The sequence below is a fragment of the Danio rerio genome, chromosome 19 (genome assembly GCF_052040795.2).
Source record: "Danio rerio strain M-AB ecotype USA chromosome 19, GRCz13ab, whole genome shotgun sequence".
NCBI classification, from domain to species: domain Eukaryota; kingdom Metazoa; phylum Chordata; class Actinopteri; order Cypriniformes; family Danionidae; genus Danio; species Danio rerio.
Window position 1 is genome coordinate 11,346,691 of NC_141039.2, and position 72,089 is coordinate 11,418,779.

Here is a 72,089-nt window from a genome sequence, read left to right on the forward strand (position 1 = left end):
TTTTTAAAGGCATTTATTAATAAAATGCACAGCAGCTCCTCAAGGAGAAACTGTGTTGGAGTGATGTTCACTTTATATGGCTACTAAAAACATACATTTGGCTGTACAAACATAGCCAATATGGCTTTGTTTTTGTCTAAACCAACATGTGAATTGTATATTTTAGAAACAGCTTCTATGTCTTACAGCTGAACAACAGGATAAATAACAATGCTCACCTCAGGTCCACCTCATGTGCTTTATTCAGTGTTAAATGCTAATAATGTGAGTTTGAATGCCATTTCACATCACGATTATTGCCATATTACTGAAAGCAGCAGCAGATCTTAAAAATAAAATAAACCTATAATGAAGTTGGATATTGATCTCGTTACCGGGAGGAAGGAGGCAGAGAACCGACAACATTTTTAAAGGTATTTATTAATAAAATGGACAGCAGCTCCTCAAGGAGAATGCCATCTAAACCAAAACAAACACAACGTAACTGTGTCCAGGCCTGGACCTCTCTTTGCTTCCTCTGCCATCGTTCCTCCTATTATAGTCCAGAGCTCCTTCTGTGGGACTCAAGGCCGGTGTGCGCCGCAGGTGCTTCTCATTATTCACTCATGCGCCGACCTAGCTCCATTCCCACGGCTCTCAGCCCCACCCCCTCACCACAAAACCATTTGAAATTGAACTTTAGGGACTCTATTTTAACAAACTAGGTGCAAAGTCTAAAGCGCAGGGTGCAAAAGCATTAAGGGCGTGTCCGAATTAAGGGCGTGTCCGAAGTTAACTTATTTGATTTGTGTTGCGCCAACATGAAGCAATTATGTGGAACCCAGCATTTTGTACCGTACACTGTAAAAACTGCAGGGTTCCACACAATTCATTCATATTGTCCCAACACAAATCGAATAAGTTAACCTAACAAATTTAAGTTGATTAAACATAAAACAATTAAATTGTCGCAAAATAATCTCAAGAATTGTGCAATTTCCACTCATTTTAAGCAAGTAGTTTGAACAAGCAGCAAAAAAACATCAACATTTGTCGACTCCTCATATGTAACTAAACAATGTTTCCCCCTGAGAGATTAAAACAGCTGACTGAACCAGAACGCTTTTCTCCAAACCACTGCCTCCAAAGTGAACATGTTACCTCTCTCAGCAGGACCCCAGATGCCATGCGAAGTCTTCAGAAGCTGGCGCCGGTTATCCTCACGTCATGGACCAGGCAAACCAATTTCAGGAGGCGATCTAGAAGAGACGGCTCTGTTCTCAAGTATCATCCTACGGTCTGAAGGCAACATTAGGGGTATGAGCATTGGGATCTGCAGTGACGTGAGAGCGAACGTTAGTATTTGGGGCATGACATGACTCCCTGTGGTCCTGGAGGCGGTGGTGGGGTCATTCCTGTCGCTGAGGGAGCTTCGTGGTAGTGAACCTGCCAGAAGTGCTCGTAGCCTTCGAACACACGCACATACACACACAGGCAAACACAGCCAGATGACTCAAACGGTCCTGCAGCCGCTGGCCCAAACTAAATGCGTCACAGGAACACAAAAAAATTAGACACACATATATATAAAAAAACACACTCGCACATGCATGAAAAGATGAAAAATGTGAATAACAGGCTCAGGTGTGGGACAAGTTCAAGGATGGTGTTTTGTTAAAGCGGTTAAACACAAAAGGAGACAAGAGTTTGGTTGAAGCCGAGAGGTCCTGCGTCAATATGATGTCAGTGGAGAGATGTGTGTGTTTTTTTTAGACAATAAATCATATCAATGCCCACAAATGCACTTGGGCTCTTATAAATTTACAGATGTCACTGGATTAGATCACAAAACACTCAAGCATTTATTTCAAGGACAGAGGTTGTAAAGAGTTTCAGAGTTTGTTTGGTTTGACATAATATAATGTTAAGATTTACGTTACTGTTTAAAATTAAACTGTGTTGGAGTGACGTTTACTTCATATGGCTACTAAAACATACATTTGACTATACAAATATAGCCAATATGGCTTAGTGAAGCAAGTTTTGGGGAAAGCTTTAGAATGATGTTTTTAGATGCCAGTTGGTTTCATAATTTGTAATCTAATTAGTTTTATTTCTAAATATTTTAACTTTAAAAAGTATATATTTGTTTATTTATTTCCCATTACAAATTTATAGTTTAAAAGAGTCGATTTTGCTTTTTGAGAATGCCTTTATTTGCTAAAAAATATGTATAAATCATAAAATATAAACCATTATCTGTCGCCACAGTGATGTGAACTGCTAATTACTCTGGCTTATGTTTTATGTGGCGGAGTCTCATCCAGCTGCAACCCAGCACGGGGTTAACTGTTTCCTTTTTTAATACATTTTAAAATCTAATACATTCCTGTGATTAGGAATGTAGTGATGATTTTTTTAGCATCACTTCGAACTTCAGTGTCACATGGCACCTCAAATATCATTGTAATATGGCAATTTGCTGGTCGCGAATTTTTTTTTAAATAGTGTATTAATGTTTAAATGTTGTATAAATGTATTAGTCCTAAGATTAGTTTATTATTTGATAAATACAAAGTCCAAAAGAGCTACATTTATTTAAATAGAAGTAATATATAACATTACAAATGAGCTTAAAGCTACATTTGATCAATGTAACCCTCATAGTGCATCCTAGTACATTTAGACATGGAGGAAATCCATAAAATATCTAAAAAAAAAATTGTGTTTCAGTCATTTGGCCCCCCCAAAAAATCTGTATCTAGATCACCGTCAGACATCAAAATACTTAGTTTTACATAGTTATATATTAAAATACACTTACCAGCAACTTTATTAGGCACACCTGTCCAACTTCTCGTTGACGCAAATTTCTAAATCAGCCAATCACATGGCAGCAGCTCAATGCATTTAGGCATGAAGACATGGTCGAGACGATCTGCTGCAGTTTAAACAAAGCATCAGAAGTGACTTTGAATGTGGCATGGTTGTTGGTGCCAGACAGGGTGGTCAGAGTATTTCAGAAACAGCTGATCTACTGGGATTTTCACGCACAACCATCTCTAGGGTTTACAGAGAATAGTCCGAAAAAGAGAAAATATCCCGTGAGCGGCAGTGCTGTGGGCGCAAATGCTTTGTTGATGCCAGAGGTCTGAGGAGAATGGCCAGACTGGTTCCAGCTGATAGAAAGGCAACAGTAACTTAAATAACTAATCGTTGCAAACGAAGTCTGCAGAAGAGCATCTCTGAACGCACAACACAAACCTTGAGGCGGATGGGCTACAGCAGCAGAAGACCACACCGGGTGCTACTTCTGTCAGCTAAGAACAGAAAACTGAGGCTACAATTCGCACAGGCTCACCAAAATTGGACAATAGAAGGTTAGAAAAATGTTGCCTGGTCTGATGAGTCTCGATTTCTGCTGTAAAATTCGGATGGTCGAGTCAGAATTTGGCGTCAACAACATGAAAGTATGGATCCATCCTGCCTTGTATTAATGGTTTAGAGTGGTGGTGTAATGGTGTGGGGGATATTTTCTTGGCACACTTTGGGCCTATTAGTACCAATTGAGCATCTTGTCAACACCACAGCCTACCCGAGTATTGTTGCTGACCATGTCTGTCCCTTTATGACCACAGTGTACCCATCTTCTGATGGCTACCTCCAGCAGGATAACACGCCATGTCATAAAGCGTGAATCATCTCAGACTGATTTCTTGAACATGACACTGAGTTCACTGTACTCAAATGGCCTCCACAGTCACTAGAGCTCACTCCAATAAAGCACCTTTGGCATGTGAAAACGGGAGATTTGCACAATGGATAAGCATCCAACAAATCTTCAGCTACTGATTATTGTTATTTATGTATTTGTATTTATATAATCGATTACAATCGACATTTTAATGATTCAAAGATTCTTTGAGTACAAACGGACACAGAATGCAAAGCCTAATATAACATATATGGTGGTTGAAAGAACGCATTCACTTCCTAAAAATACATTTTAATGACCCCAAACATTTGAAAGGCAGCGCAGATACTCAATTACCCGCTCAACACTGCCAGCGATAAAAATGATTTCTACACTAATCCAATAACTTGCCTTTTCCTTAATGAGCCAAAGACTTAACCTTCAAATATCAAGCAACGCAGAGGGCGAAAAGCCAGTCAGAACAGAGCCACAGATTTTGTTCAGCTTCATTCCTGACTATGAGCAAACGGCCAAACCGAGAGAGAAAACACAAAGCCGTCCACAGCACTGCTTCAACCCTGCAAACAAAAACAAACAGAGAAACACACACAGTGAAAAGCCTCTTGCTGTTGGACTCAAATGCCATTCCGCTAATCAAATGGAACTGACTGTAATATAACGAGCCTAAATTAAACACGATAATCAATTTCTTCACAAGGCACTCAATAAATGGCGATACTGAAGTGAAAGTCTCTCAAGAGAACGATGTCATTCAGAACAGATGCTCGGCGATGATGAAAACCCAGACGTCCTGTTTGTTTTTATTAAGTAATTCTTTTATTATATTTTACATTGCAATGTTTTATTATTTACTCCAGTCCACTTTGTAAAGCGTGATTTTCCATGCCATTTAAATGGAGGGATGGGGGGGGGGGGAGGTCAACAGAAGAACAAATGTTCTGTACAACACTTTTCCAGGTAGGAAAAAATATTTATGTATAATTCACATTTCTACTCTCTTCCATTCGCTCATTAGGAAAGATGGCAACACTTTACAGTAAGGCTGCATTAGTTAATGTATTCACTAACACGAATAAACAGTGAACGATACATTTATTACAGTATTTATTCAGCTTTCTTGACGTTAATAGAAGAAAAGTGTGCAATAACTTAAAGTTAACAAGCATGAATTTGGATTTAGTAAATGTCGAACTATGATTATTAAATGCTGTACAAGTATTGTTCTTTAGTAGTTCATGTTAGTGAATACATTACCTAATGAAACCTGATTGTAAAGTGTGACCGGAAATATAATCATTTAGATAAAATAAGGTTGAGTATTTTAATGCCCAATACGTTCTGAATTGAAACAAAATTTCAACCACATCCCTTTCTAATAAAACCGCCACTCAAATGAACCCAGCAAGCATTTTTTTGTTTTGAAAAGACGACTAATAGATGTCTAATAGATGTCTAAACATCGTTGTCTTGGCTAAAACAAGGCTAAATTTGGGCTGTCAGTGAAAAGACATCTAAGAATAGGCCAAAACTAGACTAGTCGTCAAATAAACAGAATTGAATGACTACACATATAAAGTCTGTCTAATCTGTCTATTTGACGACTAGTATTAGATTTTCACTGACAGCCCAAGTTTAGTCTTGTATTAGCCAAGCTGTCTACGTGTAGATGTCTGTTTGACATCTAATAAACACAAAATTGTTTGCTGGGCAAGTTGCGAAATGAGAAATCTGCTTTCAAAAGAGTTTCAGATGGAGATAAACATTCGATCATATTCATTAATTCCCTTTCGGAGTGCAGAAAAAAGGAAAAATATCTGTGTATTTTTGCCGATAGAAATCCGAGTGTCCAAATAACGTGTTTGCGCTGGTTCAAGAAACTGATTATTGGGCTCCACAGTGATAACATGATTAGAAGATCAACATTAGCATTTAGGACATGTATTACAAGCTTATCTGTATGAATTAAAGGGATAGTTCACCCTAAAATGATGGTCATTATTTACTCACTCTGCTGTTCTAGTAATGCCTATTGGCTCCTGTTTTATTTAATTGGACCTAAAAATGTCCTGCTCATAAATAGACAAGGGGACAGTTCACCCAAAGATCATTTTCTGATTCACTCTGAACATATTTGAGTTTCTTCCTTCTGATGAACGGAAGAGTTTTGAAAAAAGCAGGAACCGTTAACTTCCATACTCATTTTTTTCCCCTTAATATGGATGTCAGTGACTAGCAGCATTCAACATTTTTCAAAGTATCTTCTTTTGTGTTCAGTAGACTTGTAAAGAAAGAAACTAATAAAGGGTTGGAACTAGGGCTGGGCGATATGGCAAAAATGCAGTCTCGACAGTTATTTTCCATATTGAACGATAACGATACATATTTCGATATCAGTTGTTAATGCTTCCAGATTTAAAAGAGTATCCAAACAATGACTGAAGTTACAAATATTAGAGGGTCCATTAAATGGCAAAACATATTCTAGTTCGATATGATTTCAGTGGGCGAATATTCGGCACATCTTTAATTTCAACACACTTTTAGATTCTCATTGCACATTTTTGCTGTGTGACTGCCTCTTAGAGTAATATGGAGTAAAAAGTCCAGAGCTTATCATCGTTATTCACATCAATTTTTATTGTGATTCGATATAATATTGTTTATCGGCCCAGCCCTAATTGGAACCACATGAGGGATCGTAAATGATGAATGTTCATTTATGGGTGAACTAACCCTTTAAAACTTAAAAAATATGGCCTAAAGTGTAACAGCATGCTACACACATTATATATTCTATGTGCTCAGGGGTTTTGGTGAGAGACAAACAACATTTTAACATACTATTTAACTAAAATCCTGATCGTGATGCTATCAGTGTATGATTTCAGTCCATTTCACTCAACAAACAGGTTTGGAAATCAAGTACGAATAGCAAAAACTACAGCTATACGCTCAATTCTAAAGTCAACAGTTTAAAAAGTCCCACCTCCATAAGAAATAGCCAATTGTTAAGCAGCGGTCACACTGCACTTTTGGCCATATAGACTTCCATTCATACGCAAGCGAATGCAACAAGAAACACAAACTTTTGCGGCAAGTTTTGTTGCAAAGTTTAGGCTTGGTTACTCAGACCCACAAAATCGCATCACATGACTATGTGAGGCCAATCAAAGATCCAAACATGACCTCTCTGTACAAACATTTAAAATATGGACTAATCGCTCGCTTTTTTTAAATGTCTAATCATCTGGTTTAATCCCGCCCCTTTTCGCAGTGTCATACGACATAAAATCGCATGTTTAAACTCTGTGGGAGGAGTCTTTACAGATTCACTTGTTCGTTACGAAAACCTCTAATTGTTTGAGGAGTAACGGGTGATTTTGACATCACAGCACATATCTTGTCCTTCCAGTGCCATCGCCAATTATTTGCCCCAGATTTTCTCTGTTATTCCAGTATATACAACCACGTGCTCTGGTTACCATTAAAAAATCCATAAAAGGAGACCAGTGTATCTTTGCGCACACGCTGTAGCTGGAGAAAATGGGAAATAAAGAGTTTTAAATGTAATTAGAGCTTTCAGTAAGTGTTTTTGTTTTTTATTTTGAGATTTCAGGAGTCCCATAATCATTCAGATTGGACTTTGGTCTTTGAATGAACTGCCTGGAGGACTTGCACATATGGTCGTCGCGTGAACAGACTTTGATTGAAAGGGACTTTCCTAATAGTCTCATGAAAATATAGTCATGCATGACAACTAAGGGTCAAATCAGGATTTTTGTTAAATAAAACGTAAAATTTTGGTTTGTTTTTCCACCAAACGCTATCATTCTGTGGTATGTAAATTGAATTAAAATCAGGATGAATAAACAAGTTTTAAAAAAACTATCCCGTGATGACTGTGCTTTGATTTTAATAGTAATACAAGGGTTTAACTCGACAATAAAACAAGCTTCCTAAAGAGAAACATGTAATGGCTTTGGTGAACCCCTTTATAAGCAGAAAAAACAGTTGTGCCCAATCATTTATTTTCTTTAAACCAAACATCTGTTGCTAAAAAAATCATATTAGTTTGGCTTTATTTTACTGATATAATGGCAGAATGTTAGCCACAGCTAAATAATTCACACCAATTTGCTATCAACTTATTGAAAGAGCTGAATGCTTTATTTGACCACAATCAACTTCTTTGGCGCAAAAAAAAAAACGCTCCATAAATTTCCGATGTACTGTCGTTAAGTCTGACTGAATGAGAGGGCGGAGTCACGAAGGGAGTGGCCAATGGGAAGGTGTGATTGTAAAGAAAGGGAGGGGCTCCAGATGCATTTTTGCACCAGCGAGACATAAAACAGCCTCGCATGTGCATCTGGCTCTCCTCCGCGATGAATAAAAGAGAGTGTACATGTGTGTGTGTGTGTGTGTGTGTTTTGATTCAGTCCGGAATGTCGACAGTAGTCCTTCTCCTTTCTAGTTGACCATCCGTCACTGAAGGTCTCGGTCCTCCAGGTACCTGTACTCAAACGTAAATCCTTCCTTTTTCCTCTGGCCCCATTTCTCATAGTCAAAGTAAATATATGTCCCCTGCGGAAAGACAGAAAAAGAAAACCATTCCGTTACCTTTTAAATGGTTTTAATCACACATATACAGAAAATCTCAAGGGAACCACTGGGAAATTAGTCAGCCTGGTTTTGATGACATGCTTAGTACCATCATAGTAACAGTTTCTTGGACAAAAAAAGTAGACAAGGAAGTACTGAATTATAATTTATTCTTTGAGGGATTTAAACGATTATTAAACAATTATTATTATTAATCATTATTAGAAAATTTCGCTGAGTGTGTTTTTGTGCAATTATATGGCTTGTTTAGGCCTGTCATGGATAAACATGATACTATAGCTACCAGTGCTTGATGGAAAGTTGCAGTTTTATGAGTGATTTACTGAGGCATTCATCCAAACGACAAAGCAAGTAACATAAATAGATTAACAACCAATGATTTGTTCAGCAGTTACTCCTGTAGCTACTTTGAATAATTAGAATATTTATCACATTAATAATACACCTTTAATTGTGAGAATGGAAATATGCATTGACAAGACTTCTGTGAGAAGAACATAAATGCAATAAATACCAAATAATATAACCCACGATTACCTAAAGCAGCTTTATATAAAGTTAAAGTCAGAATTATTAGCCCCCCTGAATCATTAGCCCCGTTTTTACCACCAATTTCTGTTTAATGGAGAGATTTTTTCATACCATTTCTAAACATAAAAGTTTTAATAACTCATTTCTAATAACTGATTTTTTTTATCTTTGCCATGATGACAGTAAATAATATTTGACTAGATATTTTTCAAGACACTTCTATACAGCTTAAAGTGACATTTAAATGTTTAACTAGGTTAATTAGGTTAACTAGGCATGTTAGGGTAATTAGGCAAGTTATTGTATAACGATGTTTTGTTTTGTAGATTATCAAAAACAATATAGCTTAAAAGGGCTAATAATTTTGACCTTAAAATGGCTTTAAATTTTTTTAAACTGCTTTGATTCTAGCCAAAATAAAACAAATAAGACTTTCTCCAGAAAAAAAAATATTATCAGACATACTGTGAAAATTTCCTTGTTCTGTTAAAAATATTTAAAGGAAAAAAATACTCAAAGGCGGGCTAATAATTTTGACTTTACCTATATATCAGCCAGTCTGCCATTGCCGTAATTGACTGGCATCAAGCTAAGGCCAATTTGTACTTGTACTGCATCAAGTGCAGGTCTGGCGTAGCCTCACATACCCTTTGCTGTACCCTGACACACACCTCTCAAAAACCGCAACTACAAAATCGTGGCAACGCAGAGCATAAGATCTGTGACATCTCGATAAAGCCTTGGGAGCAGAGTGAGGCCGATGGTGTGATGGTTTAACAAGAGTCGAGTCCCATGGAAGAGCTCCAGATGTATAATTATTAGTTGACTGTTCGCTGGTCTCCGGCTCTTTTTTCTTTAATGAGTAAGAGTTTGAGCTATGTCCACAATAGAATTGTGTGCATTTCTGGCGCAAACTCAAAACAACAAATAACTTCGATACAGTGGAAAGCAGATACTCTACTGCTGGCTAGCATTTCGAAAGTGTTATTGAAGAGTAAGGATTAAACTGACTAGTCGACTGGTTAAATTTAGTGCTGTGTTCACACTAGACGTGGCACGAGCAGATAAATCACGATATTCACACGTAAATAGAGGCGTGAACATTGAGTTTACTCACTTCATTCGTGCGTCAAATTCACAATAGATGCTTCTGTTTGCCCGGTGACTCTAGCCAAAACTATAGAATATACAAGAAGGTCACTCGTATATTTTTGAATGGGGAAAGTGTAACGGTTAATGTGGCGAATGAAGCCCCGTCTTCTAGTACAGAAGCCAGTTAGTGATCACTATAGAATTACAATTCTCTGGGGGAGGTGATCGGACCAGATGTGAGTTTCTGCAGATTTTGTGTGATACGAACATTTAGAAATGAAACTAAATAGACAGTAGTTGTTTAATTTTATTGGTTATTCGTAATATAAAATGGGATTTCAGTTTGTTGAACTGTTGTCTGGTGTCGGCAAGAGGATTTACCCTCGGGACACCAACAACAGGCGCTACATCATAATCACGCCCCTACAAAAGAAAGCTCCAGATTGGTTAAGGTAAACTTTCTAGCGGTAAAATATGCATCTGAGCAAGTCTCTGACAGTGTAATAAGGCTTAACGTTATAGCCTTTATTTAACAGTAAACATAGCCCGGGTGCAAAACATTTGCTTCTTATGTTGACATCACCAGCGACTAGTCGACGTCAAATTTCTTAACATAAAAGTCGACTTCTAAAAATCTAAAATCATTCAACCCCTATTGCGGAGCAACACAGAAGTATAAATGTTCCCAACGGTGTCAGCTACTTGCAGGGTATAAATCAAGCATTACACACACATTAGCCCTATTATTATGGTTCCTTAAAGAGCCCCTATTATGGGTTTTTGAAAATGACCTTCCATGCAGTGTGTGGCACAGCTGTAAGTGAAGTAAAATAATCAGCTAAGGCTTAACCTGAAAGTGCACAGTGTTTAAAACTATTAATTCATTTATAAAAGAGTCAACTCATAGTGCTTCAAATGAATTGTCTTGATAATGAGTCTTTAGCCATTTCGACGTGACGTAGAAATGAAACTTAAGCCTCACCCAATTGTTGCGTGCGCAAACCCAGGAAAATTTAAACCTGCAGCCCCGCCCACTAACACAGTAGCAAAGAAAAAGAGGAAGACAAGCACTGTAGCATACGCCAATTGAATTAAGCCGTGAAGACGCTGTGCTCAGCTGGATATTATTGGAAGTGTGAGGGGAAAATTAGTGTTATTTTCTCTACCCAAATCATCGGTCCAATAAGAGCAGTTTAGCTTCGCGCTAAGGAGGGGTTTTGGGAACAAGTCGCTGGGATAATTAGGTAAAAATAAATGCATATCATGAGACAACAAAAGTGCTTTTTGACCTTGTATACATATCAGACTGTTGTTGGAGACCCTTAAAACCAAAATATGACCCTTCTTTAATGTATAATAGGGGCTGTTTAAGTGTCGATCAAGTACAGAATGAGCTTTTTCTAATAAATATGACAAGCGAAAGAGTCATTTTGGAATAAATGAACATTTTAAAATCAAATAGCTTTATTGATTTCTCAAGCATTGCGAAGGTCACATTTATGCTTTCATAGAAGCATTTCCAATGCCTGGTTTCCACTGAGCGGTTTAGTACAGTTTGGCACAGGTTAGCCTGATCAGGTTTATGTTTGTACTGCCAAAAATACCCTTACTTGCTAGGTGTATAACAGAAAGCGAACACCAGAAACTTGCAGTCGATATCATTTTTGCTCAAGGAAGAAAGCCATTTGGGCCATTCGTATACTATCTTTTGTGTGCACTTAAGTTAATTATTTTAAATGTAAGTGTGTGCAAAAACACAGTGGAAGTGGTGCGAGTCACTCTTCTATATGTGTTTAGATCAGGGGTGTCAAACTCAATTCCTGGAGGGCCACAGCCCTGCACAGTTTAGTTCCAGCACTGCTTCACCACATCTGTAGGTATCAAACAAGCCTGAAGCACTCAATTAGTTTGATCAGGTGTGTTTGACTAGGGTTGGAACTAAACTGTGCAGAGCTGCAGCCTCCAGGAACTGAGCTTGACACCTGTGTTTTAGATGAAACGTAAATGGTAAACAACAATGGAGGGCATACAGCCGATCATGTTCTTGCCTCTAGTCATGCGGCTGTTTGTCTTAAGAAGATGACGCTTTTTTTGAGCTCGAGTCGACCATGGTTCATTGTTGCATGCCGTCATTGTATTGTGGGGTCACGTCTCAGCTTTGTAATTAAAAATGGAGCTTCATAATTTGTTGTTCTCCTCACTTGTTGCACAGGCAAGTGATTGTCTGCCAACCAATACCTTTCAGCTGCTGCTATCTGATTGATACCACACTGTTGTGATTACAAAAGGGTCCCAAAAAGGTGTACAGTACAGTATGGTTTGCAAATTTGTTATATCTTACAGTAGAAATGGAAATTAATGAATACTGTACTGAATTGTACCGCTCGGTGGAAACGAGCCATCAGGCAACACTTACAGAATAACAGCAAAACACACTCTAAAACAAATACAACAATGATAAATATGGTTATGAATTTGCACTTACAACATCTCCACGCAAAGAAAAATTAATTTTTATAAAAATAAACGAAAGCCAAAAAGATATTTACCCACGAATTATGCTAGTGACGCTACCAATGAAACATTTTGCCCCATATTGGATAAAACAGGTTTGATTTGCGCATACATGGACCGGGAATTGTAAACCATGTTTTTTTGCTAAGTGACTAGCAATTGCTTATTGTTAAAACAACAATTATAAAATGACCATACATGATAAACTCTAGTCATAGAACATTTTATAATGTTACTCACTTGTTCAAACTCATCTGTGATGGTCTTGGGCTCCTCGTGCCTCTGGAACCACATCATGTACTTTGTGTGAAACCTCCATGACTGTTTTTTCAAGGCTTTGGCTGCTAGATACTGCGCTTTTGTGCCCTTGGGAGTGCAAAAAAACTATTTGTCAGTCCCTTAGAGTTTACCAATAAAAAGTGACTATAATCTGACTGTTATCCTTAAAATCTCACTCAGAGATCAATAGTGTCTCTGATAAGTCAATGAAATGCAAGCCATATGTGCTTACTGATGGACAAAACAACCTTTTTGCAATTACAGAGGCTTCATTGAGGGCATTAATTGTTAGCACACACACCTCTAAGTAGTAAAAGATGAAGAACAGGGTCTCGGTAGACAGTCTCTGGTAAAACTCCACACTGTCGGAGTGAGGAGGTGGCATCTGGTGGTGAAAAGGCAGTGTTGGGCAGGGGTTCCTCATTAGGTACTGCCTGTTTGTGCATAAATAAAAAAAAGTAGATTGAGTGTTTGAACAGGATTGGACAAAACACAATCAAAACAATTTTGTAATTTAAACAACCCGGATCAACTGAAAAGTGATAGAAAGAAATAACGTTTGTGTGTATTGTAAGAAGAACCAACATCTTCAAAATATATCGCTTCAAATATATTCATCTAAGGCAGTGTTTCTCAACTGGTGGTGACCCACTTTTGGGTCGCGGGGACATTTTCAGTGGTGGTCAAAAAATAACAAAAGTTTAATTTTTAACTTATTTTGCTTATACCAGACTTTTATTTTGAAATGCGCGCTACCATTTGACACATGAAATTTTATTTAAATATGGCAATAAATATGCACAATGTAAAGTATGGATTTACATATATTAAAAACAAAAAAAGACTTTAAGCCTCAGTGTGCCATATGTAGTGAGTTGCTCTCACATGAGAGCATGTAAACTAAAATTTTAAGTTTAGAAGGTTTCATTTAGAAACCAGACAACAATATGTTTAATTAATAGTTCAGTTTAGTTCATGGTAACTGGACCTTTTCTTACCCTGACCACTGTTAACAGTATTTGTCGCTTTTACTTTGTAATATTTCTATAATTTGATACATTTTGTTATGACAGCAGAAAAAAACGGTTTATTTGTAAGTCTTGGTAGCTTTCTCATGATTTATTTGTCACCACTTGTGTATGTTAACAAATAAATACAAAATTAAATATAATTTATATTATAGTTCCTAAAAATGTGGGTCACGGCTTGATGATCATGTAAAAATGTGGGTCCCATGGCCAAACCAGTTGAGAACCCCTGATCTAAGGTCTAAGGCAGGGGTGGGCAAACTCGGTCCTGGAGGGCTGATGCTCTGCACAGTTTATCACCAACTCTAATTAAACACACCTGCTTATAGATTTATAGTGATCTTGAAGACACTGATTAGTTTGTTCAGGTGTGTCTGACTAGTGTTGAAACAAAACTCTGCAGGGGCACTGGCCCTCGAGGATCAAGTTTGCCCATCCCTGGTCTAAGGCAATAAGTTATGCTTTCCATTTCGTAAATTTCTCTAATTATTTCTTACGTAAGTGGGTCTGATCTGAGCCAGTAAGACACGCTACATTTTAGTGCTGCAGAAAGCAATATTTGAAATAAATAAATAATTCTTCTTTCCCTAATGCTCTCAGGCACCATACTTAGGACTGCCCCAGTTGGAGCAAAGGGAATATTAATCCAAATGATCTCTCCAAGTACCTTATAAATATGCTAGAACTGCTGCAATTTAGGCAATATCAAACGAGAGTGGTTCCCTAAATGATCACCCTATTCTCTCCAGCATCTGTGAGATGAGCCTTAAACCTTCTTATCTATGTTTTAATTTGTGGGGTGCGGAAATATCTTGTAATGATTTTCCACTTAAATTCCCTCCATACATCTGAGTTTGTGACTCTGGCTTCTGAGCATATATCTATTCAGTTTTCTTGTGCAGGGCTTGACAATAAGGACTGCCTGATGTCCCGAGGCCAGCATGAGAGATGCTCGGGGCAGTAGACAGGATCGTTGTCACTTGCTGCCTTTGTCACTAAAGTTTAATTTGGCGGTGACTGTCTGTCAGTCAATCGCGTGCAAATACAGTCTTAGGGTGGTTTCACACATTGACATTTGTTTTGGAATTTGTCTCGTTTACCCAGTGAGCATGGTTTGTTTGGCATATGTGAATCCCGCAATGGCGCCAAATCAAGCAATCCAAGATCACCTGAATGAGGTGGTCTCGGCTCGATTTGATCGAACTCGGGAGCGGCTTGATTGTGGTGAGAAAGCAAACAACGAATTAACGAACCAAGCAATATTACAGTGTATTATGAAATAGCCCCCGGCTATATAAAACAAGAATGATGATTAGGGCGGGATGTCATTACTTCCAGCAAATGTGCGTTTCATGTCAAATACAAAAGTGAAAGCATGCTGAAATATTAACGAGATTTGCTTATTATCATATGTGAGAAAATTGACAGGAATTACCACCTGATCATTTTTACATATTTTAATCGTACAATATTTTGTATTAGGCTTATTATATTCGTCATTTCTGTAATGACACCTCAAAAGAAAGATCAACATTGATCTGCTTCATGATCTGACTGCAGTCTCTGTTCATCTATTATTTCTCTCTATAATTTAAGCCTATAATGCATAATTCTGGCCAACGTTTTTTTAATAAATTGATTGCTTCAATAGATAGATTTTTATGAAGCTGAATTATTAGTCCCGTTTAGTTTTCCCCCCAATTTCTGTTAAACAGAAAGAAGATTTTTCAGCACATTTTAAACCTAACAGCTTTAATAACTCGTTTCTAATAACTGATTTATTTTATCTTTGCCATGATGACTGTAAATATATATATATATATATATATATATATATATATATATATATATATATATATATATATATATATATATATATATATATATTTAAATAAGAATAAATATAGCTTAAAGGGGCTAATAATTTTGACCTTAAAAGGTTTTAAAAAAATTTAAAACTGCCTTTATTCTTGCCGAAATAAAACAAACAAGGCTTTCTCCAGAAGAAAATTTCCTTGCTCTGTTAAACCTAATTTGGGAAAAATTAAAAAAGAAAAAATTAAAAGGGGGGCTAATAATTCTGACTTCAACTGTACATGCAGATTAATACAACAAAAAGAGCAAACATAATACTTATAAAAATGAGAAAAAGACATTTTGGTAATTACTAATTTTACATTTAAATCTGGTTTATATTTAAAATACATACTAAATAAAATAGTAAATCAATCAACCAACCAATCAAAACAGAAATTAAATGAATAAACCTCATTTTAAATAATTATGGGAACGAGCCATTGCAGCCATATGTGAACAAGCATGGACAATTTCATGTAGAAATACACATCTTATCTACATACATTTCTTAAAAATGCAATCCAGAGCTAATTTGATGAAAGCAGATAATACAAAGTGTTTTAAGCAATCATTTTGACATGTAAATAATCAAATGAGCAAGTACATTAAAAAGTCATTTCAAATAGGCATGGGTCGGTATAAGATTCTGATGGTATGATAACCTTGGATAAAGATATCATGGTTTGACGGTATTGTGATTACTGCTCTAAAATATATTCTTTTTGCACGTCTGGGTAAAAAACTAAAACTTTTTCTCCTTTGAACACAATATATTTTATTTTAAGAAACATTTAAAATATTTTGGAGCAGTAAACGTGTCAGGCTAAATAATTGTAATGAAATTTAAAACAACATTTTTGGATATGCTTTCTGCTGGAGATACTGTTGCTCTAAAAACAAAAACGTAAATAAAAAAATCTTACATATACTGTAGGAACGGTATAGCAGAACATTATGGTGGTTTTAAAACCTTGACTTTTCCAAACCACAGTATAGCTTGAAAACGGTTATGATCCGATGTCTAATTTCAAATGAAATATTATTGTAGTTTTTAGTTTCATTCTGAGTGCTATGGCTATGGTATAAGCAGATACAGCTCATTCTGCAATGCCCTAAATGATCATAAAACAGCCTTAGATATTATACAACCCAGTGGAAAAAAATGATGAAAAATTTATGTAAAACACTAAATTCCCCAGATTCCAAGAATCTCCCAGGCCTGGAACATGAGTGTAGTCACCTGTCAGAATCAGTGAATGTTAATGAACTGTGTGTGTGTGTATGTGTGTGTGCTCACCTGATCCTCTCAGAGTCGGACGGGTGAGGCATGTGTGCCCAAGCAGACTCTTGCATGGCTTGCTGGTAGAGTTGGTCTTTGGAGAGCGGAACGGGGCCCAGTGGACACACACCCAATGATGGAGGGATACTGACCTCTGACAGAGACAACTGTGGAGCTGCAGGAGTGCCTGATGGAGCCGTGGAGCTTGGGAATATATCTGGAAGAGGAGGAAGGAGACAAATCAACCAACAGTGGAGAAAAGGGTAAGATAACAGACCAGTCCTCTAAACATATGTTCATGTTCAATAATAAAAACTGAAGTAAATCAAAGTCATGTTGCTAACATGGATGAGCAATAATATAACATTTCCGTAACACTAATAAGTATTAATTTTACTAACTCTACTACAATCCTAAACCCATATGGTTTGGATGTCAAATGTAAACCCCCCCCCCACCCCCCCCCCCCACCCCCCTTCAAAGTTTAAAGTCACTTAAATCACTTTTCTTCCCCATTCTGGTGCTCGGTTTAAACTGCAGTAGATCACGTTGACCATGTCTACATGTCTAAATGCATCAAGTTGCTGCCATGGGATTGGCCGGTTATAAATTTGCATTAACAAGCAGTTGGACAGGTGTACCTAATAAAGTGGCCGGTGAGTGTATAAAGCAATAAAGGCTAATGCCAATTAGCACTGCAATTTAAATATACTTTATTCTTATTATATACCCAAAATGGCCACAATTACTGTAACAATCACGAGTTTATTGTCTTCATGTTTGATCAAATTATTCATTTATTTAAAAAGGTGTTGTTTATGTGGTTTACGCAGCTACAGTGATAAATGGAAGTTTTGACTTCTGTGAAGCATATATGTGTAGAGTATGCACAATAGCGCCCACTAGCTTCTAGTATGAATGAAAATATGAGTACTAAATTAAATGTGTGGTCACAACACTCTTTACTGGTTAAAAAATAAAAAATAAAAGTACAGGAAAGTAAATATTGTGATATAATTAAGTCCATATTGCACATCACTTGTTATTAATACTCAATCTGACAGAATTAATAAAGTAATTAAAGCATTATAAGTGGGAAGATGACATTTTTGGTTGGCAATTTTATTAATTTTTTGCAGAATTTAATTTTGGTGCATTTTCCAAGCATTTTTTTGTAAGAAATTGTTTGGAAATGGTCAGTTTTTCATAGCAATATCTGGCAACAAAGCTGTCTGTCAGTTTAAGTGCTAAAGACCACATTTAATAAGTAAAATGAGATGATCACAATTCATTATTTACACCCAACATTCCCAAAACAGATCAGTACGATAAAAGCACTGGCTGTAGAATAAAGACTATGCTAGTATAGTATGATTTAACCATTTCCAAAGGCATGCTAAAATTCATAAACACTCATTAAACATTGATATAAAGCATATGTTCTTATTTATCATTCATACGCCAATTCTTATTAATGAATAATTGTACAATTCGTAACAACCGCCCGAGACGTTAAGTCATTTTCAAGCCTGTGATAATGAGCTCTTGTTGATTCTTACCACTGGGGATATGTAGTGCAGACAGCTCTCCGTCTAACCCTGAGCCTTGAGCGACTCGCTCTGCCATTGACTTTAGAGAGCTTGGAGGCTCCTGAGGCTGAAAAGAGCGAATGAAGGAAGGACAAAGACACTTTAGAAACAATGGTCAATTAAAATTGACACTGGTGCTCTAACATGTACTCCAAACAGTACCATGGGCAACAAAAGATGATGGACAATTTCACCGAAAACCAGAAATGTGTTCCAAGAAACGATTATGCACAGACACGACAACTTTACTGTGGCAAAAGAGACAAAAATGATAAAGATGAAAAACATACTGGGTCTTTCAGTTATTGAATAGAGTTTGGGAATAATTATTCAAAACTAGCTATAGATGTGTTCCAAGTGGCAGGGTCCCTATGCGCTCCCTTTGCACACCCGGTAATATAGTGCATACTAACAAATGCTGATTATGTATTATTATTATTATAGGTGAACATAGATAAAAAAAAATGTTATCTAGATTAATCTCACTGTAATTTTGGAATTAATCTAGACTAAAACGGCTCATTTGAATTCTCATTAAGGAATTCAGAATATTTGTGCTACCCTAGTAATATCTAAAAGTAAGTCTTTGAGAATGGGTTTCTGAAGCCCGGTGGTGCGTTAGACCAGAGGCATCACAAACGGCTTTAGAAACTGTTCTACTATCATAACTGGTGATGAAAATAAATTATGGTAAATAAGATGTGAAGACTTCAGATGCAAAAACGCCACTTGCCTTTGACAGCAAAAGCCGCTATATCCCAAGAACCAACCAGAATCGCGAACTGAATATGTTTTCAATGTAGCAGCACGCTGATGCGCCGGCTTTATGAGGAGACATATTCCGCTTTTGAATTTGATTTAAAAAGACGGAGTTTAATAAACTGGATTAGACTGTGCGACTGTCCGTGAAGGGCAAATGAAAATGTCCCTTACCTCAAAACTCTGTGCAATATAAGAAAAAGAAAACACAGTGTACAGTCAGAAGTGTAGCATGCACTTTTAATGTGTTTTTGTTCAGCGATGCTACTTTGAATGAGTCCGATTTACTTTACAATAAACGGCAACAGCATTTCCCGAAAGACAGAGTTAGGACGCTGTTCTTTTATTCCACGGAATGCTATGAAAATAAACACAGGACCAAGACCTAAAGTATGGTGAGAATGCATGAATGACAGCTTCTAAAATTGTCTGAGAGACATCCCTTTTTGCCCAGTAGGCCTGCATTGTGTTTTATTTGCTAATTTAAGCTATTTTTTAAAAGATAAATATATAAATATAAAACTCTACATTATTTGTATAACTTCATAGTACATAAACGTTTGATACGCTTTTGATATTAATGAACAATGCACAGATATTGATGTTTTTACACTACATTGTTTGAATCTACCAAGCTTAGTTTACAATGTTTACATTGCTCTACTTACACTAAATCTAAATCCCAAATATGAGAAATGTAGTTAAGCTAGTAGCATCACTGCTTGTATCAATTTAAATCATCATTTAAATCATACATTATTATAATTGATCAATTACAATGCAGAGTTTACACCTATGAATCTCATTTGCTAAATTAAACAAATGAAAATAAAAAATTAAGATATCAACATTTAAAGTATTTTTCTATTCTATAAAATTTTAAAATGTAATTTATTCCTGTGATGGTGAACATATTAAGCATCATTACTCCAGTCTTCAATGTCATATGATCCGTCAAAAATCATTAATGTTTTGCTGTGTTTCTATATAGAAAACAAATATTGAACACAATACAATTTTTTTTTCTACTTCATTATGTATAACTTTTTTAATTTTTTAACATGTAACTCTTCTTTCTCCTTTCACCACAGTAAGGGTGCTTTCACACCTACACTTTTGTTTCAGAACGTGTCTCGTTAGCCCAGTTAGCGCGGTTCGTTTGGCATATGTAAACAGGGCAATCGCGCTCTGTTCCGCGCCAAAGTAATCGCTCCGAGATCGCTTGAATGAGGTGGTCTCGGCTCGATTGAAACCAACCCTGGAGCTGTTCGATTGCAGTGAGAAAGCGATTTGATCCGAGCGCGGTTATATCAGAGTGTTTTATGGATATGTAATAGGCTTACGGCTATATGAGGAGAGAATTATGAGTAGGGCGGGAAGTTTCGAGAGTCTCCGGATGCCCGCAAACAAGTGATGATCTCCCGGTAATCTCGCGTCTCCCTCCCGGTCCTCAAATTTGCATCGTCGCGCACCCTTCTCATCCCTCCCCACCGCACCTCTCCTCAGACACGTAGCGCGCGCACGCTGTCAATCACCACCAAACCACCACCTCTCCTGACAGCTTAGCGGGACGCTGCAAAATAAACCCTGACACTCTGACCAATGTAAGGAGAGTTAACTCACACATGACTCGTTTTAGCTCTTTTGGTCCGATTAGAAACTTTGCAGTGTGAAAGCGAACCGCTCCAAGAGCAAAGAGCAACAATTTAACATTTGTAATCTCTGTTTCGGAACAACTGAATCGATTCATAGGTGTGAAAGCATCCTAAAGCCTGATTTATACTTCTGCTTCAGGTGACCGGCGTAACCCACGGCGCATGCAACGCGCGTGGCTGTGCATTTATACTTCTGCGTGCTGTCTCTGTCTGTCTGCTTTAACACTTCCGAAACGCTAGTTGGCAGTAAGGTGTAAATGCTCCTCTGTGTCAAGTTTCTTCGCTGCTTTTTGCTTTTCCTGAACACTTCTTGGATGTACAAGTGGCTCAAACTCGCTCATTTTGAGGCAGGAACCGGCGGACGTGCAACAACTTTAACTATGAGGTAAACACAAAACAAAACTTTCCATCCGGAGCTCCTTCACGGGACTCCACACTTGTAAACAATCGCTCGCGCCATTCGCGCGGCTCTCGGTCCCGCCCAGACTCGTCAGAGCTACCAAGCCGACCAATCACAGAGCTTACGCTACGCGTCGTTGCGACATGTAGTTACATTTTTTGAGAGGTGCACGTCAGTGACGGTGACGGCCACGGCGAAGGGCTATGCGTCAGCGCCGTAGCATACGCCGGCGTTTTACGCAGAAGTATAAATCAGCCTTAAAGCTCAAAGTGTCTTGTTTCCAATTATACATAATTTGTGTTTGTAGCTTACTGGAGTCAGGAACTGTTACTATTTAAATTTAGGTAGGTGTAAATCCCCAAAATTGAGTGCTAACAGGTTAAGCTGCTTCATATGATATATAACCCAGTAGAATAAAAAAGATGATCAAATTAATGTATTTTAAGTTAAAACTAATAATAGTTAGTTTAAAAAAAAAAGTTAGTTTAAAAGAAGTCTAATTCATTACAATAAAAAAATACTTATTTCTATGTTAGTAAATTTCACATGATCCTTATTATAATGTGCTGATTTGGTGCCTCAAAAATAATTTATCATCACTCCTATTGTTAAAAACAGCTAATATTTCACACAAAAAAGTATTTTAAGTAAAATAATGCTCCGATTAAAAACAAAATCCTAACCTCTGAATATAATTACCACCAACTCCGTCTCTCCATGCGTTTTCACCTAATTTATTTCATCTAAATTTCATGTAGCATTCAGTTGGTGTTCAATAGCACTATAGAGCACTAGCTGTTCCCCATCCAGTCCAGCTTGCAGGTCACGCTACAGCAAAGCAGACTTTGCCTTCAGATGAACACCCACACATCAAACGGGTGTAGTGTGATGTAACAACATACAAACTGCTGTGTGTGTGTGCAGATGTTCAGTGACTGACCTTGATGGTGTCGGCAGGCTGTGTGTATGAGTGTGGGCCGTTCAGCAGGCTTCCACCGCCTGCTTTGCTTTCACTGTACACCGGTGAGGGCGAGCTGGGTGCCAGTGTCATTGACCCCAGCAGGCTGGACCCGCTGTCCATACTGTTTTGACGAGAGCAAGAAAAAAACATTTAGAAAATCTGTTTTAATGAGACAAATCACACAAACATGTAGTTTGAAGTGTTTTTAATAGTAGTGTGAAGCAAATACAGAAGTTACTGAAAATGCAATTCATCAACTGGCCACTGGAGGCTGGCTCCAACAGGGAGTAATCCTCATAGACTCCCATGTTAAAATGCCCAATTTTACTGTAGAAAAAATCAGTTCACTATTGTTTTTAATATGTTGAAATGTGTACAGTTTGTGCACGTTGTAAGAATTAATGATGGTAAATTTGACCAACAAATTTGAACAATTTGAGCCAGAGTCTGATGATGTAACACTGGAAAACTACTTGATCAAAGTAATTCTCCCCAGCAAGCACGTTTTGGAGTAGTTTCAGGCTAATAATCAACACATCTTATTGATAAGACATACCAGCATTATTGGCATATTAAACATTCTGATAATATTGTGCATCCTTATATAAAATATGAAAATATACAAGTTAAAAACAAGTTGCTGTGGTGTTCTGAGCAAGCCATTACTTACAGCTGATTTGTTACAGCTAAATTTAAGGATGAGGATTGGCTGTTCTGTGATTGGCTGGCACTGTTGAGGGCGGAGTCTGATGTGCTGTCTCCTACCACAGCACTATAACCTGAAAGATAAGGCAATATTTAAATTAAAATGTGAACATATTTATGAAAACTCTAGTGTCATTTTATCATACGTGACCCTGGATCACAAAACCATAAGTGGTTTTTTTTTTTAACTGAGGTTTATACATTACCTGAAAACTGAATAAAGAAGATTTCCATTAATGTTTGGTTATGATAAAACAATATTTGAGACTCAACTATTTGAAAATATTATATATATATTAATATTGATAAAAAACTAAAATCTTTAGGGTGCTTTCACACCCTGGTCCGACTGTCCCTCCTTGTCCCACCTTCTTGGCTGGTTTGTATTCACATTAGGGTTGGGCGATGTAGACCAATGGCATCGTCGTCATAGGCAGAAGTAAATTAATTATTTATGAATAATTAATTAATTCATAACGAATAAATTATTTGTAGACTACTGTTTTAACTACCTGACCCACATGGTCTTTGTTTTACCCATAAACAAATCATAAATAAATAAAGATAAGTTACACACAAATTACCACCTGTCAATCACTTTTTCCGCAGGAAGTTGGTCGATAAAAAAGGTGCACAACCAACAGTATCTCAGGTTTTCACTAAAATTACTAAGTGTGAAAGTGAAAGACTGAAGCAGTGTGCTGATGCTGTGACATGTTACCTGTTAGATTCAAAAGACCGAAGAGTCATTAGATAGAGACAAGATGAATTAAATATCACGTTTAACAACTATAGTGAGACACGATCCAGCGCTATATCCTTGATCAACTGTCCAACGTGCACTGCTCTCTGGAGCTCAGCTCAGACGAGTGCATGACAGTGTGTGTGGCTCTGTGTGTGTGTGTGTGTGTGTGTGTGTGTGGTCACGTGATGTGCGTTTTCAGCGGAAGGTAGGCTGTTCAGAAATGCAAGGTAAAACACGATGTGGATGTGGATCATTTTCGTTCTAAAATGCCATTTTAATACTAAGACGTATTAGTGTAAATGGAGCCTAAGTGTGTATTTTTCGTGAGCGGATTTGTGACGGGTGCGGGGCGGAGGATCGGCGTAAAGTCTATTGGCCATTGGCGATGGATGATGGCATCGTCTATTGGCCAAACCCTAGTTCACATTGTCTTTTTTCCTTCTGGACCCCGATAAACTTGCGCCATATCATGCTGTTTTGTGTACAGCTGTTGCTAGGTGACAGCAACGAAAGCAAAGCAGCAAAATGGAGACGTACGCACATCTCGGCCATTCTGCTTTTACTGTATCTTTTGCTTTTTCACCAAAATCAAATTACAGAGAGCCACATGCATCTATCTGCCACAAAAAATTAAAATAAATAAAAAATTGTAAAAAGTTTTAGAACATCACATGATTGTCTGCAGAAGTTGTGACAATCAGACATTATCGCTGTTTACACTGGGTTAGTCCTGCTTGTTGCCAAGGTAGGTTATACACAGACATACACACGTGAAAGAAAGTTACGAAAGTGCTAGTTAGTTTTACAGTTGGCGGTTCACTTGCTCTTTGTGGTACGATTGCTTTATATCAGAAGTGAACCATACCAGAGTTCGAACGAACCATACTCCAGACCACCGAATACCAAAAGTGCTAGTGTGAAAGTGCTTGACAATACACACGACTAATCAAAATTTTCATTTCATTCTATTTTAGGAAATGTACCAAATATCGCCATTAAAGATGATCTTTAGCTAATATTCTAATGTTTTTTTACATAAAAGAAAAGTCAATCATTTTGACCTGTATAATATATTTTTGGGTTACTGCCAAAAATATTTCAGTGCAAAAAAAGAACAGTTTTATGGTTCAGGTATTTTGGCTAAGACAGCTACTCTTTACTCACTTGAACCACCATTTTGTTTTGGTCCACTAGGTGGTCGTGGTTGTGTGCCACTTCCTGTTGCGTTCGCTGTCCCAGAGGTCCCTCCGCTACTTCCAATAACTCCCACGTTGCTCCCTGAGGTCAGTGTGCTTCCCACAGGACTGGGAGCTAGCAAAGGCAAAGGCTCCACAGCAGCGAATGTAGACCCAAGGCCCAAAATGCCAGACCCAGAACCCAAGAGGCTCGTGGAGCCCAGACTTCCATTAGTCCCCAACGAGGTTACCACTCCACTGGAGTTTGTACTGCTAATATTGGTTCCGATCGCTGAAGACAGTCCACTGCCCACACAACCTGCGGCAGCCGCTTGTGCATAAGGCGCCGGGGTGGATCCGCTCAAAAACCCGCTCAAGGATGCCGGCATCCCTGAGAGAACCAGACTAGGCATCTGGTTTGTGCCAGTCAATGCTGAAGTCCCCTTCCCAAGGCCAAGACTGGAAGATAGACTCATTCCCAAATTGGTCTGGCTCTGAGAGCTGGGCGTCAGGGGGCCCAGTGTGCTGGTGTTGGGTGGGGATGTGGAGGTGGATGTTGGGAGCAAGATGCTGTTGCTGGCCGAGGTTGAGTTTGAGTGGGAGGAGGCTGAGTTTTTGGGCTGGTGCTGCTGTTGGGATTGCTGTGTTTGTTGCTGGGTTGCTGAACTATAGCTGCCAGAGTTCTGGAGGGGAACGCTGATGTTACCCAAGAGACTGCTGCTACCTGATGCAGAGCTCCCGCTGCTGGCCAGAGTCGCCATTGAGATTAGAGAAATGGAAGAGGCTCCCGAGGATGAGGAGGACAGTGAAGAAGACGAGGACAGAGATGAAGACTGGTTACCGTTCTTGATAGGCGACTGTGACAAAATGACAGGAAGTCAATATTAGGGCAATATAAAAAAGATCCTAAAACATTTAGAGTAATGATTTGGGTTTTCTCCTCACCTGACTGATTTCACTGTCTGTCGAATGACCCCTTTTCTTTTCATCTTCCGAATTCTCATCAGCACAAATGAAGTAAACATGAACATAAAACAAAAAAAAAAAAAACACTCAATTTCTCATTTGAATAAACTGGATTTAGGGATGTGCATTTCATTACTGAGGCTGATAATATCATGCATTAAAGATAGATATGAAGAAACTACCAATACGGTGCGATACAGTTCAGCCCTATTCCTCTACAGGAGAAGATGCTCACCGTAGTGCAAGTTGCCGGAGAGGGAGGAATGGGAGAAGAGGACGTTGTGGAGGTCGGGGTAGAACTGGAGTGCTGGAAGATCTCATCGTCTGGGTGACCTGCCGGAGACGTGGGAACTACTGGCAGGGCTACAGGAAGGGAAAAATGTTATAACTGAACCAAAAAAAAAAAACAAACTCCCTTCTGACAAGCATTTTCAAGCACTCACGTATCTCCTCTAAATCAAGGTCATCATAGAGGAACTCGTTCTCCTCAAAGTCAGGATCCTGAGAGGAATCAAGGTAGTACTCCACGTCATCTTTAATCTTGCGGATGGAGTCCACCTGTATCGAGTCATTGTCCAGCATTCGAAGGATGGTTTCCAGCATGCGGATGTGAAATCGGTGCCTCTCGATCAATCGCTTTAGTTCCTCGATCCGATCCTGCTTCTGAGGTCACAGCAGACAATTATATTTTATATAGTCACTTACAAAACATAAATACTGCATTACCGTTACTACATCACATAATGATAATGAAATTCCTTTATGGGCATCCAATAATGTTCTGTCAAGTAACATAGAGCACATTGGAAATACTTTGGTACATTTAAGGTGAGGCACTTAACAAAAAAAAAACTTAATATGCAAACATTAACAACAGAACATCTTGATGCACCTGCAGTGTTTCCAACAGCATAGAAATAAGCTAAATTAAAATAAACAGTCCTGCCCTAGACATTTTTCACTCAAATGACAAATTTAGATTACAAAAAGAAAACACTGACTGAATCCTTTTTAAGAACCAGCATAGCCTGTTTTTTTTCCCATCAAATGTTTTTTTCCTTCCGTCAAATAAAAATAGCAGGCTACCTCAAATCGATTGTCCCACTGAAAATATGCATTTAATTAATGCTCTGCTGTTATTTTTATATCATAAACCTCTGTCAACATTTTCAAATAAGGTTATTTATTTTGAAGATTATGTCTTGAGTGTCTGGTTTTACCCTAGAGCTTGTGTGCTTTTATTTCCTCTCTTACTCAAGGTTCATGTGCCCGTGATGAAAGACAACGACAAGGCTCATATGTTGACTTCTTGTAAAGTATAGGCTACTATAGCATATAACAATATAACAATTTTTTTTGTTTACATATGATGTTGCATTGATTTGCATACATGTTTTATAAGCTATTTTATAAGCTGAAAGCCTTAGGTTGGTACCGAGTTATCATTAAGAAAAAAATATAAAAAATCTTTGGATCTGTTTGATTCGTAAATTAGGCTTTGTAGGCTATGTTAAAAATTGCTCTTTTACAAGAACTATTAATAACTGAAATTGCCCAAATGGAAAAAAGGTTGGTTTGTTGGTTGTACACTAAGGCCCATTCCCAACTCTGCCCTTGTCCTTGGGGTGTCCCAATTCTTTTTAGCTTGAAGGCGTAGGGCTAAGGGGAAAGGCTAGGTACCCCTTTAAACAGAGATTTTTCAGGACCACACTCGAAACCAAGGGGTAAGAAAATTTTATGGCTGCACCCGGAAGTAAGCAGATCCACAAAAGGTTTTTTTTTTGTAATTATTAGAATTTTTTACAACAAACTAGCATATATTTCAATACATTCTTAACCACGTTCACGTTTTTCCATCATGCTTTAAAAGAAAAAAAATAAATAAAAATGAAAAACACTCAAATAAAAACCACTAAATTTCGCTATCTATAGTTTATAATAATAACTCCTGTATAGCAGTCCCACAACATTCTGTTGTAATAATATTTTGTAATCGTTTAACGCCGGGGTGTCAAACTCAATTCCTGGAGGGCCGAAGCCCTGCACAGTTTAGTTCCAACCCTGCTCCAACACACTTACCTGTAGGTTTTAAACAAGCCTGAAGGACTCAATTAGTTTGATCAGGTGTGTTTAATTAGGGTTGGAGCTAAACTGTGCAGAGCTGCGGCCCTTTTGGAACTGTGTTTGACACCTGTGGTTTAACGGATACTGATAATCAGTTAAAAACGCACCCGTTTGGTTAACAGTGAATCGATTATTATAAGCATCCCTAGTTAATTTGTAATTAATGGCACATCCCTCTGTAAAAGCCCAATGAAACTGTTAAGTTTGGTGTATGCAAGTTCAGGAGAAAGAGGACAGAAATTTATTCTTAAGAGAACAGCTTCTAAAATATGTATTGTGAAGAAGTCTGTATTGTAATCGGTTTTGAAAAAAATAAGTATTGTAATGTAATGAATTTTACTTTTAAGAAGACGACTTCAAACATAAATGAAGTGCCAAAAAGATATGCTTAGCATCAATAATGAATTTGATTTTTTTTAACTGGTTTACAGAAAGGCCAAAACCCCCCTTATTTAGACGAACAAAGTAAATCATTCATGTATGAACATTTGCTGGACTTGAACAAACAAGCGTTTAGTTTTCAGCTCAGATCTTGAAATATTAGAATAGACTACCCCACATCAAAAGGCACATTGTAAAAACTAAAGAGAATGAGAATAAAGGAGTGTGGAGAAACAGTAACTGACCTCTTTGTCGCCTTTCTTTTTCCTGGTCTGGACAGAAAGCGATTCAACCTCGCTCTCAAACTGGTCCACTTGCATATTCAATGTGTCTATTGTGTTCTAGAAGGATCAAGGTACAAAGCAAAAGACGATAATGAGCACATATTTCGATAGGTACATGCAAGTTGAAACATTTCTTATCAACAATTGCTGTTCTTTGCTAAATTACATTCACAGCAGTGAGACTGACACACTCACTGACCACTTTATTAGGTACATCTTACTAGTACTGGGTTGGACCCCCTTTTGCCTTCAGAACTGCCTTAATCCTTTGTGGCATAGATTCAACAGACCACTGAAAATATTCCCCAAGAGACTCTGGTCTATATTGACATGATAGCATCACCCAGTTGCTGCAGATTTGTTGGCTGCACATCCATGATACAAATCTCTCGGTCCACAACATCCCAAAAGTCCTCTATTGAATTGAGGTCAGGTGACTGTGGAGGCCATTTGAGTTCAGTGAACGCATTGCCATGTTCAAGAAACCAGACTGAGATGATTCTCACTTTATGACAGTGCGTTATCCAGCTGGAAGTAGCCACCAGAAGAGTGGTCATAAAGAGATGGACATGGTCAGCAACAATACTCAGGTAGGCTGTGGTGTTGACATGATACTCAGTTGATACTAATGGGTCTAAAGTGTGCCAAGAAAATATCCCCCACACCATTACACCACCACCACCACCAGCCTGAATTGTTGATACAAGGGAGGATGGATCCATGCTTTCATGGTGTTGACGCAAAATTCTGACCCTACAATCTGAATGTTGCAGCAGAAATCGACACTCAGCAGACCAGGCAATGCTTTTCCAATATTCTATTGTCCAATTTTGGTGAGCCAGTGCCAATTGTACCCTTAGTTTTCTGTTCTTAGCTGACAGGAGTGGCACCCGGTGTGGTCTTCTGCTGCTGTAGCCCATCCGCCTCAAGGTTCAACGCATTGTGCATACCTCGGTTGTAACGAGTGGTTGTTTAAGTTACTGTTCCCTATCTATCAGCTAGAACCAGTCTGGCCATTCTCCTCTGACATCAACTAGTCATTTGTGCCCACAGAGCTGCCGCTCACTGGATATTTTCTTTATTTTGGACCATTCTCTTTAAACCCTAGGCAAGATCCGCAGTTTTTGAAATATTCAGACCAGCACGTCTGGCACCAACAACCATGCTACATGCTGGTGCCAAAGTTACTTAAATTACCTTTCTTCCCCATTCTGATGCTCGGATTGAACTGCACTAGATTGTCTTAATCATGTCTACATGCCTAAATGCATTCAGTTGCTGCCATGTGATTGGAGAAATTTGTGTTAACAAGCAGTTGGACAGGTGTACCTAATAAAGTGGCCAGTGTATATCAGAATTAGGCAGTAAATCAGGTTTCCAAAAAATTACATGAAAACACTTTTGGCGGGGCCACACTTATAAAAAACTTTCAAAAACATTGGTTTAAAATGGCACTTCAAAATTGTTGCCATTTTTATTTATTTATTTGGAAAGCAGCAATTAAATTTCTTATCCTTGACATTTTTCAGAAACTTTGCTACATGACCTCAACCTAACATGGCATCCCAGTTCAAAACTTGGGAAACATACAGTTAGAAAAAGGTCTTATTACTCTAAAATATTAAAATATTAATCTGATTTAGTGGAATTTACTAACTGATACAGCGGATGTTAATCTCCATGTAAAAGCAGTATCAATACATCCCCTTAACTGGCAACAAAGACTGCAATCACAATGTTTGCCTTTGCTAACATGGATTGTGGGACCACTACAATAAGTGGGAGTGAAGCTGCTCTTTTTTCACTCCTCCCCTGACAGCAGACGCCTACTATCATCTACATTAAAAACATGGCATTTGGAATCTAAAAAGAGCCCAATGTTTTATTGTCTAAAAAGTGGCCAGTGTTTTATCGAGTCAAGACGCAACTCCTCCTTAGAATGGCACAACAGTTTATCAAGTCAACATGAAATGTAAATAAATCCCATTAAAACATTTTTATATTACTGTGAATGATGTATTAATGGGAGTCCCACAAAAAATGAGTAAAAATCAAGACCCATCAAACTTTTATGGTCGCCAAATGGATTGTGAACCATTCACAGTAGCCAGGTTAACATTGCTAACATGAAGTGACTCTTTTTAAAGTTTGCACAAAAGGACACAATCCCAAAAGGCAATTAGGTGAGTTTCCACCAAGCTGTTATATAATGGTTGACTTTAGTACTGGTAACCTAGTAACCAACAGTAAACAAGGCAAGCATAATAGAGACAGCTGATTAATAACATGGATGTGATGTTCGCTATGTCATACCAAAGACTATAGAATACCGAAGCCATGTCACAGTTTTAAATGGGAAAAAGTGTAACGGTCAATATGGCGAACAAAGCCCCGCCTACTAGTACAGGAGCCAATTATCAATCAATATAGAGTGACGTTAGAAGCTCGGACCAGACGTGTGCTTTTACGACAGTTTGGTGGTCAACAAACACACTGGAATCTCAGTGAATGCTTGCTTCACAGACATAAGAAATATATCCACAAAGCTTAAAATCTCTACCAACTATACCTGAAAACAAAAGTTTTTTGGATTTGTAATCTGTATGAAACAAACGCAAGGTACAGTCCATCCTGTCAAACATCACATGACAGCAACTAATCAAACACCCACAAACTTTTAAACAAAGAGTCGCTGTCATTTCTGGAGGAGATTCGCCATCAAGACCAAGTTGTGTATTACTTCAGAAGAGCAGTGTGATCAGACAACCATTATGCAGAGGATGATAGTGTAGAACAACCATAAATGAGGTTGGTGTCGTGATCTCGTTCCTTTCGAGTGCGCATGCCGATTTTTTAAATTCGAATTTAAAAACAAAACTTATGAGACAGTTGTTGTTTAATTTTGTTGGAGATTCCAAATATGTAATGTAGCTGTAAGCTTGACAAACAGTTTAAGAGAATTTGATGTTTCCCCATTCAGACAGAATGTCCAAGCATACTGACCAAAAGGCAAGAACTTAAAGGGACTCTGGGTCTCATTGTGTTCATATATTTTATGAACGATGTACTTATGCACAAACACAGTCAACAGCATAGAATATGAATATGAATTTAGCGTCTTGCCAAATGCGAACACTAACATTTTTACTAACCGGAATTTCAAACAGTTTCCCAGATGACTTTAGACGTTTGCTAAATTAGTGAAATAAATGACCAAACTCCTTGCCACGAGAATAACTGCATTCACCATCAGGAGGTGGCATAATCACTGACATGGGAAAATTTTGCATGCACAATCCAAATAGAGTGATAAATAAAGCAATCCAACGTCAGCGCCCGATAACCCCTCCCCTTCCGCTTTATGAGCAAAGCTGCCGCCGTTGAGTGCATAAAGTGTCCAACATTCCACACTTTTTGAATAACTGCACCATCCGGATATTTAAAGGGCACTTATTTATTTTTTGGATTAAAAATAATATTTCAGTGTGAGTGCACTACTTATAATATTTATACTACGAAATGGCATAGAATAGTGCATAAGTTTGCGATTTGGGATGCACCTTGCGAGTTTAATCAACAAATGCATTTCCATTTCATTATTTGGATTTGCTAAAGTCCAAAACCACCTCAAGTGAATGAAAAAAAACTTATTTAAATAAGGGATTATTAAAAATGTTTCAGTTTCCATCACTTGTTTCTCATGTGACACTTCAAAATGATGCACACAAGATCCGCCAGATGCTGTTGTCAGTGTTGCCAGATTGGGTGTTTTTGAATTTGATTGTGAGGGTAAAATATGGCTTAGGTGGGTTGACAAAATGTGGGCGGTTTTGAAACATAATTTTTATATCCAGTTTGTTTAACAAAACGTAACTGTGAGCTCTTACTCCATTAGTTAGTGGTGACCAATGTGTAGCGCAAACTGCGTTAGCCCACCCGCAAGCAGATAAAGGGAAGTTTTATCAAAATCTGACTGCTGGACAAATTGGACTCGCAATTGGCAAAGCGCCTGCAGTTACAGTCACAGATATTTATCATAAAACTATTATCGAACCTTTTTCCCATGATGAACAGCAAAAACAAACATAGAATTGTTAAAAAAACGTAAAACGCCAAATGGGACGAATTTATGCATTTACGCCATTATGCATCCACCTGAATATATACTAGGAATCCATGAAGCTACTGTGGAAGCTAAAACTCCTGTGTCCTGCTTCTGTTGTTTTAAACAAGTCACCCTTTCGCGAGTTGCCAAATGAATTCTTTTTAGGCTCACCAGATTTACTAGAGATGCATTGGAGCACAAAAGCTAATTAAAATAAAACTGACTTTAATTTCACAGGATATTTAATGCAACTATTTAAACATAATCTTTAACAAATCTACAATATATAGGCGAATACGCGGTGTAGTCTACAGAACAATAAGTGCAGTGTTGTGATGTGATCCAGTTATAGTTTTTCTATTGTAGCTTTGTGACTGCTGATGTGGGTTGCTGTATGGTTAAAAAGTCTGACAATTAAAGCAACTAGGCTAATTTTTTTTTAATAAATAAAAATTAAATAAAATATGAATAGAATTTTTTGGGTGTTTTTTTGTGAGTTTGGGTAGGTTTTGGACAGCTATTGAGCTGGATAACGTCAGTTATATCATACAACACTGGTTGTTGAGTACCTAATACTGCCAATGCAGGTAAATTTTACACATTTATTTTAATTATAAATGGCTACAAATTCGCTATTTTTCTGTATTACAGCACTGTGTTAACAAAGAAATGCCTGCTGTCATGAATCAATTATGTCTAGAAATCAACCGTGTCTTGTCCTGTTGTTTTAGTTTAAGGCTTTTTCAAGCTGGCTGCAATAAATCGCTTTCACAATGGCAGCAATAAGGTACAAGTCTGCACTTACAACGAAAATTAGAAGCAGCTAAATATATACTTGGGTGATTTAATATTATAATGCAATGTAGTTTATCCTATATTAAGTCATTTAAATGACTAAATGATCCTATAGACAATAATAAACAATAATTTACAACAATGCAATGACAAATTCAAGCAAACAATACACATAATTGATTATGAATTTGATTAGTCATATAATTTATAGTTTAAATAAGAGAAAAAACACAGGTAGAGTTTGAACATTTATGAGCAGGATTTCAGATGAGACGTCAGATACAGAAGCAACCCAGGAAGCATCACTTATTTTCCCATCATAAGATTCATCATCACTGATGGCATTGTGTGCTTCTAATACCACTCTGGCATCCTCAAATTGCCTTCATTTACATATTTTAACTTTATTAACTTGAATTTCCCACTAATAGTGACTTAAGAATAAAACAAGTGCATATATGCAGGAATTTCATAGCAGGTAAATCTGACCCGCACTGGTGGTTATAGGTATAATGCACCCTTTTGATCAAACATTTTTAACAACAAAGAATTGTAAATGGGTCAATTTCAGACTTGGAGGCCTTAATGTTTTATTGAAGGTCTGTTAAGTACATCTGAAAAGCAACAACGCATAAAATGTGCCCTGTGGCAGTTCTAGTGTTAATACAGGCTGATGGAAACCCAGCTAATGACTTTAACTGGCCGTTCTTACCGTTAGCCACTGGCCGACCTCCTCTTTCTCTTTTTGTGCAGGATCGACTTTCTGAGCAAGGCCGAGACCCTCTTTAGAGTACGCTTTCGTTTTGGTCTCCCGCTCCACTATCTTAAACCGTTCCATTTGCTGTGAAAAATCAAAACAAAACAAAAAAAACAAGTCATAAACCACAGTCAAAATGTAGGCATTTTGTTTCGGGGTTACCTTAAAAACTACTTAAGAATAGCATAGATTTTTTTGCCTCAGGATACAGAACTCCTTGGTAGAAGAGATAATGTATCTCAATGTGACATTCCTGGTTAGAGAATTAAATAAATAAATATGTACAATACTGTAAGATGTTTTATTCAAAAATATTTGAGCTGGTTTCTGTTTTTAGTTCTTTGATTTTTCATTTTATTTAAATTATATTTATATTACTTGTTTGTTAATTAAATCCCGTTTTGTTATTTAACCTATTATTTTTATGTAACAGTCAAGTTCAATGTTAATTTGCTTTGCGAAGAAGAAGTAATAATTATTTTTGGCATGCTGACTTATGTGAAATCGTGAATACAGGTCTATATAAAAACCTTGCAGTTTCAAAATGATTGTTTTTTTTTGCTTTGAGTAGACCGTCAAGTTCATAAGATAAGTTAAAACTAATATGAGGCTTTTAAAATAAAATCAGTTGTTTACTGTATAAAAATATAACATTGGGAAATATTAATAAGCTAACATTTCTGTTATCTGCCTTCAAATCTGAAGAGTTATCGGTTATCAATAATGGCCAAAAAATCAGTGCATCCCAATCCAAACACTTACCAAAAATAAACTTATTATATGTGCTCATTATATGTGTACTTCACCCAACAATGTTGTTAAAATCTGCTATTAATAATCAGGATCACACCTTGTTTTTTTGGTCAGGTTAAAACAGACATTTACTCACCGTCTCGATGAGTTTGCGGTTCTCCACAAGCTGTCTTTTGTCTTTGATCTCATTAGAGGCGACCCATGTCTTAATCTGGTCACGAAGGCGCTGCAGATTCAACGCAGACAGAAAGAGAAAGAGCATGTAAAAAGGAAAGAATGAAAGAAAATTGAGATGGACGCCAGAAAATCAAGCATGCCCGACTCGTTCGCTGCCGCCAAGCCCAACGGACACGTGCATACATGACCCTCGGCGTGGGTAGAGCTTGTCCTCGTGGTTAACAATAAAGCCAAGCACACCGTGAGCAACCAAACAAACCAATTAATTGAAAGTAAAAGTAGTTCACTCTCTCTCCAAGTCCAACTACTGTCCTATCGTGATCATAAAAACACATCTTATAATCAACTATGCATCAACAGATCATTCTCACCTGTAATTTTTTAATCTCTTTCTTGAGGTCAGACTCGTATTTTTCTTTTTGGTTGGCGTTGGCTGCATTGTGGAGCTGAAAACAAACAAATAAACAAGCTTATAGAAAACATTTGAGAAATTAAGGATGAAAACTAACAGGTGCCTTCTCTGCATTGTGTTTGGACAAGTTATAGATGACTCATGTGGGCAAAATAGTCAAAGAAAAGTCACATTAAACATTTATGATTTTTTTAATTATTTTTTTTTTATCACACTACAGTTCAAGATTTTGGGTCAGGGCTACTTTTTAATCAATACTTTCATACAGTAAGGATGCATTAAACTGAGCAATTAAAAGTGACACAAAAAACGATTTTATTTATTCCAGATAAATTTCTATTTCTATTTATCAAACATTCTTGAAAAAAGTGACAGTTTTCACAAATATATAACAAAATTTATACAGTGCTTCCCACACATAGACTTTACTTGGGCAGGCCGCCCAGGTATATTAACGGTATATTAAAGTGATATTTAATTTCTTCCTATCATCAACCTTTTACGGTTTTTATTTTAATCCGCCCAATAGACAAGCATCCATGATCGACTAACCAGTGGAAAATCTTCTCTCACCCTGCATGTTTTTTATTTCTCGTTGTGTGTGCGCGAAAACTGCCACCACTCCCACAGACAATCTCACATGATATAGAGAGGCCCACAGGACCCACAAAGACACGCCTTTTCCGGCTTAAAAATATGTCTGTCCGGGGTTTCTCCTAAAATGTCAGAGTTTAGGCTTTTGGTTTCGATTTCTAAAGTCGTTGTTAATTGTATGCGTTTTTGCATTACATTTTTATTTTAAGCCTGATTTACTTTCCCTTGGCTTCGCCGAGTAAAACGATAAATAATTCCTTCTTTGATCTAAATGATTTAGATCTCACATCTAAACTGCCTGCAAAATATTTGTATATAGTTAGAAACTGTTAATTAACTAATTTGCCTTATTTAATCTACACTTTTTATTCTAGTAAATATTATACTTTAAAGATTTTGGGCTCTACTTTAATTATCTACGTGCAAAGTCTAAAGTGCATGGTGCAAAAGGCGTGTCCAAATCAACTTTTGCTATTTTAAGGATGAAAAAATACGCCCTCCACCCTGGCGCATGGTCTAACAGGGGTGTGCTGATTCTCTTAATGAGTTTTGGTTATGTTTTGAGCATAACGTGCATTAAACCAATCAGAGTCTCATCTCCCATTCCCTTTAAGAGTTAGCTGCGTTTCGCCATGGCGTAATTTGTAAGTGAAAAAACAAAATGCTTCACTAGCAAGAAAACAGTTAAACAAAACATCTGCAGTGCGAGGATAAAGAACAAGCATCCTCCATTCGGCCTCTTTACTTTCTCTTTACCTTACTTTTACTCTTTACTCCTTTACTTTCACGGATAAGGAAACTGCTGTTAGCACTCCACCGAAGACATCCATTAGCCTACATATTTAATTTTGTTTGAGCGCAAAGATTTGTTTCAAAACTATTTCTAAATTCAGTTCTAATTTCCAGCAAACCGATTAATAAACAAGAATAATGAAATGTGCACAAAAAACGGAGTTATATCCAAATACACATCCTGTTTATATGCCCCATATGGTGATACAGACACCTCCAAAACCCGACAGGTGGACAAATCTACACTTGTTTTTATTAAAACAAATATAAGTATGCATATAATAAATAACACTCATAATAATAAAATTAACAACAACATTATAATAAAAATGCAAATTGCCATGAATAAACTGGAAAATGCTCCCCGAGATGAAGGCACGGAGATAGTGTTTTTTATATTTATGCAGAAAATAATAATTTTTAAAAACATTTTAATACTTTAATTTGTGTTCATATATAAAGATATTTGTGTTTTGCTGTAGATCCTGTGTGTATAAAGCAACGTGTATGCGTTTTGGACCTGTATAAGGCGCATAACACAATCTGCTCTGGACGTTAGACCAGCTTTAAGTTGGTCAGTGGCGCAGTCTATTTCAGTTCCTCAAAATAGTATTGTGCCAACAATACGCCCTAACACGCCTCCTTTTTAAACCAGAACACCCATGAGTCAACAAAGTGGCACAAATGGATTTACTATTCAAACAACGCAATGCAAAATGTGAAAATAAGGTTGTGCTGATCTGAAAATAGCAACAAATCTTGCCAAAAATGTCTTACACCTTATTGCGATCGGTGTATGAAAGGGCCCATTGTCTGTTTTTATTCCTTTGTCATTTATTTCTCATTTGTTTTATATTTTTTTATTTGATGATGTTGATATATTACATATTTTATACATATCTAACATGTTTTGGTAATTCTGTACAAAATGTCAGCAGCAGATTTGACCTGTCAGTGGGTGCACATGGGGTCTTTTTTTAAACTTAAAAAAAAAAGTGTATAACAGTGTCATAATACATAAATTATTGTTAAAAATCCTTTTTTTTTTTGTAGGAAACATGTGCTGTGGGTTTCAATCCTGCTACCACCGCACGTATATGTCAAACCTGTGGGAAGCACTGATTATAAACGGAGTTAATTCCAACATTCAAACAACATTTCAATAAAATTCCCACAATTATTTACAATGTTCTTCTTAAAACTGTGCAAATGAAATTTAATGAGTTGTTGTGGTTGTTTCCTACCTTTTTCCAAATGTCCTCAAACTGCTCTACCCCTTCTGTGACTTTTTTCAAACATCTGTCTATTTCACCTGAGGAGAAAGAAGCAACCCTTCAGTACATGATGGGATGGGGTGAGTCCAGGCCATTTTCTCTGACAGACACGCAAACAGCAGATCATCTTAAATAATGTAAGCTACTCGTGTAATATTCTCCACAAACTAAACTGCATTAAGAGATCTTCCAAGAAGACCATTAAACATATATAAGACAGTTTTTTCTCCTGTTACCATACCTTGAAGTTTTCTTTTATCAGCCATGACTTCTTGACTATGATGTTTTCTTCATGCCTTCTTCTGCTAGAAATATAAAGGTGAAAATCAGCATTGTTCAAATCAGCAATCAGATTCCCTTATTCATAGTGTTGAAATCATTGCAAGTCAATATCATGATGATGCAGTACAAGTTGGTAAAAAAAATTATCTTATACTGTCATACGTCTACAACACTGTCATTATAATGTGATTCAATGCCATATGTCCTCAAAAAAAGCCTTTCAAACTGATGGTCTATTTTATAACAACACATTTATTCCTGAACTACTAATGTAAATACTGTAATGGCACAGTGACGCCATTGCAAACACACAGAATGACTCTTGTGATCGCTGTAGGGAAGATTGCACAGCTTTATGTTGAACACAAAAATGCAAATACTCATATTCGCCCTTGGTAATTCTGGAAGCAGCTGAACCCAAAGGCATATCAAACCACAACAAACTAACCAAAGCTTGTTTTTGCTTTTATATATAGCAGCACAGCTTTCTAAAATAGATAATTTCATGTTAATACCAAAAATATTGCAGTTACTATTGCGGATGGAAATAACAATTAAGTGTTCACATGCCACTCTCTTTGGTAGTCAACCTACAAATAGTGATAGATTGTCTCCACATATTAAAGTAGAATAAATGTGGTACTTTAACGCTGAATAAATTACACACTACACCTCCACAAAATGTACAGTGTAAATATGCAACACTGCCAATTTTCATACAAAAATAAATAAATATTATTTGCCAGTTCTGGTTGCCTATATAAGACAAATGAAACCTTATTATATAGGAGAGCGGGGAATAATTTTATTGATAAGTCTTGATATTAAAACAAATGTCTGAATTGTGTATTTTAGAAATGAAAAGGGTTTTTTCAAGCATCAAAACAAGCAGCTTTACATTTGTGTACATACGATCGTGACATTAGAATGTTTTTATATATTTTAATAGGACAGAATAAGCACGTTGTTCATTTTACATAAATATATGTGTGTTTTGCTGAATGTTGATGTGTTGTTTCATCCATATTTTTACATTTTATTTTCCCAAAGGTTAATTTAAACATTTATGTAGTCCCTTACAGGGTTACATTGCATTACATATCTGTGTGAATGTTTTTATTTCGCTGTTTTGATTTCATTGTATTAGATTTATGTGTGTTGGTATTTTCAAATTAGTAAAAAAAAAAGAAAACAAATGTGAATGGAAGAGAAGTAGAAAGGAAAATGAGAAATAGACATGTAAAAGACAAATAGACATGGAAAAGACATGTCTTTAAATGAAATATTATTAGGATGATTGTATTAAATGCGTTTTGCAATTAAAGGTAGGCCTGTCAAGAATTTTTATTGAACGATATATTTACACAGATATTGTTGGGATAAGCGATATTACTGTTATTGAGCAAATTTTTATTGAGCGATATATTTACACATATTTGTGGGATAAGCAATTTTACCGTTATTGAGCGAATTTTTATTGAGTGATATATTTACACAGATATTGTTGGGATAAGCGATATTACTGTTATTTTAAGATCATTTTATGCCAATGATTATCGAATCACAACAGCATAATAATGTAAATAGTAGAGATGCTCCGATCAATAGGCAGAAGATCGGTATCGGCCGATAATCACATTTCATGACTCACGCTGCTTCTGGCCATGACATGTTTACTCCTATATGCTTATAAGAGACGTGTTTAAGATATTATCTTTTACAGCGTCCTTAATTTATTCCCTTAAGTTAGGGGAGATCTTTCCTTAAGTAGCATACTTGGAAAGAAAATGTGCTTAATGCATTATAAAGCTTAAAGCATCGAAAACGACACTCTGTATCGGCCGATCACCCTGACAAGGAATTGGTACTCGGTATCGGCTGCAAAAATCCTAATCGGAGCATGTCTAGTAAATAGCCATGCAATTCATTCAATGCTGTTCATTCTTAATGTTATTTAGTTTCTGCAATGTAATGTCAAAAATGATGCAAATGTCTTATTATATGTCATATTAAATGTCCTATTAATTAACTTTGATATCGGCAAGGTAAAATGTAAATGTCCTTGTTAAATGGCTTTTACGTTATTTTTGAATTTGTAAATATATATTGCAACACCAAAAATTAGTATGGTCATGTATAAATATTAAAATACATTTATGAAAAATATATAGTTGTCTCTTTAATTGCACCGTATATGCTTTTATCATGAATATAAAATCCTTCAAGCTATAAAGGAATAGAATTGAGCTATTTTCAAAATGCATCTCTATTCTAACTGCAATACTGAGCTTAGTTTTTTTATCATCATGTGTGTGCAATTTAAAATGTGTATTTTTAAATATTGACAGCTGTATGCATAGCTTCTCTGTGAAGTATGGCCCAATGTTGCTAATGCTAAACCAAGAACACTTGCAAATACCAAATATAATGACATTTTGACTCAACACTTTGGCCCAATCCAAATTCTACCCTTAGCCCTTCCCCTTACCCCTCATTTTGTGCGTTCACGAAAAGGGGTAGGGGTGTCCCAATTCTCTTTAGCTTGAAGACATAGGGCTAAGGGGAAGGGGTGAATAGCCTTTTGAATGAAGATTTTTTTTAGGATCACACTCGAAACCAGGAGGTAACAAAATTTTCCAGAATACAAGGCTCAGCTGCAGTAAGGAGATCCACAAAGTATTATTTTTTGTTATTATTAGGAATTTTTACAAGAAACAAACACATGTTTTAATATATTCATAACCGCATTTGGGGTTTAAGCATCATGCTTTAAAAAAAAACAAACAAAAAAAAAAACGCTAAAATAAAAAACGCTAAATTTCACAATCTATAATCCATAATCATAACTCCTGTATAGCAGTCCAACAATATTCTGACACTTGATGACACTGGAATAGCCTGTCAGAAAAGTCTAGTGGCTGGGAATGAGAATTTTTACAGTGTCTGCTATAATGTTAATGTTGTTTTTGTGTGTTTACATAGATGAATATGGCCACAGTACAGTTACGATCTTATTGCCACATTAAATCGTTATGATGACATAATATATGTCTTCAGTGAGTTGCTGAAGATAAATACCAAAAAATAACACAACTGGAAAAACTACAGCAGTCGCCATCGTCTGATCTCATATGAAGCATGTGATCGCAATGACATATGATGACATGTGCAGGTGCTGTAGTGCTGTCCCAATTCTTAGTGGTACATTTTGAAGCCCTTCCCCTTAATCCTCCGTTGTAAAGGCTAAGGGGAAGGGTGAGGGGTACAAAAATAGAAATGGGATTGGGATAGTCTGTGCCAATAGCCTAGTGATTAAGTGAGCTGACATATAGCACCATCGTGCTCACAGCATCCCTAGTTCGATTCCCGGCTCGAGGTCCTATGCCGATCCCTCCACTCTCTCTGCTCCCTATTCTTTCCCGTCTGTACTACACTATCCTATCCCAATAAAAAGTGGGAAAAAAACCCAAAAAATAATAAAAATAAAAGCTCACTTCATAGCTGCATCCGAGTGTATGAAGTCTTTTTTTTTGTGAAATGTGTCTTCATACACAGAACAAAGCATGCAACATATTTCATAATAGCATTTTAATAAGAAGTGAAAAAGCCGTTGCATCATCACATACTCTTTTATTAGGAAATGTGAAACATGAATGTGAAAACTGTGTAACATTTTACATAAGATCATTCAAATAAGCAGTGACAAGGCACATACTTTTTCTATCAGGTAAATGATATGAAGGGCGGCATGGTGGCACTTCATTCATTTTAATGCTAGAAAGAATGCTTTATGCAGGAATGTAACTTATATGACATGCTGCAACGGCCCCTTTAAATACGAGATCAATGTAGAAAATTTGACGGTCTCATCGCCTTCAGTGTGAAGGCACAGTAAAGCTGATTTATACTTCTGCCTCGAGCAATTATCATGACGCCTGCCTTGTGCATTGCTGTGCATTTATACTTCTGCGTGCTGTTTGTGTTGCTCTGCAATAACACTTCCGAAACGCTAGCTGGCAGTGAGGTTTTTGTTCTTCTGTTTCTGTATTTTGTTTTTTTGTCTGAACGCTACCTTAATGTACAAGTGGCTCAAACGCACTCATTCAGAGGCAGGAACTGGCGAATGTGCAACTTCTTTATTCATAAGGTAAACAGAAAACAAAAGTTTCCATCTGGAGCTCCTTCATGGGACTCAACACTTCTAAACACTCAATGGGTTCACGTGGCTCTCACCCCTGCCCACAGTCGTCAGCGCTACCAAGCGGATCAATCACAGAAATTGAGCTACACATGTAGTTGACATGTAGTTACATTTTTTTGAATGGTGCACTTCAGCATCGGTGTCCGCCATGGCGAGGGCTATGTGACCGTGTGAAGACTCCGCCGGAGCATATGCATGCGCTTAAGTATAAATCAGCCTTCAGTTTGCTATGAGGAAATAACACACAAAATAAATCCCTGCCCCTACTTAACATTTAGTTTCAGTAGGAAGTACATCAACATACTGAAATAAAAGTCTCAGCATCTTCCAGTTCACGCAGACTTTAAAGCCCATGTTGGGATGCAAACAAGCATGCCGGTGTGAAACATAAGGAAGTGCGATCTCAGTCTAAACATAGAAAATGCGTTATTCTACACTTCGCACATCCCACATACTCAAGAATTGCAATAATGCGGGCAAGATTATCACAGATTCAGAAATCTCAACAGTTTTACTCGACAAGCAGCAAGTATAAAAATCTTGTGTGTTAAACGGAGGTTCCATCAAAATGCCAGAGAATGCACACCTTTGTTTTGTTCTGTAAATACAAAAGCTCTTGATGGTAAAGGTACATGACAGCAAGAAGCTACTTTGAAGCCTACACGCATTAATGATTAAATAGCCCCTTCTGAAGGACTTTCACACATAAATCCCTCTTGTACTGCATTGTCAAAGTGAAAACTGGTTGCACTGCATACAGAAGAGACTGATTTGATTTTTGACAGAATATCATTATAGTTGTCTTTTTACTTAACCCACTCCATGCCAGTTAAAGGCAATTTAAAAAACAATATTGCTGTTAACTTCAGGTAATTTTATATAAGGCTGGGCGATGATATTGGTATCAATATTTATTGACCGAACACCATTGTCAATATCGATAAAAAAAGTTTCGGTATGAAGTTTAGGTGTGAAGCACTTCAGTTTTATGTAAATGTGGCTGCTGAATGTGCACCTTGAAAGCAGTGCCAATAAGCTTAGGGTGTAAGTTGTCAATTCCAAAGAAGGCGCGTGACTTGCATGACGCATGTATAGGAGTGACGCACAAATGTTGTGCAAGTGGCGCGCGCACATTTTAAGCCGCAACTTGTTGAAAACATCTCAAATTATCCAGATGCCGTGAGCACACTGCGATTCATGCAAGTAGGACTAACATATCTACTTCACGCTTTGCATGGAATTTACACATTTCAGTAATAACGGCAGACAAATTACATCAGAATAACCAAGCGCAGCCAAACACTGCAGTGCTTTTTACTTTTCTCAATAAACTTGCATCAGAGCTACAGCAATGATTTGTCTATTTGTCATCCTCTGAAAAAACGATTGATGGTAACCTAGTTATGAGCGACGCCAGGGCAGCGCGAAAGCAAAGAACATGGTAAATGGTCAAGGGAATCATGTGCGCGCACTTGTCACTTCAGGTCAGAATAACAACACATGCGAAAATGAGTGCTTTGACTAGCAGCAGTGAGGAGTTTGTAAATAAAAAAGGATGCAAGGATGTCGCCAGAGTGGCTTTTTGGTTTCTTTTCTTGTGCATCCCAGCCACTAGCTCCCCATCTGAAAGACGTTTTAGCATAGTGGTAATATAATCATTCAACTTCACAACTTGTAATGTTGCAATATGTTTTTGAACAATGATGTTTAGTTCTTTTGCTTGAAAGCTTAAATTTGACTATCATAATTTGTTTTGTTTACAAAGTTTAAGGTTTTCTGTATCAATATTATTCATCAACCTTACAGATGTTGATCAACTTTAAAGTTTGTTTTGATTGTTCAACATTTGCTCTTTACCATTGCACACACTCTGTTACATTTTATTTATCAAGTTTAAGAGTCTGTTTAACACTTATGTTCGTTTTATAATAAAGAGATGAGATATTTAGTTTAAATATTTTTGCTTTTGACTATTAAAACTATTTATCTTAGTGATGTTGGCAAATTAAAATAAAGTGGTTAAATAAATAAAAAATCCTAAATGTTAGAAGTATGAACCTAAACTAGTCTCATGGTTCGGTTACGATTATCATGCCATCGATTCGATTCTATGCACTGATATCACAGTGCATTGACGATGCTTTCCATACACAGTTTTATATCTTCTTCACAGCACAGCAATTCTTGTATTAAAATGTATAAAAATATTTATATATTATTTGTAATACAATTTTGTCCTTTAATACAAACAGTCAGGTATATAAACTGCACCTTTAAAAACTCAAGTACATGCACAGAACAACATGAGCATTTATAGCAAACAAACAAATATAAATCTCCCGCTCGCTTTCTGAGCCTTGTCTGGCGAGTTCTTTCTAAAGCCTGGTTGATACTTCCGCAGAGTGATGGCCGTGACCCACGGCCCATGCCTTGCTGTGCATTTATACTTCTGCGTGCTGTTTGTGTTCCTCTGCAATAACACTTCTGAAACGCTAGCGGGCAGTGAGGTGTTTAAGTTCCTCTGTGTGGAGTTTTTTCGCTGGTGTTTTGTTTTTTTCTGAACGCTTCCTTAATATATAAGCAGCTACAACTCACTAATTTTAAAATAGAACTGGCAGACGTGCAACAACTTTAACCATAAAGTAAACACAAAATAAAACTTTTCAACTGGAGCTCCTTCACAGGACTCGACACTTGTAAACACTCGCTCCAACGGAGTGGCTCTCAGTCCCGCCTACACTCATCAGCACTACCAAGCCAACCAATCACAGAGATTGCGCTATGCATCGTTGCTATGTGCAAATTTTTTGAAAGGTGCGCGTCAGAGAAAACTCACTCTGCACACAAGCTTGTGTCTGTATCCAGAAGTATCGCTCTAACAGCCGAGGAGAGGAAAAGTCACACCAGCAGGTCAAATGGGCCACAGTGACACAGAGAGAAATGGAGTTTACTTTCATTTTCTCAATCGCAGTGAAACAGGGGCTTCTGCTGTGACAGTGAAAGACTGACCAGCAAAGTGAATTTTTTTAACAACATTTTTAATATAATTTTAAAATTGTTTTTAGCATAAGAAAATAGAAAATAACATAAACAGAACCAAAAAAAGAGACAGAAAAAAAAAAAGCCCAAAGGCCGTTTCAAAATACACAAATAGTCGGACACAACATAATACAGTATCATTCAGAAAGCATAAGAGAAATAAATAGAATTAAATATAAAAATAATAATTTACAGAGAAATGTGTAGGCTCCACAACTCGACTTATGCCAAACCAATCCCACCTATAAAGATTTACAAGTCAGCATTACTGATATAAAACATAATTGGATGCCAGATTTTTAAAAAATGTGTTTAGTTTGTCTGCCATCACATATCGCATTTCTTCCATGGGCAACACATAACTTAGGCTCCTAATTCAGGTTTCAAAGACAGGCGCGTAATCTGACTTCCAATTTTTTAAAATTATTTTCTTTGCTAATATCATACACAAAGAAGTGGCCTGTGATATACATTTATCTCCTATTTCTGAGGTGTCTCCAAAAATGCCCAATTTTGGCTCTGGTGACAGATCAATAATGTACATTTCAGATATAAAATTAAAAATGCTCTGCCAAAATGAACAAATTTTATGGCATGACCGGAATTAGTGAGTCAGTGTACCTTCAGGGTTTTTACATTTGTTACATAATAAGGAAATATTTGGGAAAATCTTATTTTATATTATTGGAAAATCTACAGCATTTAAGAAAAAACTTAAAGGCTCTTCACCTTAAAATTGTTTTAAACAATTTTGCTAAAAAGTCAAAATCGTGAAATTAGTATCATATCGAATCGCGAGTCAGGTGAATCGTTACATCCCTAAACTCTGTATATATTTAATGCCTAAACACATCATTTCGATTTTGACTTGTTTGATTATTTAAATAAACCAATGCAGACAAATATGTCAAATTAAATCATGAAACAGCGAATGAGGAATCGAGATTTACTAGTGTTTTATCAAAACACAGCAGAGAGAGAGGCACAAGCTTGTGTGAGGAAAGACAGTATTTCATGCATCCAAGCACTGCAGTTAGTACTGAATCAGAAACCAGTGTATGTGAAATGTGCTATTAAATCATCAGCAGTGCTGATCCCGACATAAAGAAACAATCAGCATGACAGCTGCACGTCAATCAAAATTTCCCGACACGGGCGCGCGCATCTATTGAGTTCTTGCAACAATATAACAAATGCAAAACACATCAGCTTGCAGATCCTCCGTCTGATCTCTTAACAGTTTAAAGTAAACCCCTAGTCTAGATAATAACAGCTCGTTTGTGATTTTGAAATATTGCTAATGTTTCCTCAATGTGAAAGCACAATCTCTCAGTGTGTTTGCATGCATGTGGTTTCATTATGTTCTCCCATCCAACTTAACTCGCATGTGCAGTACTTTTTACGCATGTCGAGACACTTGTGTGATGATATTGCCACTTTGGATGAGTTAAAACGCTCTGTTCCAGCATGCGGCTCGTGAGCCTGTAGACCTGCTCGAGCTTTTTTTTTTTGGGCTGGAATACAATTTGGAAAGGAAAAGAAAAAAGCAGCACGTAATTGAAGTGACGCTCACACGTCGTGAGGAGGTTGTACCTGATTTTCCTGAGTTTCACCTTGCCTCTTAATATCCCCTTCAGCTTCGCCACGATTCCTCCAACTTTTCACGGTATATTTTTTATTATTTCCTATTATTTCTATTCGTCAAACAATCACTTCTCGCATCAAAGATGGCCGCCAGGAACACCTCCTCCGCTGGTGCGCTGGAGGCGTTTAGACCCGCCTACTCGAAACGCTCTCGCCTCTCGTTGGATACGACGAGGTGTCGATCATCCAGCGGTAGTTGACAGCTTCCGCGCACAGAGAGTGATGGTTGGTGTGTACGGCGGGGTTAAAGGTGCACCGGGATGTCTTAAAATTGTCCAACTACGGTATGACCTATTTTTGTTGTTGTTGTAAAATTCACTATGTAATATAAGCAAACATTTAATTGAGGACATATGTTTTTTTTTACTTGCAGTTTGGTCAGAAGCAGACTGGGTGAGAATAAAGAAGGTTTGACTTTCACATTACAAGATTTACTTTGTGGAATTACTAAAGATTTTGCACGATTTGATAAATAATATCATTGTGTTAAACAATTTTTTTCTTCTCATAAATGTACCTATATTACAGAACGCCTCCACTGTTTATTTCTTTTTTAAAGAACTAAAAAGCTTTTTTTGGTTGCCCTTGCTAAAATCAAAACTAAAAATAGCTTAATTATTTTATTTTTCTTTACCTACTCCCTTTATTTATAACAGAGGAATGAACCGCCAACTTATCCAGCATATTTTTTACACAGTGGATGCTCTTCTGGCTGGGCTAGTTGGCATTTCTGTGTGGAGTTTGCATGTTCTCGAGTGGGGTGCTTCCGGGTGCTCCGGTTTTCCCCCACATGCGGTACAGGTGAATTGGGTTGGCTAAATTGTCCATAATGAATGAGTGTGTATGGTTGTTTCCCAGAGATGGGATGTGGCGGGAAGGGCATCCGCTGCGTAAAAAACGTGCCGAATAAGTTGGCGGTTCATTCCGCTGTGGCGACCCCGGATTAATGAAGGGACTAAGCCGAAAAGAAAATGAATGAAGGAATTCACCTGTACCGCATGTCTTTGGACTGTGGGGGAAATCGGAGTGCCCTGAGGAAACCCACTCGAACGCGGCGAGAACATGCAAACTCCGCACAGAAATGCCAACTGACCCAGCCGAGGCTCGAACCAGAGACTTTCTTGCTGTGAGGCGAGAGAGATACCCACTGCGCCACCACGTCACCTTAAAGTGTAAACGACTGAATATAAAAACTGAAATAAAAATAAAGCATATAAAACAAACAAATATGAAGTGTTTATTTGGCAAAGTAAGTGAAATAAAATTAAAGTACCAAAAGCAACCTGTCATTTTCATATCAACCTATTTTTGGCTGGAGAGAAAACATTCATTCATTTTTCTTCAGCTTTATGCATCAGAGGTCGCCACAGTGGAATGAACTGCCAACTATTCCAGCATATGTTTTACACAGCGGATGCCCTTCCAGCTGCAACCCAGTACTGGAAAACATCCAGACACACACTATGGCCAATTTAGTTTATTCACTTCACCTATAGCGCATGCCTGGACTGTGAGGGGAAACCGGAGCACCCAGAGGAAACACACATGAACACAGGGAGAACATGCTACTCCACACAGAAATGCCAACTGGCCCAGCTGGGACTCAAACCAGAGGTCTTCTTGCTGTGAGGTGACAGTTCTAACCACTGAGCCACTGTTTAAATGTCATTTTGTTGAATTTAGGTTTTGTATTTTCCAATTAAATAAGATAAAACCTATATGTGCAAAATTCTAGTGTCCTGTGAAAGCGGTTTTTGTTTATTCATGGTGTTCTAGTACTGGTCATATTTTGTAGCTTACCCAGCTTACTTTGGGGTAAGAATAAGATTTAGGAGCATGAAAGCTCATGAGAGTGGAAATACCAAAAATAATTCATAAACAGCAGTTTGAGACCAGATGAAATGGGGGAAAATAGGACAAGAGGAATGAGTTGGCAATTAAAGTTAAACAAAATCTGAAATAAAAATAAAGCTATAGATACTCACTCACCAGCCACTTTATTAGGTACTGTTCATCTGCTTGTTAATGCAATTTTCTAACCAGCCAATCACATGGCAGCAAGTCGAGGCATTTAGGCATGTAGACAGGGTCAAGACTCAAACTAAACATCAGAATGGGGAAGAAAGCTGATTTAAGTGACTTTGAACGTGACATGGATGGTTGTTGGTGCCAGATTCTGCATATTTCAGAAACTGCTGCCCTACTGAGATTTTCACGCACAACCATCTCTAGGGTTTAAAGAAGGGGTGTCCAAACTCAGTCCTGGAGGGCCGGTGTCCTGCATAGATTAGCTCCAACTTCCTTCAACACACCTGCCTGGAACTTTCTAGTATACCTAGAAAGAACTTGATTAGCTGGTTCAGGTGTGTTTAATTAGTATAGGAATTAAAATATGCAGGACACCAGACCTCTAGGACTGAGTTTGGACACCCCTGGTTTAAAGTGAAAGGTCCAAAAAAGTGAAAATATCCAGTGAGCGGCAGTACTGTGGGCGCAAATGTCTTGTTGATGCCAGAGGTCAGAGGAGAATGGCCAGACTGGCTCCAGCTGATAGAGGCAACCGCACTCAAATAACCACTCGTTACAACCGAGGTATGCAGAAGAGCATCTCTGAATGCACAACATGTTAAACCTTGAGGCGGATGGGCTACAGCAGCAGAAGACCACACCGGGTGCTACTTCTGTCAGATAAGAACAGGAAACTGAGGCTACAGTTCACACAGGCTCACCAAAATTGGACAATAGAAGATTGGAAAAACGTTGCCTGGTCTGATGAGTCTCAATTTCTGCTGTGACATTCAGATGGTAGGGTCAGAATTTGTCATCAACAACATGAAAGCATGGATCCATCCTGCCTTGTATCAATGGTTCAGGCTGGTGGTGGTTGTGCAATGGTGTGGGGGATATTATCTTTGCACACTTTGGGCTCATTAGTACTGAGCATCGTGCCAATGTCACAGTTCATGTATGGCTACCCAATCTGACCAAAACCCATTCAATCAACAATAAATCTCAAAACTTTACATTTAAAAATGTAATTTTTAACTCATTTTCCTTACAATAACATTTGTTTAAAAGTGCTCCATGTTTTTTACTGCTGAGGACACCAACATGGACAGATTGTTGTGCGTAGATTGTTTATTAGTTTTTAAACCTTTTAAAACAGTTCGTTTTTTAAAGTCTGTTGAAAAAAAAAAGTGTATGGATACAAGTAGAGTTTGCTTGTCTTTACGCAATATTTACAATATTTTGCTAAGACATATCTAAAATATAATTTTTTTTAATTACTTTTGTATTATTAAGTGTATAAAAATGCTTTAATAGGGCAAATAAAAATGAAAATCTTTTCCATCTGGGTCATTTGAAAAATCACTAAGCATTTAGCACTTTGAGTCTAAAATTTGATTCATTATGGTCTTCAAGTGTTAAATTTAACTTGCAGAAACCTTGTTCTATAGTACTTTCCCCTTATATTTCATTACAAATGTTTTAACTCAGGACAGGATGGAGAGTAATTGACCATTTCCATGTAGCACTGATGAAAAACGCAGCATCTTTCAAACCAGTTAAGTGGTTTTAGTGAGGCCAGCAGTGGGCACTCAACCTGCGGTCTGTGTAAATCCTCCTAATGCCCCAGTATAGTGAAGAGGATGCTATGCTGTCAGTGAGCGCTGTTACCCATCATAGCCTCCCAATCCTCCCCACCCACTGAATTGGCTTTATTACTGTCCAGTCCAGGAACAGCTGGTGTGTGGTGAGCGCACTGGCGCCGTTGTCCTGTAGCTGCCGTTGCATCATCCAAGTGGATGCTGCACACTGGTGGTGTGGAGATTGATTGTGAAGCACTTTAGGTGTATGGCCATACACAATAAATGCACATTACATTACAATAATGACCAAACTGACAACGGATCAAACTTCCAAGAGTTTTATTATCAAAAGTGGCCTATTATACTGAGAAAACAAAAACATCACGCATACAGAAACTGAAAAACAGGTGCCACACTGGACAAATGTCATCACCTTCTAATGAGCTGGTGATATGCATGGAAGAGACCAAGTATGTATAAGAACAAAACCAGACAAAAAAAAAAGAAGAAGATCTGAGACTATCTAATACCTTGAGATATGAACTGCAAAAAGCTACAAAATGGGAGGGAGATTTGACCAACAGAGAAGAGCGAGGACTTTTGAGAAGGATCAGTCAGTGGGATCGATTCAAAAGAGGAATAAAAAGAGATAAAAACCAAGTAAGGGACATCTTCATTTGAATGATTAGCAATAAACCTCCAGGATTGGTTGGGGCGTCGATAGTTGGTCTTCTCTGATGGTCAACGATCACTATTTTACATTTGTTTCAGTATACAATTAAAAAATAGTAATAATTTTATTAACAGATTAGGTATCATCAGTATAGCAGAATAGCTCTCGCTAATGTTCTTAAAATACAAACGAAAAGCAAAAAACCCTCCCACAATTGCTCACGAATCATCTTTTAATTTAAGCCTCAAAACAAAAAAAACACAACATTCACCTTTTGGCTTCTTTTTTTTTTTTTTTTTTTTAAGAGTACAAAAAAAAATGTTCCCCCCTCTTCATCATCACTGCCTCCAATTCGATTTCTTTTTACGAAATGAGCTCAGCACTCTACCAGAAGTCTCGGCGATGATAAGCGTCTGGATCGCAGTACTTGGTCACCACCACCCTGTTGGCGAACTTTCTCCCCGTTAAGCCCTGCATGGCCTTCTGGGAGTCGTAAACAGAGGTGAACTCCACAAAGATCTGGAAAAATAAAACACAGATCATGAAATGGTTCATGTATGTTTGCATAGCACTGCCAGATGTTGATGTCTGCAGGGTTCAAAGTAAAAAAAACTAAACATGAAGGTTATTAAATGGTAACAGAATTTACATTTTGAGCTGAAAAGGAGGACAAAGTTTGACCTCAAGTTTGCAGCCCCTCAGTCCCTTTTTTTTTTTAAAGTATCTTCAGATCCGTAATTTTATATGATCTAAAAATCATTCATATCAGTGACCGACCGTAAGTAGTTTAGAAGAAATTGCAGTTAAAGATCCCAGTGCCAAATACAAAATTTCTACACTATGTAGCAAATTTGTTAAGGCTTCCAAAGAATCTACAAATCATAAAAGACTGGCTTGGATTGATGACTTTCAAATAGATATTACAGAAAATGAATGGGAAGAAAGTTGTGTTCAAGCGCAAACATTATCATTAGCATTTATAACACCAGAAATGTTAAATAAATTTAATAGAAATATTCTGGACATTTGTGGAACATGTTTGACTTATAAGGGCACACTGTTCCATTGTGTTTGGCAATGTGAGCACTTGCAATTCTTTTGGAAAGAAATAATTGGTGTAATCTCTAAAACTATTGGTAAAGAAATCCCTGTTTGCCCTAAAATCTGTATTCTTGGTCTTTTCCCACCTGCCTTATCGCTGAAGTCATATGAACAGAAGTTTATAAATCTGTGTCTATTACATGCGAATCGCCTGATTGCCATTCACTGGAAAAGTATTCATGCTCCATCTTTGTCACTCTGGATTAAGGAAATGTCTTCCTGTATAGCAATGGAAAGGTTGACTTATTCAATCAAACAAAAAATGCACATATTCTACAAGATTTGGAACTTCTTCCTTCATTTTTTAAATAAGAGTGGACTGACCGTTTAGTAATCCCAAACAATGTGACTGTTAAAATTCACTGTTTGTAATGACTAACTTTAATATACTTTTCACTTTCACTAGAATGTATATGTTGAAATGTCAATTTTTTTAATGGTATTTATTTTTTATATATTTTTTATTTTTAACAAAATTGCCCTTTTTAATTTTTATTATTATTTTATCTTATTTTAGTTAATCTTTATTTTCTATTTATTTGTTTATGTATTATTTCCTCGCATGAGAATGCATTTTTTAAATTATTTTTTTTATTTGAATGTCAGGACGGGGCAGGTGTTCTTTGACTGGTATTTGGTTACTAATACAGTATGTATGTATCACATTTTTCTGAAACAATAAAAGTGTTAAAAAAAAAAAGTTTGCAGCCCACTCGAGCTGCTTTGGTAAGGCTTACCTTGCCAGTTCCAGGTATATCAAGGCCATCGACGGGTCTGGGAATTTCTATGCTCTTGACCTGGCCATATTTAGAGCACTCCTCTTTGACGTCCTCCACGATCTCCTCGTACTCCTCATCGTCGATAAGCTCCTCTGGAGCCACCATGTTCATCAGACACAGGACCTCAGTGGGAATACCGCCCATCTGGATCATGGGGTTGGATGTGAGGCCAGGCACTTGCAACGTCACTGGAGTCTCGTTTATACTCGTCTACAGATGGATAATGAAAAGAGGGGAAATACAGACAATTTAAGGATGATTAGAATTGGGGCTGTGCTATATTGGGAAAAATCTGATATATATTACAATCGGCAATATTTTATTTTTCTACAATTAATATTGCGATATGAATAGTTTCTCAAGATGGTTAAAATAGCACTATTTGATGGTTTTCTGGGGAGTTTTGCTTTGAAATGTAGTTATTTGAACTAGAAACAAGACAAAAATTCTAAATAAGTATAATTTTTCTGTTTAAATAATTAAATGCAAATTTTTTATACCTCGAAACATAGATTTTTGTGCCCAAATGCTCACAGTTACAGGCCTTAAAACATGCAGATGATAAACTTTCACTCTATTATAGTTAAACATAGCAGTGACTCTACAAATTGCATGTGTTCTGTATCTCCTGGTCAACTATAATTCAGACTTAACATTGCATATCTTGCGATGTGACAATTGCAAATTTATATCAGATATATATCGTGCAGCCCTCATTAAAATTAAAATAAACTTTTTCATTATGGTGTTTTCCAGGAAGAGCTGCCAACATTTGGATTAAATACTTTAACATAACAGTTGCTTGTAATCATAATTGTAGCATTGTCGATTTTATTTGAAATAGAAATATTTTGTTACAAAAGTCGCTGGAAAAACTTCATGCTTCATTGTTGTAGAAAAGTATTAAATTCCAATAAAATGTCATTTTTAAACCGTTAAATTGTATTTATTTAAAATATTTTCAAGCCATGTGCTTAGTTATTTTTAAACAGAAAAAAATTAATTAATCTTTATTTCTCGAGCTTGAAGCTTAGTTTAGTGTAATGTAAATGTCACTGCTGAAAACCAAAACACTAAAGAGCAACAATGCACAAAAACCCTACTAGGTCTAAATTGTATAAAACAAATAAAGCAAAAAACATCATCTTAAGCTGAGCTCGTTTCTTACCATTGTGGCATTCTTGGCTCCAACACTTGCCCTCTGAACCAGCAGCTTCTTATCTGCCAACTGCATGCCATTCAATCCTGCAATAGCCTGTAACAAATATGACCAAATACCTTTTTAAAGCAATCAATGCTAAAAAAAAACACACTGAATACAGTGAAAACCCAACCACACCAACTCACCTGATCATTGACGTTAACATCCACATATTCACAGAAAGCATAACCCTTTGACAGGCCGGTAGCACTGTCCTTAACCAGATTGAAGGCTTTGAGAGGTCCAAAAGAGGTCAACAACTCTTTAACCTGAAGACACAGGGTTAACACACACAAACAAAAAAAGTCAACATCAAGTTTCTACATAGTTTCTTATATGATTAAGAGTTGTTACCAAAGAGAATGTAGCCTAATAAACAATGCATCATTGACGGATGGTTTCCTGTGTGCGATTTCAGGACTCTATGCCACTTCTAAATTAAAATGTGATAACATTAGCTCCTAAAACTGCAACTACTTTTTGGGTTTTTAATTGTTGGGAATCAAACACTGCAAAACTTCACTGTTCTGTGCTGAATAACTTTAGTGTCTGTGCATTTGGGAATTTGAGGGCTTTTATTGTATTTATATAACGATTTATTAGATCCGATTCAAATGAAAGGCTAACATTTTTGCCTCCACTGAGCGCTATGCTTCGGTACTAAGGTTATAATAGTTTTGGATTTTTCATTAGTTTTTGTCTCTATTTTGTTTTGACTTTTTGTTTTTTAAATTCAGTTAGTTTGAATTAGTTTTTAGAGGCAGATTAACTAGTTTTTATTAGTTTCTATATTTTGAAATGAATTAGTTTTAGTTTAGTTTTTATTTGTTTCTGTGTTAGTTTTTGTTTCTAAATAAGGATATAAGATTCAAAATCAATAGAATAAATATTTTATAAAAAAACTCAACCATACATTTTTTTAAACCTGTATTTAGAGGATACCTGAACACTATCATTTACCAAAACCATACCCATCCTCAAATTCAAATGTAAATGCCCACAAGATAGCAGCCTTAAGTACAATATGTGTGGAAGGCTGCTCTGAGGTTAAATGCATAGTAGTGATGGGAAGTTCAGATATTTAACGCGGATGTTAGGACTTAACATACCAAAATTATGTAGTCAGCAATAGTAATTTCAGTCAGTTAAAACATCACCATGATCTGAAAAATGTCTTACAGTAAAGTTTTGTAACCCAACTGAAGCATGATTCACTTATTTAAATTCCGTTACGATTTTCTGTTATGAAATAAACTTGCATTTTTTCACCAGATCCTCTCATTGTTCGTGTTTGGTTCATTGAATCACGCATGCACAGTATTATCGGTTCACCGCTACTCAAATTTGATGTCAGTGTAACGGTACTGTTTTAATATATGAATGGGAGCATATATTAGAGCATTACGAGTCAGAGGGGGTATTAGGCTTGTTAAAAAGTAAGTAGTTTGTGGATAAGTGTTTACTGGAGACACGAATCATTTCAAATGATTCAGTTCGTTTTGGTGAACTCGTTCAACCAGTTCATTTAGAAGATCCGGTTAAACTAACGGTTAACTATAATAACCTTGTTCTGTACAGTACGATTTGACAATGTCGACAAACTTTGAGCTCGAGTCATCTATGGTTCATTAATATGCACTATTATTGTATTATTACGGTCTTGTGTTTAGGATGTGTAGTTAAAAATGTTTTTTTCCGGTGTTGAATCACTGGCTTGTTGCATGATATTCATTGTAAATCAATCGGCATTCTGCAGTGAGTCAATTTCCTCCTTTTGGTGTCGTACTGGTGTGCTAGGTACCCTTATGCCTCATTTCCACTTAGTGGTACAATACGGTCCGATATGGGTCACCTTTATCAGGCTTGTGTCTCCACTGCCAAATGGTACACTTTTTGGTAAGCGTGGTGTTCAACAAGTGTTCAAAGTTGCAGTTGACGTCATTCTTGCTTTACTTTGGTGTTTGTCCGTTTCCGAAAGGATGTCAGAAGCACTTTGATAATCACGCGCACGTTATTATGAGCTCATGTTCGCCACTTCAAATATAGATGCGCAGCGAGCGCACGCAAATAGATCACTATGGAGAGAGTGCAACCACTCACGCTTTTAGACAGTCTCATAAACAACAACAGTACACAAGGCAGATTCTGTTCTTCTTGACTTTGTGGCTGTTTATCGAGACAACAAGGTTTGTTTGAGCTTAAGGCCCCATTTTGCACTAATGCGTTTTAGTTTGAAAACGCATAAGTTTTGCTACGGTTACGCCATCCGTCCACACTACGCCGGAGTTCTCGAGCGCCGAAAACGCTGAAGAGGCCGTTTTCATTCTGAAACGCTGCTGCTCCGCCTCAGCGTGGATGATGGAAAACGGAGACATCTGTAAACGGAGGCGGGGCTGCCGACATTCGCCTCTCTGATTGGGGCTTTTCCTCAATATTAAGTAGCCTACAAACAGATCAGTCCTGCATCTTCTCCGTGTAAGTTCAGACTTCGCAAGCTTGATCAAGGCTGCAGTCTCTTCTTCTCAGTTTGATATGGAAAACAGACTATACCGAGGACACGGAGAGGTGTGGACGGAGAGCAGTTTAGAAACGCTGGGTAAAACGCAAGTGTGGACGCGGATCGTTTTCATTCTAAAACGCCGTTTTAAAACTAAAACGCACTAGTGTAAACGGGGCCTAAATCAATTATAATTATGACGTAATGTCTCGGCTGTGCCTTTAAAAATGACTCTTCATTCGTTTTCATTCTTCTGGCTTGTGCACGCGCTAGTGACGTTTTTCTGTAAACCAATAGTGTTCAGCTGCACGACTAGCTTAGCCTTTAGGTATCTTTTTGTTGTGCTAGATTCCCTTTTGGAAAGACTACCCAAGAAGTGCTGTGGTACGGTTCGCTTTTTGGTACTAATGACAGTGGAAACAAACATACCATACCGCACCCCACCGTACCACTCAGTGGAAAAGGGCCATTACAAAAAGGTCCCAAAAAGTGGTACAATTAACATTTCTTTTAGTGTAAATTAAGCACATGCTGTACAAAACCATATTGCAAAATGGAAACAAGCCATTAGAGCCAGATTCATCATGCCTATAAACTCCCGAAATACAACTTTCAGAGCACAAACTGACCAGGGTTAAAAACACAAAGAAATGTTTCTATGTTGTTGCAATTGAAACCAAGGCACAAGGATCGGAGGCTGTTGTCTAAATCAAAATATCTCCACAACCCGTTGCAATGTTATGCCTATGTTTATGCTTGATCTCACACTGCCCTACTTCAAGGACAGTCTGGGAGGGGCTATTTTTTACCTCCATCTTTTTTCCCCCCCAATGTATCTTATTTACTTTTTCTAAAGCTACCTCTAGTCTGACCCGTCTTCCCTGAAATGTGTGATGTTTGTGTATGGTCGAGGGGTCCAATTTCGCTGCATGTTACAGTGTTGTGACAAATAAAGGCTCATCATCATCATTATTATTATCGGTACATTACAAGCAGTAATGGCAGATTTAATAAGAAATGTTTTTTGAGAACCAAATCAGCACATTAAAATGATTTCTGAAGGTTTATTTAAAATTATAGAAGAGTTATAGCTGAAAAAATGCAACTTCGTTATAACAGGAATAAATTACTTTAAATATATTCAAACACAATGCATTATAAATTGTAATATTTTTAAATATTTTTGTTTTTACTATATTTTTGGCCAAGTTAAAGAGGTAGTTCATCAAAAAAAAATAAAATGTACTCATCTTTTACTCTGTGTACTGTTAAAAATCTGTAAACATTGGCTTTTACAGTATGTTTTTTTTTGTACTATGGATGTCAGTGGCTACCAGTTTTCAACATTCTTCAAACTATCTTTCTTTATTTTCAACAGAAAAACTCACAAAGGTTTGGAACCATTGATGTTGTATAAATGTTCATTTTTCAAAATGAGAAATCCCTTTAATGCAAGTACAAAACATCTTATAAATTTATGACTGCCAATGCATGCGTCACAGACTTTCAACCAGAAAGCATTTGTAACCAACCTGGTCGTCATTGAGATAGTTTGGTAAACCTCCAATGAACAGCTTGTGAATAGAGTCTGGTACAACAGTAGACACCACACCTGTGGAGCAGATGGACAACATTCATCAACACACAACTGGCAGGCACAAAAAAAAGGTGAATAAGAGACTAAAGTAAAAGGGTTTAAATGAATAAGAAATAACAGCAAGATTTTCCTAAAGTCAACTTTAAATGAAAATAAGTTTACCCTGAAATTGGACTGCTTTACAGATGCATAAGGACACCAGACATTTGTAATAAAGGAAAAAAATAAAAATCAAAAGTCATATTTGTTGTAGTTTGATATCTTAGAAGAGAATTGTATTGTGGGTTTACCTGGCACATAAACGCTGGGGTTCTCGCTCATGCCAGGTAATGGCTGATAGTCATGCGGTCTGCGAATCTTTAAGCTCTGTGCCTGGAAGATGATGCCATCGAATGCCATGGCCTGCGTGGTCTCATCCACTGATCGGAACTGATGAATTAATGAAAGAAGAATACAGTCAACAACCAAATATACCAAATCATAGGCAACATAAGCCCCTGTGAGTAGCTTTCTTTTTATCTACTCATCTTTTTATGTGCATTATTGGAATATTGTATAACAAATGGAATTGGCATTATGTGCATAATAAAATCGGCACCACCATGCGTTCATTGCATTTCGTCTTCTGAGGTGCATATATTTATTTTATAAGAAAAAGGCCCTCAGCGGCTTCTCCTACTATAGCAAAGTCCATTTTCTCTTTGATATTTGGCGTCAGTTTATCAGGAAGTCTATGGGTTCTTTCACATCTGTAGTTCGCTTCATTTGGTCCGGACCAAGGGTAATAAATGTTACATTGTTGCATCTTCTGCTGTCTTTGGGTCGTTTTCACACCACACTGCTGGCTTTGGTCCGAACTAGTTAAAACGAACCAAAATGCAGTCATCTGACAAAATCCACATCTCTCATTGGCCAGATGTTGTTGAACATATTTTCTAAACTGCTTATTGATTGTACAGAATTCACGTGCGGGAAAATGCTAGTGAACTCCCGCAGGTAAACCAAACCTTTTACTCTGGAGGGACGACTGCGCTGGCTGACTGTATCCCTGCTTTAGACAAACTATACATTATGACAATGAAGCGCGGCTGGAAAACAGTGTTTAATGCATCGCTAGTCACTTCAGGAGGAGACATGAATTAATTTAGCTAAACTGCGACATGGTCATCTTGCGTAAATATTACCAATGATCCATCAGGTAATGTTTTCCCCTCTCTCTCTCTCTGTTGGTAAAGCGCTGTCAACAAATATTTTTCCTCCATATCCCATAATGCACAGCGCATCGGCCTACAGCAGCTGAATTAGTTCAAAACGCGCAGTACTTTTTGCGGTTGGACCTGTTTTAGTACGGATCATATTCTCACCACAAACAAACTGCTCCAGGGTTCGTTTGAAAGCGTACCGAGACCACCTCTTCAAGCAGGTCTCGGTACGCTTATTTGGTCCGTTTTTGGTGCACACTCGAGTACGATTGCTGCATTCTCACCTGCCCAAACGAACCGGACCAAAAGGGGAAATGAACTCTAGCGCGATTCCATCTAACTAAATAAGGCAGGTGTGAAAGCACCCTATGACTCATTAGATGGGAATTGTGCTTTATTCACAAATATTTTTTGTGATATACCAGGTTTCCCTCAAGGTTTAATTAGAATCGTTGAAAGGAAAAATAGTTAGTGTGTGTACATGTGTTACTGACCTCAAGGAAAGCAAAGTTCTTATCCTGGTTAATCTGGACGGCGAGGACAGGGTTTCCAGGGGCCTGAGTCAGACCACCCAATCTCATCTGAGCATTGAAGAAGTCCATCATAGATTCCTATAAAAGAAGAGTTAATTAAGTTAAGGATTAGGTTATTAGGTCATTATGTAATAATAATATACATAAACTGATCATTTTATGACTAATGACCAATTAAATATGATAAATATCTTTTTTTTTTTTTATCCAAAGAGACTTAAAACCATAACCACACACACGGGAGCAGTTGATTGTTCAGTGCCTTGCTCAAGGGAATCACCTCAGCCGTGGTATTGAGGTGGATATTCCCAACAACAAACTCTGTTGGTACAGAGACTTGGACATGCAACCTCAGGATCTCAAGTCTCTAACCATGAGGCCACGGCTGCACCCCCACCACATATATTGAAATGTGTGAAATATTTTCAGTATCTATTCATTTTATGGCGTTTATTAAAGGGATTGTTCACCGAAAATTGAATTTATCCCATTATTTATTCACCCTTTTATTTAATCACCTCACAAAAAGAAGATATTTTGAAGAAAGCTGGAAATCTGTAACCAATGACTTCCATAGAATTTGTTTAGCCTAGTATGAAAGTTGGTTACCGGCTTCCATCTTTCTTCAAAATATCTTCCTTGTTCACACCTCAAAGACTTGGAATGACTTGTGGATGGGTAAATGTTTATGTGGTTGTTGCTGGGGCTTTCCCCCCTGATCTCACAATGCCCTACTTTAAGGACAGTTTGGGAAGGGCTTTTTTTCTCAACTACCTTTTCCCCAATGTATCTTATTTCCTCTTTCTAAAGCTACCTCTCATCTGACCGATCTTCCCCTGAAATGTGTGATGGTTGTTTATGGTAAGGGGGTCCATTTTCGCTACATGTAACAGTGTATATGACAAATAAAGGCTTTTTTTCCATAAAAAAAAATGTAATCTATTGTAAGTGTTTTTATAGGGAAAACTATGATCTTTTTGGGTTTATTTTATACCTGAATTTTTAAGAATACTAAAACAAGATTTGTTGTGGAGTGATGGGAACTTAATGTATACCACCAATATTTAATTTTATAGTTTTTGTAAAAATAAATTCATAAAAAACATTCAAATAAAATATAAAGTGTTAATAATACACATAACTGTGACTTTACTTCATTTGAGATAGGAAAACAAAACCGTTTAGATCCTGTGTGACTTAAGGATCTATCTTTGCTTAATTAGTGTGGATATAAAAATATAAAATGATACATTTATGATGTATATTACATAGCAGACATGCTTTTTTCCTATAAAACATGTTACTATTATGTTGTCTACCCTACCTGACAAAAGTCTTGTTGCCTATCCAAGTTTTAGGAACAACAAATAACTTGACTTCTTGTCGATCATTTGGTATCAGAAGTGGCTTATATGAAAGGCAAAGGCCTCTAGAATACGCCTATTTTACCAAAATAAAATATGAACATGTCTTGATTTGTAATTATTTAATTAGGATAGTAAGGTCTGACTTTGCTTAGACAAAAGTCTCGTCACTTAACAGAAATAATGTACCGTATAGAATATAAAGTCATGGTGCCGTGGAAGAAGAATTACTATTGTGTATGACTCCCATGAGCTTGGAGGACTGCATCCACAACCTCTGCAATGACTCAAATAACTTATTAATAAAGTTATCTAGAGTGGCAAAGAAATCCTTCTTGCAGGACTCCTAGGGTTCATCAAGATCTTTGGATTCATCTTCAATGCTTCCTCCATCTTACCCCAGACATGCTCAATGTTCATATCAGGTGACTGGGCTGGCCAATTCTGGAGCACCTTGACTTTCTTTGCTTTCAGGAACATTGATGTGGAGGCTGAAGTATGATGAGTGCTATCCTGCTGAAAAATTTGACCTCTCATATGGTTTGTAATGTAATGGGCAGCACAAATGTCTTAAGGCTGTTGAAGTTGCCATCTATTCTGCAGATCTCTTGCACGCCCCCATACTGAATGTAACCCCTACCCATGATTTTTCCTTCACCAAACCTGACTGACATCTGTGAGAATCATGGGTCTATGTGGGTTCTAGTAGGTCTTCTGCACTATTTGTGATGATTAGGTTGCAGTTCTTTAGATAATTCATCTGAAAATTGCTACTTTTTGACCAGAAGTCAAGTTATAACTTGTTGCTCCTACAGCTGGGATCGACGAAAAGATTTTTGTCTGGTAGTGTAATATTAACAAATTTAAATTAGCTAAAGATTGATTAACTTTAGGTGAGCTGTAGATGAATGTAAAATAATCTAAATATGAAAATATCGGAGTATGCTAAAATAAATATCCAATATGCTTCTGCATAATGCATCCAAGCATGCTAGTGTTCTCTATTTGGATCAGTTTACAAAAGCCCCGCAGAGTAATTCTAGTGTGCGAATAGTGTTCGTTCAACACCTCTGTGATGCCAAATGGGATGTTGCCAACGTAAAGTCTGCGAGCCTGGCGAGTCATCTGACTGCCTACTACAGGCACCGGGGTCGGCGTTACTGCCAGGCCGTCTGGCGTCATGGTGGGCAGCAAAGCGGTAGCGGGGATTTGACCAGCAGCTGAGGGAAAACAACAAAATATGAATTCATAAATTATATATGTGTTACTGAGTAGTAATAGAAGACAGAAAGAGAATAAAACGTAGTTAAGGGCTATGTACACTAATTTTTGCATTGGGCTCTCTCGCAAACATCCGTGTCTGTGCAGCTTACTTAACCGAGGATGAGCACAGATGGAAGAGTTTAGCACATGCCGATTATCACACACTGAACTCGTTCTGCTTCAACAGTCACCTCACTAATTTGGTTTGAGCACCATCCATGTGGACAGAAAAATTTAGACTGATTAGAGCTGCGCAATATTTCGGAGAATTATCGTACCTTTGATCCATTGATTTCTTTTTTGAACAATGACAACCTGTGATGCGCTCCTTATTTCGTCTTTGAATAAGTCTGAAACAGCAGTTATGCAAGCATGGCTTAGTAATAAGTATAATTCTTGCACGCTGTCGACCAACCACCAAGCATACAGTAGTCACTTCAGGGCAAAGCACCTGAGAGAGTGAGACCAACGATTCTTGCAGGCATGAAATATACACTTATTTCACGCGGCCGTCATTTTAAAGAACCAAAGCGAGGCTGCGGTGGGAAGAATCCCAGAGGTATAGGACCAGCACTGAAAACATTGCAGTAACATGCTGTGGACTACAAATCTCCAGCTGTTGCAGAGATTTCAAAATGCAGAAATGCTGTAAACATCACTTTAATATTAATCAGTAAGTTTAATTTTAACAATTAAAAGCAATTTAGCATCAAACAACATCACAATCTCTGTAAGAGCAATATGCTCAAGTGTCTTCCTATGCCTCAGTTCATGGCACCAGTTAAACACCGTGGGGACGCTTTCCTGCTTCAGCCTATGTAACCCGGTGAGCGATAAAACACTTTAGTCCTCTGTAGCACACCTTCGTGTTGTCTGTAATAGTGTTGTCCCGGTACTGAAGTTTTAAAAGCGTCCATTTCCCGTTAACATTCAAGAGCCGCTGAGCGCTTTCATAAACAGCGCTGATTTACAATAGTGCTCACCAGTTTACCGCACTTCACCCAGTGCAAACACAGATACACGAAGACTGGAGCGCGAAGCAGCCTTGAAGATCAGTCGAGTCATTAAGCAGATCGCTAGTTTGTGTTTGTACTCGGAAAAAATGAAGGATGAACTGATGGCCATATCGGCCAATCACAGCCATTTCTGTCAAGCACATGAACACAATGGCAAATTTTGGCTGTTTTAAGAAAGCCATCAACAGTGCCTTAAATGTTAGCAGGAAATTGATGGTTTTTCTTTTAATTCAGTTTAATTCAGTTCATGACAAGTCTAATATAGTGAAAGAATCAGTTCATTAACTCGAGTTTGATAAATGGCATCTAAAACGTGTGTTTGGGAAAGAAAACGTTAGCTAACTAGTGCCATTTCCCTTAACTTGGCTGAAAATGAGCTCTGATATCCCTTTTATTTTCGCCATTCATTCAGAACGGACCTTCGGGTCACTCGGAAGGCGGTGAAATTATAAATTTGTGTCACTTTCTCTTCGCTGATAAGATATACAGCCAGGTACACAACGTTCCTATGTAACTCCCAATGACACTTCCGGTTTTCTTCCCACCGCAGCCTCGATTTCGCTTTTAAAAATGGCGGCCATGTGAAATAAGTCAATTGCACATTACGGCAAGTTTAGCTTGCTACACAACTGAAAACGTGCTAGATATAATAGTTTTTTTGTTTGGAATTGTACTTTTATAAAGTTCTATCAAGTTTCAAAAAGGCGTGGCTTTGGACAGCAGGGGAGGAGCTGTGTTTCAATACGCTAATATAAAATATGCTAATGAATAGCATTTAGGCAAATCACCTACTGCACCTTTAATATGCTTTTACAAATAGAGCTTGAAAAAGGATCTTCTAAAATAATTAAAAACTTGTGTTTCATCTTGGAGAAAAACAAAATGATTATGAAAAGGGTAAAAACAATCTGGAAATCTGGTAGTTTCTTTTACCAAACATTAAGGCTAATTTCATGAAGGTTTTTTGTATGTAGATAAGTCTATTGTAAAATACCTCCAAAAACAAATTAGAATCTTTTAAAGTAGCGGTATTTATTAATTTATGGCCACATCACCAACTTATGGTTATTTCATGGCAAGATCAATATACATATTAACATTACATGATTGGAACAACTTTATATTTCAATAACAGATGATACACAACTACGAACAGAAATAAGTAAAATTCAGAAAAAATAGTTAAAGTCAGTTAAAACAGTTAAAGTCAAAATTATAAGCCCCACTGAATTAATAGCCCCCTTGTTTATCCCCCCCCCCCCCCCTAATTTCTGTTTAACGAAGAGAAGATTTCTTTAACACATTTCTAAACATAATAGTTTTAATAACTCATTTCTAATAACTGATTTATTTTATCTTAAAAATGATGACAGTAAATAATATTTGACTAGATATTTTTCAAGACACTTCTACACAGCTAAAGTGACATTTAAAGGCTTAACTAGGTTAATTAGGTTAGGGTAATTAGGCAAGTTAATGTATAACGATGGTTTGTTCTGGAGACTATCGAAAAAAATAGCTTAAAGTGGCTAATAATTATGACCTTAGAACGGTGTTCAAAAATTAAAAACGGCTTTTATTCTAGCCAAAATAAAGCAAATAAGACTTTCTCCAGAATAAAAAATATTATCAGACATACTGTGAAAATTTCATTGTTCTGTTAAACATCATTTGAGAAATCTATATATATATAAAAACAAACACAAAAAGCAAAGGGGGGCTAATAATTCTGACTTTAACTGTATATTAAATATCAAATATGATTTTTTCAATCTAATATTTGATAGATAACTTTAAATTCTTCCTGGTGACGGCTTTTTAAAATTATCCAAAGTGTTTTCATTAAACAAATCTTGTCTATTGGTACTCTTTTAAATGCTTTATGCTGAGAGCTAATGTCGTGTGATAGCTAAAATGCTTGCTACACAGACTTACACACATTTCTGTGCTGTTTGTTACCAGTATAGCACCCACACATATTTACTAAGAACAAACAAGTGGAGAAGGTCATGTATTACAGAGTCCCTCACCTTGCATTGCCTTATACTGCATTGGAGTAATATGCTCAAAGCCTGGAGGAGGGACATCCCAGTACTTCTTAATTTTCTTCTTTTTCTCCCGGTGAGGTGAACGGCTAAGGTGAAGAGACAAAACAAAATTAATGTTACTATATTCATTTCTATTGTATGTAGAATATTGTATGAAGAATAAAAGGATTGTTCTTTCATTTTTGAAAGTCAATTAATTGAGTGAAAAAGAACAATTAAAAGCAGACGTACAGTGCACAGAACGTGAATCACACTCACTTATTACAATTAGCACTGATTTAAAATATTTCACCTAACATGCTATAATCATCACACAGAGACTTTTAATGTAGAAATGACTAATATTTCCACTTGCAAAACACTATAAAAATGACGTAAAACATGGTAAAACTGGGTCAGCCCATCTGCTTTACCTGACATTTTCTTGGGGGTGGTTCTGTGTATGATCGCTGAAATGACATTTAAGAACAGGGTTTGATATGTAGCTACATCACAGTAGCTTGAATAACAGTACATAAACAACTGAATGAGATTTCAATTAAGAAAGAATTTAACAACAAACTATTTATTCTTGATTTCGGTGCAATAAAAACTGATTAGTTCAGTAGCTGCTTTTGAAAAACTGCTTCATGAAGCTTCAAAACCTTTATAATTGTTCTTGAAGCATGTTTTAAATTGGTAAAGTCCTGTGATTTCAGTAACAGGGCTTTGTTATGTCAAACGGTTTAAAAAAGTTTTGTAATATCAATGGTTCTCCGCTAGGGTGATCTGTGTAATGCAATAAAATCCACATGAATCACGCAGCTTCATTAAGATGAATCACTGAACAGGATTCTTTGGTTTTATCTAATCTCAAATCCGTTTTACTAGTTTGTAGATATTCAAGTAAGGAATTTGTAAAAAGAAAATAAATAATAGTTAACAGTCTCTTATTGGTCTGTTTAGCAGTGCCTACCATGAAGAAAAAAAAAACAACATATTAGAAATGAATAACTCATTATGCAGGCATTTGATTGTCCCATATAAGTAAAACAGTTTTTTAGATGTTAGTATCAGTATTGTTCGCTTTTAGGATATCTATAAGCGCACCAAAAACAATGACAAAATGTGCATTCGAAAATATAAAACTGAAGTAAAGCTTGTGGCTTGTCACTTTCACTCAAATAGATCAATGGTTTTATTCATGCGCCCTCATTCTTCACTTTCTCATTAACTCTTTTGACCAATCAAATGCTCTCTAGTATCTGACATGCCCCGCCCCCTTTAAGACACTTTTTATTTGATGCGCTTGAGCTCAACCACTCTCACTGGCAGCACGGTGATTAAACAAAATGCTATTGGCTGTTTTTTTAATGGGAGGAGCTACACTATGTCCCACCTTCTCGCCATGTTTCATGTTTTTATGGGAGGAGCTACACTATGTCCCACCTTCTTGCCATGTTTCATGTTTTTATGGGAGGAGCTACACTATGTCCCACCTTCTTGCCATGTTTCATGTTTTTATGGGAGGAGCTACACTATGTCCTACCTTCTTGCCATGTTTCATGTTTTTATGGGAGGAGCTACACTATGTCCCACCTTCTTGCCAGGTTTCATGTTTTATGGGAGGAGCTACACTATGTCCAACCTTCTCGCCATTTTTCGAGTTAAGATTGTCAAACCGAATAAAAACAAATCTACTGTGTGTTTTGTTGGATTTCTATGGTTTTGATAAGCGGGTGTCCCTTGAAGATGGTGTTTCCAATGCTTCGAAACAGTGAATCATCTTGAAAAGAAGCTTTGTTTTTCTCATCAATCAGTTTTGAAATGGAGAATAAATAAATGGAGTCCATAATTTTCAGTTTTGACATGTAGTTTAAATAAAACTAAACATAAAATCTTGTAAGTGAGCAAAAGTAAAGTAAAATGTATTTACATAGAGCAGTGGTGACCAACCCTGTTCCTGGAGAGCCATCTTCCTGCAGATTTCAGTTTCAACCTATATTAAATACACCTGCTGGTAATTATCAAGTGCTGTTCAGGTCCTAATTAATTGATTAAGGTGTGTTTGATCAGGGTTTGAGCTGAACTTGAGCTGAAGGTCGATCTCCAGGAACAGGGTTGAGCACCCCTGATATAGAAGGTTCCCACTTTTGTGGACAACAAATTTAAGTACTTTCAAGGATTTTTTAAATTAATTTTAAATCTAGCACCTTTGTAGTTCACACCTTAAGCATACAGTTGAAACCAGAAGTTTACATACACTCTAAAAAAAGGAACATAACCATTTTTAAAAAAATGTCTGATGGTAAATCACACTAAACGTTTACTATTTTAGGTCTGATAGGATTACTTAAATAATTTACATTTGCTAAATGCCAGATTAATGAGATAAAAAAAATGGAGAACTTTTTTATTCATTTCTAGACAGTTTACATACATTTCCTTGGTATTTTTTAGCTTTGCTTTTAAAGTGTATAACTTTGGTCAAATGTTTTGGTTATCCTTCCACAAGCTTCTCACAATAGCTTGAAGGAATTTTAGCCCATTCCTCCAGACAGAACTGGAGTAACAGAGTCAGATTTGTTGGCTGTCTTGCTCGCACAAGCTTTTTGTCAACTCTGCCCACAAATTTTCGATAGGATAGAGATCAGGGCTTTGTGATGGCCACACCAAAACATTCACTTATGGTATGTTTGGAAGACCCATTTGTGGCCAAGTTTTAAATTCCTGTCTGATGTCATGAGTTGTTGCTTCAATATTTCTACACAATGTTTTTTTTTTCATGATGCCATCTATGCTGTGAAGTGTACCAGTCCCTCCTGCAACAAAACAACCCCACAACATGATGCTGCCACCCCCATACTTCACAGTTGGGATGGTGTTCCTAGGCTTGTAAGCTTTTCCCTTTGTCCTCCAAATGGAAAACTGGTCAGTTCAATCTTAGTTCCATCAGACCAAAGGACAGGTCTCCAAAAAATTGTCTTTTTCCCAGTTTAATTTAGCCAATTGTAATCTGGCTTTTTTGTTGATTCTGGCTTGTTGATTTTCCCATGTTGTCACACAAGGAAGAGGTGTGTTTGAGGTTTTCCTTAAATACTATTCTTCAGTTGTGCCTCCAATTTACTCAAATGTTGTCAATTAGCCAATCAGAAGCTTCCAAAACCTTGACACCATCATCATCATCTGAGCTTTTTCAGAGGCATAATAATTGTACTGTATGTAAATTTGACTTTCAAGAAAAGTTAAAACGATTTCTCAAAAAGAATCTCTAATTATTGTGCTATTAAGCATAACAGACATAAATTTGAAAATCCTAACTTACCTAAAAGCGAAAAAGCTTAGTCACATTAACATCTGACTTTTTTAAATGGTTATATGCCTTTTTATACAGTATATGTAAACTTCTGGTTTCACCTATATATAATGCCATGAAAGTCTTTTCTGTACTTAACAATACTTATTATTTACATCAAAATGTCATAATGATATTTTGAATATGTCATTTTTTAAAGATGTTGACCGATTTAAACATCTTTTTTACAGTTATGTTTAAAGAAATGTAATGCAAATATTTGAATTCATGCATTCCTTTTCTTTACCGCTAAGTCCCTTTATTAATCTGGGGTCGCCACAGCAAAATGAACCGCCAACTTATCCAGCATATGTTTTACGCAGTGGTTGCCCTTCCAGCTGCAACCCATCACTGTGAAACATCCATACACACTCATTCACACAATTTAGCCTTCCCAAATCACCAAATCATCCAAATCACATGGCAGCAACTCAATGCATTTAGGCATGTAGACATGATCATGACGATCTGCTGCAGTTCAAACCGAAAATCAGAGTGGAGAATTAAGCTGTTTTAAGTGTCTCTGAGTGTGGCATGGTTGTTGGTGCCAGACTGAGTTGGGCCGGGCTGGTTTGAGTATTTCACAAACTGCTGATCTACTGGGATTTTCACGCACAACCATCTCTGGGGTTTACAGCTTCCAGCAGGATAATGCAAGAACCCATGTTTGTTTTTTAGTACTTTCCAGGCCTTGAATTATGTCTGAAATTTTAGAAGTGTTTAGCACATAAACATAGAAAAGCTATCCAAGGTGCTTAAGAGTAAAAAAATTTTTTAAATAAAACAAAATGGACAACACAAACAATAAAATACCAAAGTAAATATAATTAAAATGCCAAAGCGAAAAGATATGTTTTTAACCTTGCTTTAAAAACAGTAATGAGTCAAATCTAATTGCAACCGGTATTGCAATATCTTTTAGCCTACAACATGGCTAGACAATATGACTTGAATTTAATAATCAACTTTTACTTAATCTCTCACTCAGAGGCTTGGCCACTGTTACTGTTGAATAATAATGACTGCGATAGGCACCTGCGTCTGTGTCGGCGTTCCTTGCTGTCACCGCGGCGCTCCCTGCTTCTCCTCTCTCTGCTCCTTCTCTTCCGTTCTCGACTGCGGCTGCGGGACGGACTGCGTCGCCGGTGCCGGTTCTCCTTGTCCCTCTCTGAGACCAAAAAAAAAAAAAAGAAATGCATTAGCATCCAAAAAAGAAAAAAAAGAGAATCAGTACTGCAAGCTCCTAAAGTAAATGAGAGGACGGAAAGAAGGTGGTAAACAGAAGACAAAGCCCATTCCAGCTGCAGAATGAAAGAAAACGAAAGGTTTGGCACAGAATTATGCAGGTTTTCTGATTTCACAGTGAGTATCTAGGGGCAAACGGAAGATTAGAGGGAAAGGAAGGAGACAGGTTGTGTTTGCTTTTCTGAACCTCATTCTGGGATACCCACCATGACCGTTTAGACTGTCACCTGTGCGGAAGAGAAAAAGGGACACAGGAGGTTATTCCAGCTCATTTAAAACATCCTATTCTTTCATGCAAAGAGATTACGGTCAGCCTGACTGGACGACTGCTGATCTGGCAAAAATGAACACACAGAACGCCTGCAGAAGGGCCCTATGATTTTCATTATTGAAGTTAGGCTAAAGTTGGCTTTGTAATCGCACATTTCACCGTCTTATTAAAATTTCAGAAAAGCATTCTTTGGAAATTCAAAATCATACTTGAAATATGACTGTACACTATATATTGTTTCTATATCACAATACATGTATCCGCTTGTGGACTTTAATCAGGTTTATTTTGTACATTAAGGATGTCAATACAACAGTGGATATTAACGTGTATCCAGTCACATTTGCTGTGCAAAAACATTGCAAAGCTAAATGTGTGTGTGTGTGTGTAAGCGTTCGATCGTTATAACGACATTTTGTGTGACTCATCATTGCAGAAAGGCTTGAATTAACTACACAACAAATAACCGTTGAGAAAGATCTTACTGTTGTAAGGGAGATCTGCTTCATTCTTGTCAGTCACTGTGCTGTTTGTTTACGTGAAGGCTAAAGGCTGGTTCATACTTCTGCGTCAAGTGATCGGCATGACCCACAGCGCATGCAACTCGCGTAGCTGTGCATTTATACTTCTGCGCGTTGTCTCTGTTGTTCTGCAATAACACTTCCAAAACACTAGTTGGCAGTGAGGTATTAATGTTCCTTTGTGTCGAGTTTCTTCCCTGGTGTTTTGTTTTTCCTTAATGCTTCCTGAATGTACATGTGGCTCAAACTCGCTTATTTTGAGGCAGGAACCGGCGGGCGTGCAACAACTTTAATCATGAGGTAAACACAAAACAAAACTTTCCTTACGGAGCTTCTTCACGGGACTCCACACTTGTAAACAATCGCTCCATCGGGCTCGTGACTCGTTAGT

At 37.3% G+C, this 72,089-nt stretch overlaps 2 protein-coding genes and 1 long non-coding RNA gene across 16 annotated transcripts in view; 1 reads left to right on the forward strand and 2 right to left on the reverse strand.

Annotated features, from left to right (window-relative positions):
• Nucleotides 1-7,839: 7,839 nt before the first annotated feature.
• Nucleotides 7,840-47,555, reverse strand: cnot3b (CCR4-NOT transcription complex, subunit 3b). Of its 2 annotated transcripts, none has more exons than XM_087294005.1 (18): nt 47,413-47,555; nt 38,539-38,599; nt 38,268-38,335; nt 35,597-35,671; nt 35,185-35,274; nt 34,251-34,379; nt 28,600-28,695; nt 26,293-26,512; nt 26,085-26,212; nt 25,829-25,882; nt 24,873-25,740; nt 22,929-23,037; nt 22,238-22,379; nt 18,454-18,550; nt 16,913-17,111; nt 13,032-13,164; nt 12,692-12,817; nt 7,840-8,275 (listed from the first exon to the last, which is right to left on the reverse strand). In XM_087294005.1, the coding sequence occupies exons 2-18, from the start codon at nt 38,561-38,563 to the stop codon at nt 8,177-8,179; spliced, it is 2,658 nt and encodes an 885-aa protein (XP_087150131.1). In that variant the 5' UTR covers nt 38,564-38,599; nt 47,413-47,555; the 3' UTR covers nt 7,840-8,176. The 2 variants fall into 2 exon arrangements, with proteins under 2 accessions (XP_087150131.1, NP_001428954.1); NM_001442025.1 differs by having other exon boundaries at nt 38,539-38,602.
• Nucleotides 47,556-47,654: 99 nt separating this feature from the next.
• On the forward strand, nt 47,655-47,885 carry LOC137488477 (uncharacterized). The gene is made up of 2 exons (XR_015516537.1): nt 47,655-47,747; nt 47,837-47,885. It is a non-coding gene; the product is annotated as an uncharacterized LOC137488477 (long non-coding RNA).
• A 3,490-nt stretch (nt 47,886-51,375) lies between these two features.
• u2af2b (U2 small nuclear RNA auxiliary factor 2b) overlaps nt 51,376-72,089 on the reverse strand; it is a 25,236-nt gene continuing 4,522 nt past the window's right edge. For 2 of the 13 annotated variants that reach the window (XM_087294173.1, XM_087294174.1), the window contains exons 2-13: nt 69,689-70,829; nt 67,856-69,563; nt 66,741-67,755; nt 66,310-66,413; nt 63,069-63,220; nt 60,598-60,714; nt 59,192-59,330; nt 58,837-58,916; nt 54,954-55,076; nt 54,775-54,861; nt 53,565-53,816; nt 51,376-52,245 (exon numbers count right to left, since the gene is read on the reverse strand). In XM_087294173.1, the coding sequence (XP_087150299.1) occupies nt 52,111-52,245; nt 53,565-53,816; nt 54,775-54,861; nt 54,954-55,076; nt 58,837-58,916; nt 59,192-59,330; nt 60,598-60,714; nt 63,069-63,220; nt 66,310-66,331 (1,107 nt within the window). In that variant the 5' untranslated portion in view covers nt 66,332-66,413; nt 66,741-67,755; nt 67,856-69,563; nt 69,689-70,829 and the 3' untranslated portion in view covers nt 51,376-52,110. Of the gene's footprint in view, nt 52,246-53,564; nt 53,817-54,774; nt 54,862-54,953; nt 55,077-58,836; nt 58,917-59,063; nt 59,079-59,191; nt 59,331-60,597; nt 60,715-63,068; nt 63,221-66,309; nt 66,414-66,740; nt 67,756-67,855; nt 69,564-69,688; nt 70,830-71,112; nt 71,134-72,089 lie in introns of all 13 variants that reach the window. The other 11 variants (XM_087294166.1, XM_087294171.1, XM_087294170.1 and 8 more) reach the window with 9 other exon arrangements.

Bases quoted from the DNA above. Each gene is read 5' to 3' on its own strand.
- cnot3b (XM_087294005.1), bottom strand. From the start codon at position 38,563: ATGGCTGATAAAAGAAAACTTCAAG. The intron at 25,883-26,084 runs GTGAGCATCTTC...TGTGCTGATGAG, and splicing joins CTCCGGCAACTTGCACTACG to AATTCGGAAGATGAAAAGAA. The intron at 17,112-18,453 runs GTAAGAATCAAC...CTCCTCTTCCAG, and splicing joins TGCACTACATATCCCCAGTG to ATATATTCCCAAGCTCCACG.